Here is a 71,908-nt window from a genome sequence, read left to right as displayed (position 1 = left end):
AAACATTGATATGAGAAACATTGATGTGAGAGAGAAACATCCATCGGTTGTCTTTCGTACACACCCAGACTAGGAATTGTACCCGTAACCTAGGCATGAGCCCTGGCTGGGAATTGAACCCGCAACCCTTTGGTTCTGGCAAGTGCAGGATTGAGCAGGGAAAGGGTGCAGAGGACGATGCTCCAACCAACTGAGCCACACTGGCCCGCAGAGCTGTGCCACTTTTAAAACAGTTTTCAGGAAAATCAAGGAATCATTTAGCAGTCAGAGCAGGAGACCTGAGAAACAGTCTACCACGAAGGGCCTTTCATGGTGATAGTATTACCACTGTGCTGAAGCAGACCTCTAACCCAGGCTCTAAGTCAGTGATGGCGAACCTTTTGAGCTCGGTGTGTCAGCATTTTGAAAAACCCTAACTTAACTCTGGTGCCGTGTCACATATAGAAATTTTTTCATATTTGCAACCATAGTAAAACAAAGATTTATATTTTTGATATTTATTTTATATATTTAAATGCCATTTAACAAAGAAAAATCGACCAAAAAAATGAATTCGCGTGTCACCTCTGACACGTGTGTCATAGGTTCGCCATCACTGCTCTAAGTACCGACCACAAGGTTGCATCAAGTTGGGAAGGCCACAGGCAATCTTCTGAAAATGCATTTATTTGCCTGTGATATGCCCCCTCCGATAACAGAGGTCACATTTTTAACCTGAGTACTATCTGATAACCCACAGAACTTGCAGCTACAGTTCCAGGCTGAGGACTAGCCGTGAAGGAACATGCTGTTCTAATGGGGAAAAATTGCATAAACAGTGGTTAAAAGCAACAAAACACACACACAGGCACACACACACACACCTCAAAGAAAAACCTTCAAGTCCCCCCAAACTACGGAGTATTACATTTATTTAGCACTGTGCAAATTACCATGAGCGTTACATTACATAAGGAGTAATGAATTGTGTTCAGCTGCTGGTACAGAGAACTGACCACAGTTGCTTATATAAACTAGAGGTTTCTTAACTCTACTTAAAAACAAGTCTCACCCTGGCCAGTGAGGCTCCAAGATTAGAGTGTTGGCCAGTGTATCAAAGGGTCTCAGGTTCGATTTCCAGTCAAGGGCATGTACCTAGGTTTCGGGGTTGTTCCCTGCCCCTGGTTGGGGCAGGTGTGGGAGACAGCTAGTTGATGTGTCTCTCTCACATTGATGTTTCTCCCTTTCTTTCTCTCTCTCTCTCTCTCTCTCTCTCTCCCCCCTCCCTTCCTTCCACTCTCTCTGAAAAGCATTGGGAAAAATATCCTCTTGTGAGGATTAACAACAACAAAACAATCTAGAGCAGTGGTTCTCAACCTGTGGGTCTCGACCCCTTTGGGGATTGAACAACCCTTTCACAGGGGTCGCCTAAGACCATTGGGAAACACACATATAATTACATATTGTTTTTGTGATTAATCACTATGCTTTAATTATGTTCAATTTGTAACAATGAAATTGGGGGTCACCACAACATGAGGAACTGTATTAAAGGGTCGCGGCATTAAGAAGGTTGAGAACCACTGGTCTAGAGGTAGCCCTGGGACGACCACAAACTCATCATAGACTTCCTCCTTTCTGTTCCACTGTCCTTAGCATATGGCTTCCTTCCTCAAGGTTACCTCATGGTCAAAAATGGCTGCTACAGCCCTTGCTATTTTGTTTGTGTTCCAGGCAACAGGAAGGAGGAAGTACAAGAGCAACAGCGCAAGCCAAGTCAGTTCCCTTTAAATAGCTTTCCTGGAAGCCCCACCCAATGACTTCCCCTTATTTCATCATCCTCCCTCAGTTGCAAAGGGGACTGGGAAATGTAGTCCTTATGCTGGGTACATTGTCCACTTGAATACAATTTAGGCTCTGTTAGTAAATACTTGTGGAATGGATATGGGGAAGGGACCAAGCCAACTTTGTTATGCACATAATCTTCCATTATATGCTCAGGTTTTTTTTCTGTTTCTTTTTTGTTCCTTTTTATTGAATTTATTGGGGTTACATCTATACTAATAAAAGGGTAACAAGCTAATTAGACTGGGAGACCTTCCGGACAAAGACATGGTGGTGGGGTCGAAGCAGAGGCAGTTAGGGGCGAGCAGACTGGCAAGGGGGGGCAGTTGGGGGCGAGCAGGCCAGCAGAGAGTGGGCAGTTGGGGGTGATCAGGCCGGCAGGGGGGGCAGTGGGGGCGATCAGGCTGGCAGGGGGTGCAGTTGGGGGTGATAAGGCGGGGGGGGGGAGGGACAGTTGGGTGCGAGCAGGCTGGCAGGGGGCAGTTGGGGGCCAGCAGATTGGAGAAGGTGCAGGCCGGGCTGATGGACAACCCCCGCCCCCCCCCCCCCCCCATGCACGAATTTCATGCACCCAGGCCACGAGTTAGTAAATAAAATTATGTAGGCTTCAGGTGTACAATTCTATAATACATCATCTGTATATTGTGCTGTTTGTTCACCATCCCAAGTCAAATCTCCTTTCATCACCATTTATCCCCTTTACCCTCGTCTACTTCCCCCCAGCCCTATAGGCTTAGTTTTGAGAAACCCTTAGGAAAATTTCCCTCATGAGGTCTGAAATTTTTTGGCTCTTTGGGCAAAAGTTTTTTGTTTTGTTTTGTTAATCTTATAGATAAAACTTGTAGTCTTTTCATTTCATTTCTTTTCTTTTTAAGACAGGTAGAATTTACTTGCCCAAGTATAACAAGGGAAGAAGAACATATAAGCCTTCCAATTTCTGCTAAAATCTCCTTATTTAATATTTAATCTTATTTACTGTTTTTATTTAGAACAGAGTTTAGAGAGAAAATGTCCTTCAGTTTACCAAATGAAGTAAGAGAATTTTGGCTGAGTTCAGTCATGAGCTTGCCATTTCTGCCCCAGGAAAGGAAGTAAAAAGAGGTCAGAACACATTTCTTTCCCTGCTCAATCCTGCACTTGGCAGAACAGTCATCGACTTAGTTGTTGCTGTGCGAGAGAGCTGTGAAATGTGAGTGGTGGGCTCCCCAGGCGAGCCATGACACCTTTGAAGTCTAGGACTGTAGAGTCAAAGAATTTCAACTTCAGTAGAGATCTGAATGCAGCATGGGTAAGACCTAGATGTGGTGTTTTTTGTTGTTGTTTTGTTTTGTTTTTTTTAAAATATATTTTATTGATTTTTTTACAGAGAGGAAGGGAAAGGGAAAGAGAGTTAGAAACATCCATGAGAGAATCATTGATCGGCTGCCTTCTGCACGCCCCCTACTGGGGATGTGCCTGTGCTGGGGTTCATGTCCCAGAATCAAGAAGGGTTCAGGAGTCTGGAAAAGGGGCTGTGCGTAGATGACATAGAAATCCAGAGACTAATAAAGAGTCCGGAGACAAGTTATAATTTTGAAAGGCATTGGGGGTTAGAGGAGCTTCAGCTAAAGGAACTGAAGACTCCCTCCTTGTCTAGGACCCTTGCTTTTATTAACACAATTTGTCCTAAGGCAAGGTGGAGGTAATACACTTCAAAGGGTAAGGTTTCAAAGGGTACAGAGTCCATTGTCAGAATGGGGAAATTAGCCTACGGCTATCCAGGTGTTTGGCCAGTAGGAGGCAATAACATGTAGATTAAGATGCCCTTTAACTGTCTGGCAACCACAATCAGTTTCCTATTCAGGTTTGGGGAAATGCCTTTAGCCATTCCCAACAGGTGACTACATGTGTGACTCAACCCTGTTGAGTCCCCAAGTCTCATCAACCTTTGGATGAAACTCTTGAAATTATGACATGCTGGAACTGGTCTCCGGCATGCCTGCAACCAAGGTACATGCCTTTGACCGGAATAGAACCTGGGACACTTCAGTCTGCAGGCCGACACTCTATCCACTGAGCCAAACGGGTTAGGGCTAGATGTGGTGGTTTTAAAATATGTCCCTAAATTCTATGACATTCCTCCCTTCAAAAGGTGGGACCTAATTCCCCTCCTCTTGAATGTGGCCCAGACTCAGTGCCTTGCTTCTGAGGAATAGAATGTGGCAGAATGATGCTATATGACTTCTGAGGCCAGGTTCTCCACCCCCCCGAGCCCCCCTCCCAAAAATAGCTTCTGCCTGGTGTCTCTCAGCTCACCCACTCCAAAGGAAGCCAGCCACCATGTCTTAAGGACACTCAAATGGTCTGAGGTCTCTAGCCAACAGCCAGCATCAACTTGCCAGCCCTGTGAGGATGCTATCTTGGAAGGGGATCCTCCAGCCTCAGTCAAGTCTTTAGATGACGGCAGGCCTCATCAACATCTGATTACAACCTCATGAGAGAACCCCATGTCAGAACACTCAACTAAGCTACTCCTGAATTCTGGGTGTTTATTGTTGTTTTATACCACTGCTGGTTTGTTACGCAGCAGTAGATAACTAATACACTGGACATTAAATATTATGAGAGGGAATAAATGGAGAGAGATATTCTTTTTTGTTGTTGTTAATCCTCACCTGAGGATATTTTCCCATTGATATTTTTTAGAGAGAGTGGGAGAGAGACAGAGAGTGAGAGAAACATCAATGTGAGAGAGACACATGGATTCGTTGCCTTGCATAGGTCCCGACCAGGGCCAAAGATGGAACTTGCAACCCAGGTACATGCTCTTAACTGGAATCAAACCCGGGATCCTCAGTCCACAGGCTGATGCCCTTTCCACCGAGCCAAACCGGCTAGGGCTGGACAGAGATATTATTCGTTGGTTTCTGCCTCTAGGTTTCCTGAAGCTTCTCATTTGTGATTAAAATAATCAAGTAGAGCCCTGGCTGGTGTTGCTCAGTGGTTGAACATCATCCTGTGCACCGAAAGGTCGATGGTTTGATTCCTGCCTGAAACATGCCTAGGTTTCAGGTCCATTTAAGGTTGGGGTGCATATGGGAGGCAACTGATCGATCTTTCTCACATTGATGTTTCTCTGTGTCTCTCCCTCTCCCTTTCACTCTCTCTCAAATCAATAATGGTCCAGGCCAGAGGAAATAAAATCACACTTGATTCCAGAACATCTGAAAATAGACTTAGCCACCCCAGGATGTGGTAATTGCATGAGAATGCAATTGACAAACCGGAGGACGTTTGAAAAAACAGATTCCTGAGCCCCACTCCTGGGGACCTGGGGACTAGATTCTGTAGCTTTGATTGGGCTCCAAGGACCTATATTTCTAAAAAGCCCCAGGTAATTCTGAGGAGCAACAATTCACATAATCTAGAACAGTGATGGCGAACCTATGACACGCGTGTCAGAGGTGACCCGTGAACTCATTTTTTTGGTTGATTTTTCTTTGTTAAATGGCATTTAAATATATAAAATAAATATAAAAAATACAAGTCTTTGTTTTACTATGGTTGCAAATATCAAAAAATTTCTATATGTGACACGGCACCAGAGTTAAGTTAGGGTTTTTCAAAATGCTGACACGCCTGGCTCAAAAGGTTCGCCATCACTGGTCTAGAACCATATCTAGGCTATTATGAAGCCCACTCTCCTGCGCTTGGGAGAATTTTCTGGAGGAAAACATCCTGCTCAGCTTCAGGTTGCCTCATTGTTCATTCTACCATCCCAGTTCACTGAAAGATCAGACTGTGGACTAGGAATACGAGATTTCTCAGTGATAATGTTTGGATTTTTTTTCCTCTCCAAGATACCTTCTCCCAAGGTCATCTCCTTCCTGCTGTCCTTGCCCCAGCAAGGGGTGGAGATTCTGGAGACAGACTGCCTGAGGCCCAATCCTGGACCTACATGCCACGTGGTTTTACGTGAGTTAGTTAACCTCTCTCTAAACCTCAGTTTCCTCATCGTAAAAGGGGACAATTGATGGATATGGTTCAGGGTTTCTCAACCTCACCACTACTGACATTCGGGCCAGATAATCCTTTGTCGTGGAGTTGTCATGTGCACTGTAAGATGTTTAAAAGCATCCCTGGGCTCTACCCATTAGATGCCAGTGGTACTTCCCTCCCCCTCAGTTATGACAACCAAATATCTCCAGACATTACCAAGTCCTCAGTTAAGAACCACTGATCTAGGTAACTTAGTTCTGAGCATGGTGCTTAGCAAAAATCATGACTATTTTCTCTTTTCAGAGTGCAACACTATTAGGTTTAAGCAATGTTTTTTCCTGCGTTTTTTGTTTTTTTAAAGATGCTACTTGCATTTTTGTGACAAAATTATTTTTTACAATTTAGGCAAAATGTTGAATCTCATGCTATGTGGATTCCAGTCACTTAAAAAAAGGTATGTGATGCCTTAGCCACAAGGCTCAATGGTTGAGTGTTGACCTATAAAATAGGAGGTCATGGTTCAATTCCTGGTAGAAGCATATGCCCAGATTGTGGGCTCAATGCCCATTAGGGGATGTGCAGGAGGCAGTCAATCAATGATTCTCTTTCATCATTGATGTTTCTATCTCTCCCTCCCTCTCCCTTCCTCTCTGAAATCAATAAAAATATATGTATTTTTTAAAAAAAGATATGTGAGCAGCAGCAGCAAAAGAAAAAATAGATAAATTGTACTATATCAAAGTTTCCACCTTTTGTGCTTCCAAGGATGCCATTAATAAAGTGAAAAGACAAGTCACAGAAAGGGAGAACAATTTGCAAATCATATATCTGATAAGGAACAGGTATATCTAGAATATATAATGAAATCTGACAACTCAATAAGACAAAGACAATCCAATTAAAAAATGGGCAGAGGGCTCGAACTGGTTTGGCTGAGTAGATAGAGCATCGGCCTGCGGACTGAAGGTCCCAGGTTTGATTCCAGTCAAGGGCATCTACCGTGGTTGCGGGCACATCCCCAGTAAGGGGTGTGCAAAAGGCAGCTGATCGATGTTTCTCTCTCATTGATGTTTTGAACTCTCTATCCTTCTCCCTTCCTCTCTGTAAAAAAATCAATAATATATATATATATTTTAATGCATTTTATTGATTTTTTACAGAGAGGAAGGGAGAGGGATAGGGAGTCAGAAACATCGATGAGAGAAACATCGATCAGCCCCCTCCTGCACACCTGCCACAGGGGATGTGCCCGAAACCAAGGCACATGCCCCTGACCGGAATCAAACCTGGGACCCTTCAGTCCGCAGGCCGACGCTCTATCCACTGTGCCAAACCGGCTAGGGCCAATAAAATATATTTAAAAATAAATAAATAAATAAATAATTGACAGAGGAATTGAATGGCTAGAAGAAAAACAAGTGACCAATAAGCACATATAAAGTTGTGGGCTATCAAAGATGAAGTGGTGTGTGACTTCTGACGCTGTGCCTGAAGGCAGCAAAATGGACAAGTTGTGTTCTTTCCTCTGCTAAAACCTAAATGTGCAGAGCTGCCCTTCTCCTATCCCACTGCAACAGAAGTGAAATGCAGGCATCGATTCAAGGGTGCACTTCATATGTCAGCATTGGTCCTAAACTTGGACAGGGAATGTATTCAAATATACAAAAACACTGCTCTTATTTAAACATGCTTGTTGACTTGTATGCTGTTGAATGTTAAATAAAACGTTTTATTTTGTCGTGTTATTTGTACTGCCTTTTCGTGCTTACCATATTGTTTACTTCTCTCATGTTTTTTGACTCATGCCCGTGAGTCTAACTTTGACCTTTTCTGGCAGTAATTAATCTTTGAGACCATTTTACTGCCTACTCTGATGAATGCAAGCTTTATAACAGAGAAGCTATTGGTAGTATGTATTCCCTTGACATTCTGTTTGGTAGTCAAATAGATGAGGGAAGATGGGCTGCCATTTTCATTTTAACTCAATTATGTCAACAAATAATGCTGGAGTGTGGAAAGCCTTTCAAAGACTGATGCAAAACTCAGAAGCTATAAAATAAAACCCTTGTCTATTTTGAAAAAATTTGCAAGGCAAGAAAAGTGAAAAAAAAAAAAAAACAGTAAAAAAAAAAAATGACAACCTGGGAAGCTGGACTAATCAAAGTATGACCATAAGGAGGCCCTTTTTTCATTTATTTGATCAGCAAAGTGCAAAGTATTTTATAATAGTCACTATTGACAAGTCTGGAAAAATAGCACGCTCATATTTATTGGAGGCAATGACCATTACTCTGCCTTTCTGAAGGGCGTTTTCTTTTTTTTTTAAATTTTATTTTTAATCCTCACCCAAGGATATTTTCCCACTAATTTTTAGAGAGAGTGGGAGAGAGAGGGAAAGACAGAGAGAAATACTGATGTGAGAAAAACACACTGATTGGTTGTCTCTTGCACACGCCCTGACCAGGGCCTGGGCCAGGGAGGAGCCTCCTTTGGCCCTGATGCTCTATTCACTGAGCCAAACCGGCTAGGGCTCTGAAGCGCGTTTTAGAAGTCTCATAAAATATTTGAATCATATACCTTTGACCCTAAAATACTATTTCTGAGTATATATATTTGCTCACGTATCCATGTACACACATGCAAGGATGTTCACTATAGCACATATGTACAAGGATATTCATTATAGCATTGTTTATCGTAGTCAAAGACTGGTATGATCTAAATTCCATCAATTGGAACCTGTTTATAATCAATCCATACAATAAAGTATTGCACAACATTTTAAAAGAATTTATGTCCTGATGTGGAAAAATATCCAAATTATTTTAAGGGAAACAAGTATGCATAATAGTACAAATAAAATGATCACCTTTTTCCCTTAAGAGGGGAACATACATACCACATGTGACACACACATGGACACACCTAAAAATTACAAGTTATTTATTGGAAACAGGATTGAAGATCTGGAATGAGGTAGGTAGAATGATTTTTACTTTTCCATTTATGTTGTTCTGTACAACTGGAATTCTTCAGTTGAAATACGGAGTAATAATACCACCACCAATGAATATAGAAAAATACAATGTTTTCACCAAGTGATTCTACTTTGTGGCATTTATACAAAGGAAGTAATTGAATGAGTGTGAAAAGATGAATGTACAAGGGTGATGAGTAAATGTAGTACTAAAACACAGAAAACAGCCCAGCCAGTGTGGCTCAGTGGTTGAGTATCGACCCATGAACCAAGAGGTCCATGGTTTGGTCCTAGGTTCTATCCCCGGTTGGATTCCCAGTCAGGGCACATGCCCAGGTTTTGGGCTCGATCCCCAGTCGGGGGCATGCAAGAGGCAGCTGATCTAGTCTCTTATCGATGTTTCTATCTCTCTGCCCATTTCCCTTCCTTTCTAAAATCAATAAAAACAAATTAAAACACACACACAGAAAACAACCCAAATGCCCTTTAGCACAGAACTGTTAAATACATTATGATGTACCCATACCCTGGAACGCTATGTGACTATTAATAAGAAGGAATGAGGCTATTATATTGAAAAGATATCCTAGATGTATTATAAAATAAAAGGTAGGTTTCATAATAAGCTGTGTAATACAGCTTTTATATTAATGTATTTACATAGACATATTTTTTTTTATTTAACCAATCCTTTATACATAGACATATTGAAAAGTCTGCAAGAGTGGTAAAAATAAAAGGATACATTAATCCACTTTTCTTGAGTCATCATTCTCTAGTGACTTTAAATGGAGGTAAAGTTTCCAGATCTTAGCTGAAAGATGTCATATTGACATTGTTTCAGACAGGCCTTCTAATTCCAAGGTTGGAGGCTAATCAAGGAGCACTTTCCCAGGTGTCTGTATTGAGTGAGTTGGTGTACTGGTACGTGCTCAGTTCTTTCCTCACTTATTCTCATTTAATCCTGAGAGCAAACACTATGAGTTTCTATCATCATCTCCATTTATGATGCTCAGGGAAATGGAAGTAATTTGCCCAAGGTTACTCGGCTAGGAAGTATCTGTACAGTTACTGCAAAAAAAAGAAAATTTGATTCAAACCAGATAAATCTGGGTTCTTTAAGCCTTTTCCACTTCTGAGCCTTTGAGTCTGTGTCCCCTGCTCTGAGGGGCCTCTTCCTTCCAGGAGCCCTTGTCAGTGCTTCAAGGCCCAGTGAAAATGCTTCCTCTCCCAGGAAGCCCTCCCAGATTCCATTGCTGGGAAGGACCCTTTTATCCTCACTAATCTGATTTTATGCCCTCATGGCATTTAGCACAGACTGCTTTTCAGAGTGCCCTCCTGTGAGCCTCATCCCCCCGGCTCTTGCAGGTTGGCCATGAGCATCCACCAAGTGCTGATGTTGCTTAGATCTTTTTATAAAGGGTAGTTTAGAATGAAAAAAAATCATCCAGTAGCCCGGCCTCTAGAGTTATCTTCTGCGTGTGTGCTTTTTGAGAGAGAGAGAGAGGGAGAGAGAGAGAGAACCTTGGCAGGTCTCAGAAAATATATTAATATGCACACAGATTAAACTATTTTTTTTGCTGTATAATTGAAGGTTTTCAGATTTATTTTTGTATTGTAATCATTATTGAAAAAAATGTTCATAGTATAGAATAAGTTGTGTTTGTAATGCCTGTAAAAATAGGTAGACTCTCTAGGCCAGTGATGGCGAACCTTTTGAGCTCAGCGTGTCAGCATTTTGAAAAACCCTAACTTAACTCTGGTGCCGTGTCACATATAGAAATTTTTTGATATTTGCAATCATAGTAAAACAAAGATTTATATTTTTGATATTTATTTTATATATTTAAATGCCATTTAACAAAGAAAAATCAACCAAAAAAATGAGTTCACGGGTCACCTCTGACACGCGTGTCATAGGTTCACCATCACTGCCAGGCTGTGTGCCTCTAATCCGGGATGGACAAAGGGCCCTGCCCTTCGGGAGGCCTGATGAACTTAGGGTTCCCCTAGAACCCTTACTTTTGCCTGGCACGTCCTTTCCGCCATGGCCTCCATCCCCCTTCCTAAATCCCTGTTTTCAGATCCAACCAGGAATCTGCCCAGATTCCTGCTCTACTAACTTACTTTTTGGGGAGAGGAGCATACTAAGGAAACAGACATATCAATAGCAGATTGTTCAAAGTGATAAAAGGTATGAAAAGACAACAACCGGGCAATGGGAGAGAGGGGGGAGGGCACCACTTTGAAACAGGCTGGTCTGAACCGGGCTCTGTGCTCACGGGGCCTCGAGTAGAGCCCCGAGGATGACGGCCAAGAGTGGGGAAGGGGAGGGGAAGGAAAAGATTCCGGAGAGGAAACTCCTGGCAAAGGCCCTGAGGCAGAAAAGAGCTTAGTCCCCGGGAGAACGGAAAGGCGGCCCGTGTGCTGGAACCGCACGAGCGGAGCCGCGGCCGGCGTGAGATGAGCACAGAGGCGGCGGGACCGAACCCTGCGGGGACGCGATGGTCTCCGGGAGGAGGTCTGATTTTATTCCAGGGGCGGTGGCTTTAAAGCCACATTTGTAGGAGCGCGACCCGGCAGCTGGTGGGAGATGGTGCTGCACGCCGACCTCCCCACGCCCCAGGGCTCCCGGCCGCCGGCCGCCGCCAGCGTGACCCGCAACGGGGCCAGTTTGCCTCTGAGCGGTCCACGCCCATTTACGTGGCTGCCCGTTCACAGACCCTGAGCCCCAGAGGCGGCCCCACCGGGACCCGCGGCGCGCAGCCCCGCGCCAGGTGCGCAGCGGCCGCGCAGCCCCGCAGGCTCACAGCCCCGCGGGCGCACAGGTGACAGGACTGTTGCGCGCGGCCTGTTAGCGAGAGTCCGCGCAGAACTTTCCCCCTGGAAGCGGGGCCTCCCACTCAGCGCGGCCACGCGGGTTCCGGTCGGAGGAGGCGGGGGCTGCCGCGTGACGCCAGCGGCCGCACGTGGCCCGGGAGTGTGCTGTAGGGACAGGTGCGGGGGCTGTCCGCCTCACCTGCCAAAGCTCAGACGCGCCAGGGCCTCGGCACCCTCCTGTTCCGGCTGATTCTCGGTTTCGCGGGCCGGCTGGGCGGCAGCTGCCGTCTAGTCCAGAGACGTGTCCCCGGAGACGCGGGTTGCTCGCGGTGGAGGGGGGTAGATGGGCGGCAGAGAGTTCCCCACGCACCCCGTGATAAGCTCTGTGGGTGTGGGCTGCCCTGCAGGACACAGGAAGGGCCCGCCGGCCTGCAACCTTAAAATTTTTCTTTGGGCTCTGAGGTTCGACTTGTCCCATCTAAGAAATGGGACAGTGAAATACACAGATGGGAAGCACTTTGCACACTTGGACAGAAGTTGGGTGTTTTATTCAATTCCTCCATTTCCCTCCTTGTGGAAGCCCAAGGGACCGGACTAACCAGGCTGTCACCCACCACTCCCTTCCAGCCCCGCGGCGCAGTGGCCGGATCAAATTTTGCGTCTCCTAGGGCCTGGAAGCGCCGGAAAAACCCCCGCCCCGGGTGCGGTCGCAGGGCGGGTCACGTGACTCCCGCTGGAGGCCCAGGGGCTGGGGCAGCGGGCAAGTGCGCATGCGCACTTTTTTTTTGGGCTTGGACGCAACCACTGTCAGCTCTCCCCCCTCTTTCTACGACTTCACCCTTCCTGACGTGCTCTCCTTTGCCCCCGCCGATTGGTTATGTTATGGCAGACATGTGGAGGAACCAATCACGGGGATGTGTTCAGACACCGGCACGCGGAACAGGTTGTATCGGACCAATGGGAAACCCTCGGAGCGGACGCGCCCCAATTGGGCAGGGGAGGGCCGAGTGGGCGGTGCTTCCTCGGCATGTGGGCGGGGGAGGGCGAGGATCAGCAGCCGCAGAGGCGTCGACGGCGGTGGCGACGACGTTCCTTAGTTTTCGGTTTGGGCTCATTGGCGCTGGCACGGCTGCTGGGAGGGCTCGGTTGTCAGCAGCGGCGGCCCTACGGCGGGGGGCCGCGGCGCCATGGGGGGACGGTAGACGGGTTCCGACTCTAGAGGCGAGAGGCGGCGGCGGTCCTCCGGCCCTCGGCGACCTTCGGCGGGGCCCAGGGGTGGGGAGGCCCGGGGCGGGGGTCGTCCCGGGCAGCGCGGGGCCGCGGGGCGGGGCTCGCAGGTCGTCGGGGAGCAGGAGGCCCGGGCCGCCGCGAGGAGCCGCCGCCGGCCGCTGGGCCCCGCCACCGGGCCTGTTGACGACGACGCTTCCGCGGGAGCCTAGCCTGAGGAGGACGCGGCGGCGGCGGCGGCGAGGCCGCGGGAGGCCGCGGAGGATGGAGGAGCGGAAGGAAGAGGGCGAGGCAGAGATTCAGGAGCACGGGCCCGAGCATTGGTTCTCCAAGTGGGAGCGGCAGTGCCTGGCCGAGGCCGAGCAGGACGAGCAGCTACCCCCGGAGCTGCAGGACGAGGCGTCGGCCGGGGCGCAGCCCGAGCACAAGCAACAGAAGCTGTGGCACCTCTTCCAGAACTCGGCCACCGCCGTGGCCCAGCTCTACAAAGGTGAGGGTCGCCGCCGCCATCTTGCCGCCGCCGCCTCGGCCCGACCCTCGGCCGAAAGCCCCGGGCGGCCTCCCCGGCCCGGCCGCCGCCCCGCTGCCCCCTCCTCACAAGATGGCGGCGCGGAGGCCGGGCCGCGGGGGCGCCCGGGGGAGGCCGGGGCCGGCGCGGGGGAGGTCTGCTTTGGGGGCCGGCCCCGAGGAGGCCGCCCGCTCCTCGGGCCTGGCTGCCGGGGGGCCCGGGCCGGGGAGGGCAGGGGAGGAGCCCCCAGTCACAAAATGGCGAAGGGAGGCGACAGGGCCGGCCCTATTGTGCCCGAAGCCGGCCTCGGGGCGGGGACAGGGCACCTCCCTGCGCCGTGGCTGGGCCTCGGGCTGCGCCCCGGACCCCGAGGCTCCCCTTCCGCCCCTCCGCCGACCCCCTTTCTGCCTTCCTCCCAGTCACTGTGGGATCCCGAAACCCTGGAACAAAATGGCGAAACCTAATATGGCCGTTCCTGAATGATTGACGCCCCAATAACATTTCTTTCTCCGTTTTTTTTTTTCCTCCTCCCCTTTCCCACTTTTTCAGACCGAGTGTGTCAGCAACAAGGACTTTCTCTCTGGGTCCCCTTCCAAAACGCAGCCACCGCCGTCACCAACCTCTACAAAGGTAAAGATAACCTTGCTGCATTGCCGATTAGGGGAAGGGCGCCTGCGTCAGGGTGAAAGGCCCGCGTTCCAAGTGTGTGGGCCGCCTGTACCCGGACCCAGACTGCCGGAGTGTTTGCTCCTGTATCCAAAGGTGAACCCTGAGTGTCTTGCAACTTGGAAATGGTGGTATTCTAGCGAGATCGAGGATCTTCAGCTAGGGGCGATTTTGACGCTCTCCCCCCCCCCCCCCCCTACATTTGGTTACGTCTAGGGGCATTTTTGAATGTCATCACTGGGGGGGCTGCTGAATATCCTGTTCGCTAGAGGCAGACCCATTACCCTCACCGCCCCCCCCCCCCCCCCCTCCCGCCTCCATGCCCCAAATGTCAAATAGTGCAGAGGTCAAGAAGCCCTCAGCTGACTTTGGGTGAGAGGAGCTTCTCTTTGGAAAAGGCGCCCAAGGGAAGAAAGTTTATGGTTTTGCACCTCGTGGCGGTGGGGGGGAGGGGGCGGCGTGTGGAGAATTGTAGGCACCTTGTGGAAAAGATTCTTGTGATGGACAGCTTCGAGCATGATCGTTTGTAGCATTTATAAGTGCGATGTAAACTATCTAATTGAAATAACCTGTGCCCATCTTAACACGCTGCGCTTCCCTAGCAACTTCAAGTATTTATCTTGAAAACTACCTTGTATCTGCTTGTACAATATTGACAGGAAATGTGTGATCTGAGTGTGAGTTAAGAGTTGTGTTTTATGGTAGTGCCTTTCTGGAGTTAATTTTTCTCTTCTGTGATGACACGAAGATATGTTAAAGTAAACGTTCTTGCCCATTGTGCTCTCTTAGTGACAGTGGGTTGAGATTTTGTGCCTTATTGATTTTGAAGATTTGGAAATTTGGGTTTAATTTTTGGGGGGGGGGGCAAGGTTTCTATGGAAAAAGGATTTGAATTTGACTGTTAATTTTAATAAAGATATGATTAAATGCTTTCAAACTTCTAGAAGCTGCTGGTAACAGTAATGGAACTTAGTGCATTTCAAAGTTATCAAAATAGGCTGTGGAGTGACTTGATTCTTAGATTCTTTTTTGTGTGTGTAAGAATGTACAAATGATGGTAGCATTCTATAAGAAAAATACTCTATTGTGAGATTTTGTGGGTAGAATTTGCATTTTTTTGAGAATGTAAACTGAAACTGGTGAGTAAAGTGTTAATTTTAGGGAATGAGGAACTGATAGTTCAGGCTTATCAAGAAAAGGGAAACAGTTAAAACGTGCCCTAGTGATCAACTTTGATTTTATTGTTAATCCTCATCTGAGGATATTTTTCCATTGATTTTTCTAGAGAGAGTGGAAGGGAGGGAGGGAGATTAACAGAAACAGATATGAGAGAGACTGTCAATTGGTTGCTTCCCCTGCACATTACCTACAACCCAGGTAAGAACTAACCTGCCTGATGCTCAGAACTGCATCAGCCTGGGTGAGTTCCTTAAATTTTGACCCCTGAGTAATTTGCTAACATCCATTAGTGCTTGAGGGTCTGGTATATTCTCTGGGATGGCTCTTGGTTTCATCCAGACAGGGAAATTTGAAGTAAGACATAGAATTCATTTTTTAAAATACTCGGATTTCTTGGAGTATAACTTACATGCTTTAAAATTACCCTTTAAAAGATGTAAGCTTGAGCTTGACAAACACTGTTAAGAAATTCTATCTCCACCACAGTCCCTAAGCAACCACTGATCTGATTGTTGAATATATGGTTTTTCCTGTTTCCATAATTTCATAAATAGAACCTTACAGTATGCAGCCTTTTGTGTATGGCTTCTTTTGCTGAGATTGAGTTCACGTTGCATGCATTAATAAATAGCGCAGTGCCTTTTTTTCTTTTTCGTTTTGTTGAGTAGCTTTCTGTTGTATGATGGTACCATGGGGTATCCGTTTGCTTGTTGCAATTGGCTTTTTACTTAAAGGGGAAGGCAACACATTTTTAGTGCCTTGTATGTGCCAGGTTTGCCTAGGTCAGTGGTCGGCAAACTGCGGCTCGAGAGCCACATGCAGCTCTTTGGCCCCTTGAGTGTGGCTCTTCCACAAAATACCACGTGCGGACGTGCATGTACAGTGCGATTGAAACTTCGTGGCCCATGTGCAGAAGTCGGTATTTTGTGGAGGAGCCACACTCAAGGGGCCAAAGAGCTGCATGTGGCTTGAGAGCTGCAGTTTGCCGACCACTGGCCTAGGTTATACAAAAATAGGAATGTTTTCTAGTTTTATTACTATTTTTTTTTTTTAGTTTTTGGTGCTCTTGTCTACAAGATTCTACTTCTTTAGGGCTAAAGCTGGCAGTTTTCTTTAGTGCAAATTCTTCATATAAGTAGATGGGCTTAGAAGCTGAACTTTGAAATCTCCATTTTGATTACTTGATTTACAAAAAGTCTATTAGTTTTATTTGTTCAGAAACAATGTAATAGTCATTTATTTAGAAATAAACATCACCTGAGGTTCTTGCATTATTGCAAATGCTGAATTGCAAATGCTGAATTGTTAGACTGAATTACTCTTACTTTGTATTTTATTTTTGTTAAATGCATTCCTTTGTACCTGATAGAAAAGGTAAGTTGTGGTTTGTGGAGTTTGGTAGGGTAGCAACATTTTTTATCTGATTTAAGGAGAGTATGGATAGTGCTCTGCAATTACATTGTTATTCCTTTTCAGGGTGTGGTGTAGAGAACACAATTCAACTATGGGAATAATTGAATACCCTAAATAGGTCTAATAAAATTGGCAAGGTAGTGTCACAAGTGTATGCAGCATTAAGTAGTGGTAAATTTCAATCAGAATGTTCACAGTTCTGATTATTTAAATGTAATTTACAGGGGGGCAATTTGAGGGGATCTTTTTAATTGGGTGATGCTCCTTTATTTTGTATGATTAAGCAATTAACCTAGCAAGCTAAAAAATGGCTCATTTTGCAGCCTAGGGGTAGCTTGGTACATTCATCAACTTCTTCATAATCTCTAAAAATGAACACATTGGAAGGTCAGAAATGAGGTACAAGCCTAGAAGAGGGCCCCTGTGGTCTTATGAAAAATTGAACATTATGTTGGTTAGGCAGAAAATGTAGTTGGAAGGATTTGGAGGAGGGTGAGTTGGGATATGCCCCCTCAGTGTGGACAGAATTCAACAAAATGGAGTGCATGCTTCCTTCTCCACAAAGTAGGGCCAGACTTTGCCAGCCTTTTTTGGAAAGGGGAAGGAAAATCCTGATGCTGGTTCTTGTTTTTATGTTGATTTGATAACTCTAAAGAGGGCGATGTTCGTTCAATATTTAGTCAGGTTGTGTCTCCTTTGCCTAGTCTAGTGCATTTTTTGATGTCTGCAACTAAAGGGAGTAAAAAGTTACTGAGATCATTTTAATATATTCCAGGTTGATGCTTACTGGGAAATACTGGCCAAGCCTGTGTGTTGCTTCTTAAATCCACCATCCACCCACCACATTTTCTTAGGTGATTGATTTCCAGTCTCTGTCTTTTGACTCTTTAGGAAAGTACATATTCTCCTTGTCTAATTCCAGATTCCTCCTTCCTGGGGCTACTTGTTCAGGTTGTCTTCTAGGACAAGGCCATCCTAGGAGCCTCACATGGTCAGACTGAGGTGTCAGCTGGTGCTCAGCTCTTCATCAGCCCCTATAAGCTAGTGCTTTTGATCTTAACCTGTAGAGCCACTTCTTTGTTTCTCTTAGTTTGTGAAGGTTTTTCTTCTTTAATTCTTTTTTTTATGCTATGCCTTGTTTGCTTCTTCGCATTTTAAAACTGCTTCTGAAACTTCAGTTGCATGCTGAGTTCTACCACATGTTGAGAGCTTTCTCTTGCTATTGTTTATATTAAAGATGTTTCTGGTCTCCCTGTTAATAGCATTTGCCCCAGGCCAGCAACCTTATGGAGTCTACTGCTGGATTATCTGAGTTCAGAATTTAGACTTAATATAACATAGCTGTAAACTCCTGGAGACAGACAGTGGAGCAAGATGTTTCCCCATTGTGCTCCTTCATTTTCTTAACTGTAAGTGGTGGGGATTAGTATTCACAGCTTAGTACAAAGCTCTTAGTTTAGTGCTGGCATATAGTGAGTATTCAAGTGTTAGGGCTGACTGTTGGTGATCAGGTTTTATTTTTTCAGATGTTTCTGGCTGTGGGCAGTACTGAAGAGGAAGGGAAGATATTCTAATTTATTTTTTGTCTATACTTTTTTTCTTGTGTTGGAATAAACTTCATGGTGTGTACTTTACTTCATTTTCCCCTAAAATGGCTAAGTATAATAAAATTTTCAGGTGAAAAATAGTATGCTTTTTGAGACATCTTGGTGCTAAATTCTGTTTATAATATGTTGTCTCACTACAGTGGGCCATTTTGGATATATATGTATTATACACACACACACACACAAATATATACATATAAACTGAAAGTGAACTGAACATACTGAAAATCTGTGGATTGATGTATAAGCAAATGGGCAGACGAGCATATGCTACCTGAAGACATACTGGGATTTCAGCTTTTTACAATTTTTGGAGCTTGTTTGTGACTATCCTTGCTGCAAAAACTATTGAACTTTAAGACTTTGTACAAAATGCCTTAGTATGGATCACAATTAGAAACTCTGTCTTAAATTGTATTAAACTTATAAGGAGCAGTAGTGGCCTAAGTTATTCCTAATATTGTTATTAGATTCTGTCTGTAATTTTTAAAAAATATATTTTTATTGATTTCAGAGAGGAAAGGAGAGGGAGAGAGAGAGAAACATCAATGATGAGAGAGAATCATTGATCAGCTACCTCCTGCATGCCTCCTACTGGGGATTGAGCCCACAACCTGGGCATGCCTGGAATCAAACCCAGTCCAGAGGCCGATGCTCTATCAACTGCGGCTCGCGAGCCACATGCAGCTCTTTGGCCCCTTGAGTGTGGAGTACACTAAGTTAATAACAATGTACCTACCTATATAGTTTGTTTAAAAAATTTGGCTCTCAAAAGAAATTTCAATCGTTGTACTGTTGATATTTGGCTCTGTTGACATGAGTTTGCCGACCACTGGGCTAGGGCTGTTTGTAAGTTGTTGTTTTTTAAAAAATATATTTTACTGATTTTTTACAGAGAGGAAGGGAGAGGGATAGAGAGTTAGAAGCATGGATGAGAGAGAAACGTCGATCAGCTGTCTCCTGCGACACCTCCTATTGGGGATGTGCCCGCAACCAAGGTATATGCCCTTGGCCGGAATCGGACCTGGGACCTTTCAGTCCGGAGGCTGATGCTCTATCCACTGTGCCAAACCGGTTAGGGCTGTTTGTAAGTTCTTATAGAAGACAATAATTTTACTTAATGTGTAAAAGGATGTTTTGGCAGCAAATAACCAGAAAAATACAAGTTAGGCTGGCTTCAATGGTATGGACATGGATTGGCTCCTCACTTGGAGGGTGAGGTTGACTGAATTCAGTGGCTGTCTCCCTGGCTCTGCAGCTCTGCACTCTTGTGTACTCACACATGTATGCATGTATGAGCTTTGTCTTCAGGCTAATTACAGTAAGTTGGCAACTCACATCTTAGAGCCACTCAGTAAAGCTTAGAAGAGCTGGGAAAGTTTTTTCCCCAGGAGCTACTAGCAAATGACTTCTACAGTTTCTTGGCCAAAATTGGGTCACATGCTTACTCAGAGCTCAGCATCATAGCCACAGTTTGGGATTGTGCAGATTAACACATTTCGTACCGCATAGAAATCTCTAAGACATAGGCCAGGGACCGCACGTTTTTGGGCAAAATGCACGTTATTTAAATCATAACTACAGATCATAATGCACTTTAGGTGTTGTTTTTCAATAATTATAACATTTTTATTTACAAAAACAATTAAACAATTAAAGTTCCTAGTACTTTTTTAACGTATGGTACTGCGTAAAACATTTTCCTCTATGAGGAGGGACCAAACAAAATTTACATAAGTATCTAGATTCGCTCCTTTTTCTATGGGCGGCACAAACTCTGCAGGCTCTTGCAGGAAATTTTTTCTTTCCACTCGCTGGAATACACGTAGGTTCATGCTGCTTCATATCACCTGACAACCTTTTGGGTGGATCTTTACGAGGTGCTCTCCTTGCACCCCCAGGGGAAGGGCCGGACAGATTTGTCTCTGGTTCCGGAGAGCCTTCGTTATTGTCATCCGTTATCCAGTCTCTCGCCACCGATAGCAGAAACTGTTTATACTTCATTTTTGCTTGTGGATTGAGGACGTTATACACTCTAAATGAATTGAAAAGTCCACAGTTTATAAGGTACAGCGCTACTTTTTTTTGTCCATTTCATCGTTTTCCTTAGAATGGAACAGCACGAAAGGAAGTGTATCAGTTTCATTGGTTTCCTTCCTTTTTCTGAGAGAGGGCATTTCTAAAAGCGCCAGGAACTTGAAGACGATGACTATTCAAATGACCAAAATACAATGTAACTGCAATACTTTATGGGTTTGTGCAATTATATAGTTTTTCGTAGATTGACCTGCACGGTTTCCACCAATGAGATCGCTTCATTCGATGTGGACAAGACAGTGTGTTGACATCTAAGGTCCATAATAGATGGCGCGTGAAAAACAAGAAAACTCATGAGCGGTCCTTAACAGATGGCGCGAGAAACAAGAGAAAGCTTGTGAGCGGTACGAAAGGTGTTAAGGACTAAACCACATGTTCCACCCCTTGAGCAAATTTGCTGCAGAAGCTTCCCCAAGAGCTATTCAAACAAAAACTTGGAGGGCCTTTAGAAAAGGAAGAAGGATGGGATGCCAGGCAACTGTGGCTGCAATGATTCTTCCTTGGTTCCTGCCCTTTGTTTTGTGTGTAGGTGAAGATTAAGTAAACATGTAATTAGCTAGAAGTTAGTGCTTATTTTTGGATACTACCTCTTTGGGGGATACATAGTTATTTTCTTAAAACAATTTTATTTTGGCTATGACTCAGATCTTTGTTTCTTTTTTTTTAAAAAAAAAAGTTTTTTATTATTTTAGAGAGGGAAGGAAAGGGAGAGAGAGCTCAAAACATCAATAATGCATGTCCCACACTGGGGAATAAGCCTGAAACCCAGGCATGTGCCCTGATCGGGAATCCAACCAGTAACCTCTTAGTGCATGGGTCGACATTTCAACCACTGAGCTGAGGCACACGAGCAGGGCCAAATCTTTGTTTTTGATTACCCCCCCCCAGACTGTTGGGTTAGTGCAGATTTGATTCTTAAGTATTCCTTTGAAGAGTTGCTTTGATGTAGTGGTGTGCTCTTCTGGTTTGTAGATCCTCTAAGGCAGGGGTGGGGAACCCTTTTTTTGTGCCAAGGGCCATTTGGATATTTATAACATTATTCGAGGGCCATATACAGTTAACTTAAAAATTAGCCTGCTATATTTGATCAAACAATTAACTTGTCCCTAGTGCTTTGGCAAGGCCAGATCAAGTGATTTATCGGGCCTTACGTTCCCCACCCCTGCTCTAAGGAGAATGGAAAATGGCTTCTCTGTTGTTGAGGAAGAAATACCTTGTAGAAGTAACTGTGCCACCTAACTTTGGGTAAGGCCCTTGGAGCCTCAGTTTCAGTTCCTCAGTTTATGAAATTGGAATATTTGCTTTGGTGGACTCACATAAGGTTTGTGAGTATCAGAAAAACAATGTGAATAGTGAAGTATCATGTAAGAAGTGTTGCATTTGGTCTTGACCTCAGAAATCATCATTTGCCAACTGCCCCATTCCAGTGGTGGGAGGATTAGACTTCTAAAAATCTCTCAAATTAAAATTTCAGCTGCTTATATACAAACTTTTTTTAAAAAATATGAAATGTGGGACATTTGACTGCCACGAATCAGTATTTCTTGAATGAGGATATGAATGTGTTATGATTAAAGGTTAGATTGACATTTTGTGATGCCCTTGGGGTTTGCCTAACCTTCAAGCTTAATGGCCCTTTTCCATGGTGACATTGGTGTCAGATGGTGTTGGACCAAAGACTGTCCCCCACTGTTAATTTGAGTTGTACTTTGAGAATTTGAGTAATATTGTCAGGGTTCAGATGTATTCAAAGCAGTCTAGCTGAGAGTTTTCAGGAGGTCATCCTGTGTGTCTAACCTGCGATTTAAATTAAAAGCTAGTCTAGCCATGCCTAAGATTCTCCAAATAAGCATTTAGGTTTTTCCTACTTAGTTCAAGGTATTTCGGGAGGGTTTTTATTTTCAACCAAGTAGCTGAAGTCCTAAACATAGGACTATATTTTAAATGCTTTAGTGTCAACATGAGATTTTCCTATTTAGGGAAAATAACAGATTGGATTAATCTGGGTGGTAAACTAATTGGATTTGTTTTCAGGAGATGTTGTTAATGGTATAAAACTAAGCTATGTCCAGGCAATGCAAAAGTGTGTACCTGAAGACCTTAAATGTTATATCTGCTTTCCTTCTACTCTATCTTCTAGTAGGTAAAAGTCACAAAATGCCTAATTTTTAGTGTGCTCTTGGGTTTGGATATTGAGACTTGTGCAGAATTTTTGAGATGAAATGATTTGTCAGTTGCATACACTATAAAAGAAGTTCACAACTAGTTATTTAACTCATCTAAACCAGTGAATATTGAGTTTTCCAATTTTCTTCAAATCTGATTAAATCATCAGCCTCTTGCAGATCTAAATTTTGAGACTTTCTTGTGCCTTTAATCAGAACAAACCAAAACTTTGTTTGCCAACCTCTTTCTTTCCTGGATTGTCAGTTTCTTTAAACTAAACCACCTTACTGAAGGTTTGTAGCAGGTGTAGCTTCTCTTTTTTGCTGTCTGTTTTGTCAGATGTACATTTACATGTCTGCTTCATCTTTGTGCCATCAAAGCCTGCTTTGGGCTTGTTGTGTCCCTTTCATGCTTCCAACTTTTTCCCCTCTGTATATCTAGTTCTGGGCTTACCTCCATTTAGTTCTTGAAAAATGAAATTTCCTTAGTCATTGTGTTTGGAAAAAGAGAAGCTTCTCCAGTTATGAACTGGATTACAATTCTTTTAGGTGTAGGGCAGGTTTTTAGAAACCTGGTTGCTCTAGGCCAGTGATGGCGAACCTTTTGAGCTCGGCGTGTCAGCATTTTGAAAAACCCTAACTTAACTCTGGTGCCATGTCACATATAGAAATTTTTTGATATTTGCAACCATAGTAAAACAAAGACTTGTATTTTTGATATTTATTTCATATATTTAAATGCCATTTAACAAAGAAAAATCAACCAAGAAAATGAGTTTGCGTGTCACCTCTGACACGTGTGTCATAGGTTCGCCATCACTGCTCTAGGTTCATATATTTTGTGTTTCTTCTTCTCCCTTCTTTGGGATGGGCTTAGTTTTCTTGATGACTTGATTTCTCTTAAAATGCTTCAATTTCTTCAGAAAACTTAAGGTCTAGACACAGCTTAACAAGGTCATCTTAGAATTTTTATCTACTCCTCTAAGGGGTGGCTTCATCTAAGTCTTTAAGACTGAGAGGTGGAAAAGTGCTCTATTGTCCTCTTAAATACAATTTGCCTTTAAGATGGAGTTCATACTTCCTTTTTGTTTATGTGAAATGAGAAATCAGAAGACATTGATTCATGTAAGTTGGCCATTATTCTGGTAGTGAAATACTGGAGAAATGACTTCATTCTTGAGCTGCTTTTTATATCTGTAAAATTAGAGTCTACTTTTTCAAAATTGGGATGGAGTTTTAATATTTTTAAGAGTGCTCCCATGGACAACTTCCCTTTTTCTTTTTAACTTTTTAGCAATAAGGAATGATCATCTGGTAAGGAATAACTTTTTTTTAAAATATATTTTACTGACTTTTTACAGAGAGGAAGGGAGAGAGATAGAGAGTTAGAAACATGGATGAGTGAGAAACATCCATCAGCTGCTTCCTGCACATCTCCCACCGGGGATGTGCCCACAACCAAGGTACATGCCCTTGACCGGAATCAAACCTGGGACCTTTCAGTCCGCAGGCCGATGCTCTATCCACTTGAGCTAAACTGGTTTCGGCAGGAATAACTTGTAATAATATTCTGCTTGTGTTGCCCTCTTTGCCATCTTTTTTTTAATAATAGAAATTCATACAGTTTAAGAGCCTCTGTGATGTCTGAATTCTTGTTTTTCTTTTTGGGACACCGCTCTTCATTGATTATTGCTACTCCTTTCAGAATCTATCTTTGTAGCAGACAAGGGATTTAAAAAGAAAAAAAGGCCATGCTGGGCCGCATGGCTCAGTGGTTGAATGTTGATCTATGAAACAGAAGGTCACAATCCAAATCCTGGTGAGGGCACATGCCTGGATTGTGGGCTTGATCTTGTTGTAGGGTGGGCGGAAGGCAACTGATCAATGATTCTCTCATTGATGCCCCCCCCCCCTCCTTTCCTCTCTGAAATCAATCTGTAATAATAAAAGTGTAATATGCTAATTATAGACTGAACATCTTTCCAGACGACCTTCCGGACGAAGCTCGGGCTGCAAAGGAAGCCTGGGTCCTGGGTGCCTGCCGGCTGCGGGAGGGAAGCTCAGGTCTCGGGTGCCAGCGGGAAGCCGGTGCTGGCAGCTGGGGGAAGGAAGGACTACTCTTGCACGAATTTCATACATTGGGCCTCTAGTAAAAATATTTTTAAAAAATTACAGGTAGTTCTTTATCTCAGGATCTTTTGTAAAAGCAAATTTTTGCTTAACACAAAAAATCATCTACATTTCTTGGCCTTTTATTGACTTCAGAGAGGAAGGGAGAGGACGAGAGAGAGAAACATCAATGATGAGAGAGAATCATTGATCGGCTACCTCTTGCACACCCCACACTGGGGATCGAGCCCGCAACCCAGACATGTGCCCTGACCAGGAATCGAACCGTGACCTCCTTATTCATAGGTTGATGCTCAACCACTGAGTCATACCAGCTGGGCTATTAAAGATATACTGGTGGTTTTCTGCTGCTTGAGTAGCACAACTAAAAATAAATTTCAGGGATTGTTTTCTTGAACATTCTGGTTCTTTATATAAGGGGGAAATATCTACAGGGAGACTGGGAGGCCAGAAATTTTAAGGCAAGGTCTTTTGGAATTGGAATGGTTATGAGTTTATGGAAAACTGTTGGGTACTGGAGTAGAATGAAGCTATACCTAGGGAAATGAGTGAAACCTTTTTGTTTCAACCGTACTGTTCAGTTTTGTTGAGTAGTCAATCCGAATTAATTTCCCCGTTTCTAAAAAGTTTGCTGCTCCTTTCAGTACGTTCCCCCGGTCAGTGCTGAACTGGTCAGTAGGAGTGCATCTCCAAAATAACATGGTAAATGCTGCTGGGTGAGCGAGGCCTGATTGATACGCAATATTTAGTCATCCATTGAATGATCCTATTTAGAATTCATGAGAATTCACTTTTTTTTTTCTGAAGGAGAGCAGTATAGATTAATGGATAAGAACCACAGACTCGAGCAAAGTTCTAGCTCTTGTATATATTATTCTGTGACCTTCATGAAGTTACTCAGCGCTCAATTCCTGTTTTCTCTTGCAATAAGGGGACAGCAGTACCGCTCTCAAGATACGGATTTGTATTAATCTTTTCTCAGGTGAAGCTGAGTATAAATAGTACTAATAAACATTTAATAATTTACCCATTGTTAGCATTATTAAATGAGCTAGTTTCATAGCAAGCTTTTTAAGGTAATAGCAATTTAAAGATGGAAATTTGGCTAATAAGTAGTCCCTCTTTTTACTTAAGTTTTGTAAAGAACATGGCAGAAGCTCCAGGACTATGTGATATGTTATCTGAATTTAGAGCATTATGATTAAATGTCACGTATAACAAACAAAAATACAATTCAGTTTAATAGATTACTGATAGATATAGAGAGCTCCATCCTTCATGATACTCATTTTGGTTAACTTGTAAAATTTTTTTTTTTTTAAATGCAGCATGGTTCTACTGATCATCATGTATCGTTTTCTTTTTTTCTAACAGAAAGTGTGGACACCCATCAGCGAAGTTTTGATATTGGAATTCAGATTGGCTATCAGCGACGCAATAAGGATGTGTTGGCTTGGGTTAAAAAGCGCAGAAGAACTATTCGTAGAGAAGATTTGATCAGCTTCCTGTGTGGGAAAGTTCCTCCACCACGAAACTCTAGAGCTCCCCCAAGACTGACTGTAGTGTCCCCTAACCGAGCTACTTCAACGGAAACTAGCTCATCTGTAGAGACTGATTTGCAACCCTTCCGGGAAGCCATAGCTCTGCATGGTAAAGCCGTTTAAACATATTTCTTTGGAAAATGGTTAAGAGTGTGCCTGTGGATCCATTTTCATATTTAGGTTTAGGTCCAGATATATGATTTTTTTTTCCATTATAGTAACTACTTGCTCTAGAAATGTTTAAATAGAATGGAAGCTAAGGACATATATGGGCAAATTTTTTAATATTAGCTAACCCATTCTAAAAAATGTTTTTAGAAAGTTTGAGCTTACTGATTTTACAATAACAGTCTTTTGCAGCATTGATTAGACTTTATTGCTTTACACTTATGTTATACATGTTTTCTTACTCTCTGAGGCAAAGAGGAAGTTCTTGTGTTTTAAGAATTCTACCAGAGTAATAATTTCCTAGAGGAGCCTAGTCAATGATAGGCTGGTATAGCTCTCAGGGGAACTACTTTTGACACCCCAAGTTCATGTGCCTGTAGAAGGTGAGAGTTGTGATGATGAACCAAGTGGGAGTGGGTAAATGGAAGATTAATCGACTTCCCTTATGTCTATTGTCCCTTAGGTCCTTTGCTTTGTTAGGCAGACTGTCAGAGGACAGGTCCACTTCATTAATTATTGCTACCATCTCCCCAGGCCAGACCTGTCATAAAAAAGGCATTCTTGGCTGAGGGGTTTAATATTACTGGAGAAGTCTGGGTATGTATGTAGTCAATGAGTCTGTTGTTGCTTGTTCTCTAATACAGACTTTCAAATAGAACTAGGAGAAATACTTCTATAGGACAACATTTAATACTGCTATAAACAATAAAATAATACTTGATTGAAGCCAAGGTGAAACATGGATTGTGCCAGTGACTAAGCATATAGAAGTGATTAGTGAGTCCATAGTGTAGGTCATTTAAAACAAAGTAAGCTGGTAATAAAAATAGTGGAATATACACAAAGGGCTTCTATATCCTTGAAACTTTAATGCTTATAGAGATTTTTGTTCTCTGTGGCAAACTTTGATTCCTTATCTTAAAACTAGAACATGGGATTTGAAGTGTTTGCCTCCCCCTCCCCCATTGTGAGTTAGTTTAGGATAAATTAAAAAATACAAAAACATTTATTGCAAGAAACTATGATGTATGGATGTGATATTTACTGCTTGCTCTTTCTAATAGAGTGGAATAGTTACGCCATCAGAACTTTCGAAACTCAGGCAAAATACAAATTTATCTGTTCCTATTGAATTACAGTTTCACATCTTTTACCATTAATTTGGAAAATTTACTAAAAGTATGCAGTTTGTCAGATTAATTTTATTTTAAAAAAATTTTAAATTGATTTTTAGAGAGAGTGAAAAGGAGAGCAAGTGAGGAACATCAGTTTGTTGTTCCACTCATCTATGCATTGATTGGTTGGTCCTTATACGTACGTGCCTGACTGGGGATTGAACCCGCAACCTTGGCATATGGGAACGATGCTCTAACCAACTGAGCTACCCATCCAGGGCTGTCAGATTAATTTTAATGCATTTGATGTAGTTATCTTGAGTCTTTTGCTTCTTCTTTTATCAAGCAAATTTATGACTCATTCGATATTTCTCCTGATAAAGTGTCTTTTTCTGTGTTATGCAATATTATACTTTAGAAGATAGATTTGAAAAACGTAAGAGCCACTCTTGTTTTCAGTTTTAATGCAGTTATATACAGGGTACCCAAAAGTAGGTTTACAGTTGTTCATTTGGAAAATAATACAATAATTAATAAGTAATAATAGAAGAATAAACTCTGTTTTGCATACTCAAAACTGTACACCTACTTTTTGCCCACGTTGTACAAAGGGCGAAGCCAGCCTTCTTCCCAAACAACTATATTCTCCAACTCCCCTTACATTTTTTTAAATTGAATCTGTTCAGTTTGTGATTCAGTATTTTACTGAACTTTGGGAATTTAAATAATAGGTTTAAGAAGGGATTCTTTATAGTTTTAACTTAGTTTAAGTTGTGAGGGTTTAAAAAAGTTTACTTATAAAGCTGTGTAGGAAAATAATCTTTTCCTTCAATAAATTTACCAGTAAATATAACAAGTAGTGCCAATCCAGAATATATCTGAGACTCAGTGGGCTCTTATTACTAAGGTTCCATACACCGAATTAATGTATTTAAAATTATGTGTGTTGTGGTAAAGTAATAGGGCCCCTTGAAAGAGTATACAGAAACATAATTTATACTGAGTTTTGTGCTCTAGTGGTTTTAGAGAGCATCAGCCTATTGGAAATACTAGTCTGATTTGAGTGTTTCAAGTAATTTGAATTATTTTTAATGGTAGGGTATTGTTAACTAAATTGTAAATATAGCTTAATGACTAACTTTGTAACGACTCGTGATCTGTTTTATTGAATAGTCTGTAAATTGAAGTGAAAATTGTTCAGATGACCTTTTAAAATGTATTTGAAACATCTTAATTAGGGCACATGCTTGTCAGAATTCAGTTTTGCATATAATTTGCTTAGCCAAATACATGAAATGTGAGGTCAAATTGAAGTTCTTGGAGTTCTACAATTGAAGGAAGAATTTAAATTCATGAAGTTTGGAATGCAAGATGGGGCATAGGTTAAAAAAAATTGCTATATTGAGGCAGACTTTTTGAGTTTATAATCAAAGCAAACATGAGTGTAGGTCACATTGATTCACATATCATGTCCTATCCATTTTTACCAGAGGATAATTACCTTTCTAGTTTCTTCTTCTTTTTTTATTAAAGGACTAGAGGCCCGGTGCACGAATTCGTGCACCACTGGGGTCCCTTGGCCTGGCCTGCACCCTCTCGCAATCCGGGACTCCTTGAGGGATGTTGGACTGCTGGTTTTGGCCTAATCCTTGCAGGCCAGGCTGAGGGACCCCACAAGTGCACGAATCCGTACACCAGGCTTCTAGTATACATATAAGATCTTTGGTTAATCTCTTACTGCTCTCCCCCTCCCCTCTTCCCTCTGAGATTCATCAGTCTGTTCCACGTTTCCATGTCTGCATTGAGCGTCTGTCCCCTGGTGGTCAGTGCATGTTATAGCTACCAGTTGAACGGTCGAACAGTCACTTAGGCTTTTATATATACAGATAATCTTTTTATTTTATTGATTTTTTTACAGAGAGGGAAGGAGAGGGATAGAGAGTTAGAAACTCGAAGAGAGACATCCATCAGCTGTCTCCTGCACACCCCCTACTGGGGATGTGCCTGCAAACAAGGTACATGCCCTTGACTGGAATTGAACCTGGGACCCTTCAGTCCACAGGCCCATGCTCTATCCACTGAGCCAAACCAGTCAGGGCTAGTTTTTCTATGTACTATGGGATTTAGTCATCTGATATTAAATTCAGAGAAGTCAAAGAAACACAAGCATACGCTAAACTGATTAATCCTTTAGTCCTTGTCTTAACATTATCAAAAATATACTGAACAAATTTACTGAGCACTGACTTAATGCCTGCCACCTTGTTTTTATTTAAACATATTTGAGATAGACCAAAATTATCTGGACCTTTTGTGGTTCTCTATTTTTCTCATTGTCCCTCTTTTAGTCATCCATTCTCTTCTAGAAATTTTCCTTTTCTCTTCTTAGGCTCTCAGACTTTTCCTCAGGCTCTCCCACTGACTTTAAATACTTCGAGGGCCATCTCAGTCTTAATTTTCAAAATTTATACTTCCAGTTGAGACCCTCCTTATTGCCAAATATAATGTGCACCATTATCTTCTGGCGGACATCTCCACAGGTGTCCCACAAGCATCTATCTCACACATTTCAGATTAGACTCATCCTTCCTCCCCCAACCACAGCAAACACATGTCTTTTCCTCATTTAACCATGCAGCAGACGTGTACATGCAGATTTTATGAAGTCTCTGGGCATGTATATATGAATGGAGTGGAGTGCTTTCTTTTCTGTTGAGGTCAACACAGTTGTATTAGATAATAATTTAATGTTTTGAACCCCGTTATGTGTAAGATATTCTGGGGCAATCTGGCTATGGATTCAGAAAAGGCTCTCTGGAGGAGGTGAGACCTGGGCTCTAGGAATAATCTTCCTGCTCTTATTTCCCAGTCCTGAATTGACCCATTTGCCAGTCCATCTTTCCTGGGGCGATTGGGAGTCGATTTTTTGGATCTCTTCTCTTTACTGAAAAAATAACCTTTGTTTTCCTATGGCCTATAGGGTGAAGTCAGAACTCAGCATGGCATTGCAAGGGCCTTATGACTTGGTCTTAACCTTGGGTCAGGTATCTTAGTCATATTGTTTGATCTATTAAATACTGCTATTTTCTTTCTTTTTTTTCTTTTTGTGTCTATCTTCTCCATTCTCTTTTGAAATTTTCCCTATGCCTGTTTATCCTTTCAGATTAAAAGCTTTCCTTCAGTTCTCATTTTCTCAATCTTTCACTGAACAGTATCTTTATCTTTGCTCTTCCAGTTTGAATTGTTTCCATGGCTTTTCCTTCCATTAGACAGGGCTGCCTTAGGGAAGGGGCCTTGTCTCACAGCTTCTGGCTTTAGTAGAACCTGGTGTAGATGTGTTCTGGGCTTAATGCTGGTTCAGATGTCTGTTAGGTAAATGGGTGCAACACAGTGTGGGCAAAGAACCTTTAGAAAGAGTAAGGATACAGTTCCCTAGGTGACTGCAATACGGGTACACTAACTGGTGTTCCTTAGGAGTGCTACAAAGTAAACCTAAATTAGAACAACCAAGACTTGGAGTGGGGCCTGAGGATGACTTATAATAAGAACTATACTTTTAATGTTTACTTGGTGTCAGCACCCCACTAATAAGGAGGGTCTCCTTTAATCCACACTCTTACCTTGAGTCTTTGCCATTTTATCAGTGAAGAAAGGTTTATTTGGATAAAATGGAAGCAGTCAGTAAGTAGTAAAATAGATATTCTAGATCTGTCTGAATATCTAAATGAATGTTCCTAACCACTGTGCCTCTGTGTTTGTACATTTGGGGTTTCTCTACTCCCTCCCCTTGGTAGGGGTAGGGGATGGGATGGGATAGGTCTCCAGGCTTACTTTTCTAAAGACATCAGAAAATAACATGAATTTGTATCTTTTGGTTTTTTCCCCATAAGGAAATGTGGACAAGTAGGCTTGAAGATCAATGGCTGTGACCATTTAAACTTTGTATACAGGCTACTTTCCCAGTATGACCTTGGGCAATATGGTTAGCCTCTCCAAGGCAGTCTCCTTTGTTGTAAAAGGTGTAATACTTCGTTAATAAGGTGATGTAGTAAATGAGAAACTACGCAAAGTACCTACCCTTCCACAACACTGTGTAAGTGTTCTTTGACTTGAGAGGAGCAGGACCTCTGGTTAGTTCTAAGTCCTGTGAGTGCTCTCTTTGCCCCTGAATGCAAGTTTAGACTTAGAGTTCCAGTGGCATTCGGGGCTACTTTTCCCCCTCCCTTTTTAATAAGGGTGGCTTTTTAAAATTTCAGAAATCACTCCAGAGGGACAGGGATTACTTGCAAATTACTGTTAATTACTTACATTACTTGCTAAGACCTTGAGCTTGTTTCATGTTGATATAAACCAGTGAGGTTGGTGATGTTCTCTTTGTATTGTATGGAGAGAGAGATTCTGAGTTGGCATGCCCAAGCTAGTGGTTTTGTCTGGAAAAAAGCCTTAGATTGAAATCTAGTGTCTTTATTCTGAGTTCTGTTTGTCATCATGAGATTTAGGTGTTGTAAGGGTCCAGAGTAAGAATGGGACATGCCTTCATATAGGGAGAAGATGGAGACCTGGATGGAAGAGGAAGCAGGATGCCAAGTCAGACTTTGTTTAAACTTTATTCAAAGCTTTGCTCTCATTCAAATCATCTCATAGGTGGTCTTTGTAGGTTTCTGGCCCTGGTTCAGACTATTCCAGAAAAATCAGAGACACTTTGTTTTAGTTCCAGAAGTCATTTTGATAATCTCTACTGCTGTACTAGGAACTAACCCTACTGGGCCTGGGTTAACCCTTTGTAAAATTCATCAGTTCAAACTCAAAAGGCCTCTAGCACAATAGGGTCTCGTGTCTGGTGGGAACCATTGCTATTAAGTAGCATTTGGCTTTGAAATGTCACCTTGTCCAATTTTAAGTTTGTTTTGTTTAAAACAAGTTTAAAAAAATACAGTGTAAGTGCTGGGAGGGACTTAGGCAAACATAGGTAGTCTAGCCTTTAATACAAAATGAGAATTTGAAAAAGGAAAGAAACAAAAGTAAAGTTTTCTTTTTTTTTTTTTTTTTAAGAAATAACTTTGTGAGATAACAGTACCTATTTAGTGAGTATTGAAGTCTAAAGTCTTTGTTGTTGTGTTTTGTGTGTATGTGGATGCAGTGTTATAAAATTCTGACTTTTGCAATTAAATTCCTTCTGTGGAAGGTTGTAGTCATTTAAAAAATAAAGTATTATTCTGTAGCCTTTCCTATTGCCCAACATTTACTGAACACTGTAAATAGCAAGCGCTATATTAGAGAGGCTAGTGGTAGGAGCAGGGTGATACAAAGGAGAATCAAATAATCTCAAGGAATTTCTAGCCTAATAGAATTACATTAGACAGTTTGAAGTTTATAAACCCAGGCAATCAGATAGAGGGACAGTGCCAACCCCTTAGGAGTTAATAGGCTCCAATTCTGTTTTCTCCCTTTTTGCCTAACACAGTCTTTCTCTGAGGGTTGTGGAGATCCTTATTCTCATAAATTATTAAATTATTTGACAAATCCTTGGATCTGGAGAAACTGGGTATAGGGCCTTATAAGAAAAATGTAATTGTTTGAAATTGTTTTCAGGGATATAAGGTCAGCTAGGAATTTTTACCTAGAAAAAATGTAAGTTCTTAATTTGTCATACTTACATAAAACTGAGTAAGACTCTTCTTCCCCTACAATTTATGGAAAACTGATTCTGGGCAGCCTGAACCACAACAGGATTGTCTTTCTCCTTGAGCACAGGTTTTGCAGCTTTTGTTATTTTGTCATTGTTAGGCCTGTGTGCACTAGAGTGATAATAGAAGTTACTAAATCTTCCTCTTAAAATTTCTTATTCAGTTGAGGTCTGTCTGGTACATTTCGGAAGAAATTTAAGTAATTATGCTTGGTTCTCTGTCTCTCCCCCTTCCCTGTCACTTTTCATCCCTTCCATTTGTAAAGCTAAATATTTAGACACAAAATTTGACAGTTGAGCACAAAAATTTAGATTAACTATTTTTAAACTGATGGTATGTTATAAAAGAAACTCCTTGGAACTGTCTGTTGCAGAGGACTATTTGGAACTGACCTGTGGGGGATTTTTGTACATCCACCTTTTAAAGTCCCTTTTCTCCTCTTGCCCAACTTCTAGCACAGTGTGTGGAGCTGTAGATTCTTAATAAATGCTTGAATGTTGTGATCTGTATCTTCTTGAATAACAGATATCATCAGTTACTTAACAGTAAAATGTTTTAAGAACTTACTTGGAAATTAAGATATAAGAGATTAATGCACCAAAGCCATCTCATTTCTTAATTGCTTAAGATGGATTATTTTAAAGAATATTCTTTAAAATTCCTCTTAAGGCTGGAATTTCTAAACTAATGCCCATTGTTCAGACCAGCCTCTGAGAACAAGAATAATTAAGGCAATTAAGATAGCATTAAAATTTTTGACGAAAAGTTGGCATTTTCTGTATGTTAATGTTAGATATAACTTGCTGAGGGTCTAGGACTTAACTAAAGCTTCCAACATCCATGGTACAAAATTGCTTGAACTTGCAATAAAATTATGATGGCCTTTTTTTCTCCATTAAGGTGAAAAAGGAGTCCATATAGATAAAGGAATACATGTAGCCATGCCTCAAAGCCAGTTTACTCACCTAGTACTTCTTAAAAAATCCATTGGTAGTTAATGAAGGGATTTAACATTTGAATTTATTATTTTTTTGCTAGTTTTCTGATTTATTAATACTAATTTCTTGGAAAATTGAAAAATTTCCAAAAAGTAAATATTCAGTATCTTGTTATCCAACTATACAAAGATAACAGCTGTTAAATGTTTGGTGCATTTTCTTCCAGTCTTTTTTCAATGTATAAATATTAAAATTATTTCATAGTTGAGATCATACTGCAATATGTGGTACTGTATCTTGCTTTTTTCATTTTAACATGAGCATTTCCCCATGGCATTAAAACTGTCTTTGAAAAATTGAAAGCATTTTGGGCTGTCAGCGTAACTGAAAATGTTTTCTTGGTGTGACATGTATCTTTGTAATTGATTTGATTTAGTGTGCTTTGCTTCAATAAAAGTTCAGTATTGCAATTTACAGATTGGGGTGGGGAGTGGTCTACTTCAAATTACCAAAATCTTCCTAGTAGAATTTCTTTTTCAATGATTCAACTCCCCCTGGTGCATTTAAAACACCACACTTACACACAAGTGCTTTTTGCTTAAAGCCTCTGAACACAACTTTGTGAAAAGGGAGGGCTATCCATTTGACTAGTGCAATTCATTTCATATGCAAGAATACCAGTTTCTTAGGGTTCAGTTAGGATGTTAACCACTTTGTTCTAGCTGTGGGGATTTCAAATTCCCCTCTTTCTGGTGGAGCACATCTGCAGAGGGTCCTGAACCTGTCTTGCTGAGTGGATCAACAGTAATAACAGTCTGCCTTCTCTTTCAGGGCTATCCCTCACAGGGCTGGGGGTGGGGTGGGGTGGGGTGGGGTGGGGCAGGGTGGGGTAGGGTAGGGTGGGGCAGTGGTGGTGGTAAACAAATAGAGTATAGACCTGGCTTCCAGGCCAGAGGCTGCTGGTGGAGGAAGGAGGTGGATTGGTTCTGCATTTACTCTTTCACTGCCTATGTGTGACCTAACTATGTGTTGGTAAGCTGGAATCATGTAATTCTCAAAATAGGATTTTCTTATTATGCTAAGCATGAACTTGATATGAAAATAATAGTTATGTGCTGCTTTTAACAATTTACCATGTAACCTAGATTCCTATAACCTGGACTTGTAACTTTGTTTTAGCTCCAGTGGGAGCTTTCTTTTCAAAGTATGATTAAATTCTAATTTTTTTCCCTCATTCCTTCACTAATCATTTAAAATGGATGCAGAAACTTTAAAACTGATAAAGTTTATCTTGTATTAAGCAATTGAGACTTTTCTGTCTAATCATACTACTTGTTCTATTGCTTTTTGTCAATTGATATTCCTATAGCTCTTTTGAAAAAGTGTGTTTTTGTTGGGTGTATGCCCTTGGGCTATACAACTTCACTTTTAGTTCTGAAGCATGTTTAGATTCTCTGTACTTGTATAGGCCTGATTGTTCATGTGGCTTAGCTAAGGTTTTCTAAAGCATCTTTTAGTAGCTGTCATTGGTTTATTAAATAAAATTTGGGCTGTTTAAAATACACTTTTTTTTTTGGTTGTTAATCTTAATTTTTTTTTTTTTTTTGGACACTTAGAAAGTCTTTTTGGGGAAGATTAGTTAAACTTTGAAAAGAAATCTCACTGCTAAGAGTAGGTAATGTTGCACATTGTAAGTTTACTTTAGCTGTCAAACTGAACCCAAGTCAAACACCCAACAGAAAAAGATAAATTTTGTGGAAGTTACTGGGGAATTTTCAAATTGATATTTATGCTCATCTTTTTCTTGGAGAATGGCAAGGGCGTGCCTGTTCACTTCTGATGGAGTGACTTATGAGCCTTAGGTGTTTGTCCTTACGCGTTAAATCATACTGCCCTGAAACCGCTACCTTAAGAGGAGCATTGGGGTGGGGTGGACTTCTTGAAGTTTGTGTGTGTGGTTTCAAATAATATCCTGAGTTGAATTACTGCAGTAGTTTAGTCTATTGCTGAAGGTCCAAATTTTGCAGTATAATTACCTTAGAACCTCCTGCATTATGAAACAAGTATGATGGTTATTGTTTAAAGTATTTGGACATCTTTCAGTAGTATGTTGTGAGGACTGAGGTTACAGACACAGCTTTCTCGAGTTTACAGACTTGGTGAAAAATTTTTAAAAAATGCCAGTAATTTGGGAATAATTGAATTTTTAAGTTGATGGCAAAACTTTAAGTGAAGAGGGCTACTTGAGTTTATTTTCTGGTGTTGGAGAAGTGAATAAACATTAACAGCTTTGGATTTCGGTGGGTTTCAAAATATTGGATAGGACTCTGAAGCATCATTGTTTTTCAGAATTCAGTGAATGTTACGTGCCAGGCACCGTATTAAATTTATTAGCTAGAATTGAAAAGATAGTTGAATGATGGTATGATGCTACTGTGCTATTCTAGAAAATGAGCCCGAGATGCTGCTTTCCCTCCTTTTATTTTTTTGATTAGCATGTGTGGGCTGGGAAAGGAGGAGTACAGTTCCTTTTGCAAATGTTAAGTTTGAGATGAAACTTAACAGGAGAAGCAGCTTTCCTTTTTAAAATTTATTTTAAGTAAATCCGTGTGGGCTAGGGAAGGAGCCCAGTTCTTTTTGAAAATGTGAAGTTTGAGATGTCCAACAGGCAGTTAGAAAAATGGATAGGTCCTTGAGGAGAAATGTCTGCTCCTGTGGCGCACTGATTTGGAAACTGGGTAAGCGAATGGGTCAAGGCCATACCAATCTGCCGGTCAGAAAGAGGCCCACACAGGCCACTGAGAAAGGAGCAGAGACTTTGAAGCAGGAAGGAAGAGGAGCCCGCAAGAGACTATAAAAAGGAGAGGTGGGAAAACCAGAGGAGAAGCCCTCAGAAGGGAGGTTTAAGACCAGATAGGAGAGGAGCTCGGCTCGGCTCATCTCCCACTGGTCCAAATGACATGCCTATAATGTCTGGCTTCCCTTTGCTCCTTTCCTATTATTACTAACTAGTTAATTACAACGGTATCAGAGGCACTGGAAAAACCAGTGGGAAGCAGATGTTGGAAGGTAGGCACAGGCCCAGCCATTGTAGGAACTGCAAATTCTCAGGTACAGGCAGTCACGATTCAGTCTTATGGGGCCAGAGGAAAGCAGGAAAGGAGAGTAACTTCAAAGAGATGGGGCCTAAAGCAGGCTAGGCCCTCTAGACCCTAAGGTCACTTCACACTGAAATACTTTAGACTTTTAAGAGGGGGCAGTATAACAGTGAATAGGAATATGGAATCTACTTGAGTTTAAGTCCCAGTTTTTGTTTTATTAGCTGTGTGATCTTGGGTGGCTCACTTAATCTTGGTGTTTCATCTACAAAATGGAGATAATACAGGTGTCATAGGGTTATTTTGAGGATGAAATTGAAAAGTACTTAGTGCAGTGCTGGACACAGTAAGTACTCCAATATTCGTGCTTGTACTCTATTTTTTTTAAAAATAGTTGCCAGCCTTGGAAAGGTGTTTAGAGCTTAAAAGGGACACGATTAGATTTCCTCTGGCCATCAGTGGGAAGGGTTGGATGTGTTGTCTACAGGGAGAGCAGTGAGGGGACAGGTTGGTTAGAGCAGCTTAGAAGAGAGGTGAGGGCTGCAGAAACATGCTTAACATGTGGGAGGTGGTTGAGGCTGTGGGCTTGAAAGTTTTTACAGTATTTGTAGAGTGAGAACAATGTCAAAGGGAATTTAATAGATTTGATGTGGTAGGAGGCAGAAAATTCTTTTTCAACTTAATGTTCACATTTAATTCATATTTACAAACCTAAGATTAGAAAGAATGGGCCCCTATGAAACCACCCTCTTCTTATTCTTTGGAAACATTGATAATACTAGATCATATTACATAAATTTAATCAAGCGACAACAAAATCCCATGGTGATACTAGAATAGCGTAAGGGGAAATTCGTGAGAAGAAATACCTACTGCCAATGGTGTTAGGCTTTTAAATTCAGTGCTGTGGTTTATGTTTTCTTGTCTCACGCCTTTTACAGGTTTATCCTGAACGTTTAGGAGTGGAACATGTCTGCCTCCTTAACTGTTCAAGAGTAAGGAATTGAGTGTTCAGCAATGAGTGTTAGGTCTATTCTGGATTTAATAACTTAACTGTGCAAGCAAAGCAGTAGGATTTTTTATGGTTCTCTTGCCCTTCCCCACTGGATTATAGATGATAATGAGTTAGGTTGTCCTAAGGGGGTATCTAACAAATAGAGTCCAGAACTTGAGTAATCAGGCAGCCCAAGTTGTCCAGGGCAGACTTGTTTTTTTAAAATATGTTTTTATTGATTTCAGAGAGGAAGGGAGAGATAGAAACATCAATGATGAGAATCAACTATCTGGCTGCCTCCTGCACACCCCCTACTGGGGATTGGGCTCACAACCTGGGCACGTGCTCTGACTGGGAATTGAACCGTGACCTGGTTCATAGGTCAACGCTCAACCACTGAGCCATGTTGGCAGGCCAGGGCAGACTCATTTAGTACTTGATGTCCCAGCAAAATTTATAGCAGTGAGCCTTTTTTTGGGGTTTGATAGTGTACTGTTTTGGATGACAAATTATAAAGTCACCTTATCTAGAAGGGGATGTTGAAAGCTTACTCAGGCCTGGAATGATTGCTTGTTCCCCTTTGTGCATGTAAACACACACCACCCTTCTAGACCCACAGACACATCAGAGAGAGGGATCTGTTGGAATGGTGACTTTCAATAACTGAAATTATTTAAAACAAGCACCTTCTGTCTTCAGCTATAAATTGCATATACAGTACCTAGCTAAGAGAGAGGGAGGATTTCATGACCTGTTTGTATACCTAGCATGGTGCTTGCTACATAAGCTTCCAATAGTTGGTACCTACCAATACTGTAAATATTGGTAGTATTACCAATAAAACATCTCATATGAAAGCCAGACAATTCCTCTTTCCAGAATAAAGCTTTGCTCTCTGGGGACCCCTTACAAAAGATGTCAGGCATCCTTTGACACTATGACAACATTGAAAGTAAAGTGGGTTGCTTTCAAGAGGGTTGAATAATTGAGCAACTCTAAAACCTTTTTTCTTCTTCCTAGGTCTTAGTGGTGCAATGGCTAGTATAAGCGTGCGTTCGAGTACCCCAGGCTCTCCTACACATGTAAGCAGTGGATCGAATGCTAGTCGAAGGAGAAATGGACTCCATGATGTCGATTTGAACACTTTCATATCAGAAGAAATGGCACTCCACTTGGACAATGGTGGAACTAGAAAGCGTACCTCAGCCCAGTGTGGCGATGTCATTACAGACTCACCAACCCATAAACGCAACAGAATGATCTAAACTGAAAACATTTTCACACCCACCATGCTGCTTGAAAGCCACTTGATCCTCAACATATACTATTATTGCAAAGGAAACATGAGGCCATCTTCCCTTGTTCACTGTTTCTAAGACAAGTGAATTCTATAGTGGTTGCCATAAAAGGAAGTTCTAGGTATTTACAGTAGATGCCTCTTGTAACCATGGCTTTCTTAAAACTATAATCCTAGCAGAGGACATCAGATATTGTGTAGTTAGCAAGATCATCATAGGCAAACATATATCCGTTCCAAGGCTAAAAGTGACCTTAACTGTATTTATTCTCAAAGGGAAAGGAAATATCAGATGTTTATTTGGTTATAGAATGCTTTTTTCCCCCTCCATTTCCTGCTGTGTTGAGTATTTTGCTTCAACAGTATTGCCAGGTTCCTAAAATTGTCTAAAACACGATTTGGCTTCCTCGTCAAATCTGCAGGCTTCCATTTTTGCACAGCAGCACTGTACCATGCACCTGATTTCTATATAGTAACAGTGTGCAACTTCTAATTCTTGGACTGTGCCCTGTTTTCAGTTTTCAAAGCAGTTGCTAATTCTGGTGATTGTGTGATGTAAAGAGGTGCTATGATGGTCATGCAATTAATACTTAATATTGAATCAATACACAGAACTTTATTGGATTCACTTTGTGTGTGTTAGTGCTCTAAAAGTAGCAATATTTTAATCGCCCCCAGATGAATGAACCCTTTAGGCTTAAACTCCAGTTTTAAGACAAGTACTGCTTCCCATGCAGGGTACTTATTCTTATGGTAAATGTAAACATGTAGACTGCACTCAAGGTGACCTCAAGTAGAGAGGTCATAAAATTTGAGAGTGGGCTTCCTTTTTGGTATAGTATTCATGAGAAGGGAGATGGATGGTGGGAGTGTAGGTATTCCAGCCTTTCTGTCCTGTTTTACATTTTTTATGAGTGCCCTACATTGTGCAGTTTCCATTGGAATGGGTGGCAGGTTAAAATAGGTCTTGATCTGCTTACAATGTGATTACAACTTAAATAGCAAAACCCAACTCGAATCCCTCTCCTAAAAAGGGCAGTTTGGAATCTCATTCTGGAAAAGATGGAATCGCATGGAGGTTCTCTAGATGTTAGGTAGACCTAAATAAAAGTTCTCACTAGATTCCTCTTTTGAGTAAAATATAAGACCTCTTGTAGCTACAATGTTTTAGAGCATGTTTCATCTTCATTTTTAATATCTCGAACTGAATGATAGTCTTTTTTTAGATGAAGAACTGATGTCAGCCTGCCAGGTACTGTAATTTATTCTACCATATTATTATATAATATATATCAAGTAGGACAGTGAAAAAATGTTTCCTTGCAAATTTGTAGTCCAGTATCAGTTACTTCTTTTTATCCTTAAAAGACCATTGCAAATCCAATGTAAGGGTTTTTCCAGTAATTTACTCACAGCACTTTGTTAAAGTTTGCAATTTTCAGCCATTTAATATCTTTATGTGAAAAAACTTTGCTAAGTTAACCATAATATTCATCGACTGGGTGGGATGTAAACAGAATGTTAGAAATGTGTGAACTGGAGTTCTGTAATCATTATATATAAAACCTTTTATTTAAAAAAGTCAATTCCATGCTAAAACTAGGAATGAAAGATATTTCTAAATTTTGGCAAAAGTGGATTATTTTTGTTTTAATATTATAGCAGGAAGAAATATAGCAATCTCTCATTTTACCTGAAATGGACAAACCTCTGTAATATGAATACTTTCAAGCTGCCCTTGGGATTATACAAAGAAATGCAGTTGGAGATATCTGTGTTTTTCTGTCGTTGTAAATTTAGATTCTGGAGTTGGGGTTTGGTGGTGTGATAAGTTGCTCACATGTGGCCAGAACTCCTACTCCTAAAGGATTTTTTTGAGATTGAGGAACGCATATTTAATCTCCCCTTTATGCCTTGGTTCTGTCTAGTTCCTCTTTCCAAGTTGAGTGACAATTTGGGGGGGGGGGGGTTGTTTTAGTTGGTGCTCTGACGCTTAATCTCAGTACCCTTTACTCTTGATTGTCAAATTTTGATAAAATATGTGCCATTTTCTTTGGTAAGAGAAAGCAGGTCTTGTCTGCCAGAACACAATTTATATGCCTTATTGGCTCCATTAAACTTTTTGAAAACTTTAGCATTCGTTACTTTTTTCCATTGCATTTAATCACTGGTAACTCCCTCCCTTTGTATCCCCTTGCTTTCTCCTGTGCCACCTGAGCACAGACTAACCCCGAGACCTAGGTTAGAAAGGAAAATTATTTCTCTTAGGAAAAGTTAGTTCTGACTGCTAGATTTTTAAAGCCTTTCTTTGTACCAGTTTAGATATAAAACGAATCATGGAAGATTGCATATATGTGTGGTACTTTTAAAATAATGATTTTTTTTCTCCCCCCAGTCTCTTGAGAACATTGTAGGCTGAATTTTAAAACTTAACACTTTGCTTTTGGGGAACAGAATCTCTCTTCATCTTGAGATAGATTATCAGATTCTTTTAGACATCGTAGCTCATTAGTTCTGTTCCTTTCATCCTAACTTGGCATGAGTGGGTTGAAGTCATCCTTACACTGCAGTGTTCTGAGCATGGCTGAAGCATTAAAACCTTAATTATAATGTCTGGTATTTTATAGAGTGAAATTAATGGAAACATTTGGCTGAATCTGAAGACCTGCAGTCAAATTCTTCAATGTGGTTTACCCAACTGGAGTAGTGGTACACATCTTAAATCACTCAATGAATAAATATTTAAAAAAACCAAAAAACCATGGGGCTTGTCTGCAGTTTTGTTGTGTTCATCACATCTGAATAACTCTTTGTAATCAAATGAAGTCCAGGCTTTTAAAAAGGAACTAGCCTACATTTTTTCCCCTAAGGGCTGTTGGAACGAACTCGCTCAACTTGAGTAATTGCTGCTTTGGGTCTCCATGTTTCCTTCCAGCAGTGAAAGGTGGGCAAGCTCTCTCTATAGCAAGGGCATGGCCAAGGTCTGACCATGAGAGTGAGCCAACCTGAGTGCAGTGAAGGTGCAAGATACCAAGAGGTGATTTGGAAATGGGGCCTATAGTTGGGGATATGGACAGCACAGTTAATTTTAGAAAATTTATGAACAAATCCTTAAATTTTTGGCATGATTACTGCCTAAATTGTTTGAGGCATGTAGTTACTGTTAGTAAATCTCATTGCATTTTATTTCATACAACTGTCACTTTGTCTATTAGGTTGATTCCTTAGGGTGTCTAGTGATGAAGTTGGGAATCTTCAGAAATACATTCTGTCCTCTAGGAATGGAGTGACTTGGGAGGTCCCTCCAAACAAGGTAAAAAAAAACCCCATGTTTGTTTACTTATTATTTTAATGTTTGTTGATCTTCACCTGAGGATATTTTTCCATTGATTTTTAGGGAGAGTGGAAGAGAGAGGGAAAGACAGAAATCGATGTGAGAGAAACACATCGGTTGCCTCCTTCATGAGTTCCGACCAGGGTCCCGGGCTGGGGAGGAGTATCCATCCAATCAAAGTACCTGCCCTTGACCGGAATCGAACCCGGGACCCTTTGGTCCTCAGGCTGGTGCTCTATCCACTGACCCAAACCGACTAGGGCAAAACCCATATTTATTAAAGTTAAACTTAAGATTTATTATTATTTTTTAAAATATATTTTATTGATTTTTACAGAGAGGCAGGGAGAGGGATAGAGACTTAGAAACAGCAATGAGAGAAAAACATTGATCAGCTGCCTCCTGCACACCCCCCACTGGGGATGTGCCCACAACCAAGGCACATGCCCTTGACCAGAATGGAACTGGGGACCCTTCAGTCTGCAGGGCCGACGCTCCATCCACTGAGCCAAACAGGTCAGGGCTAAACTTAAGATTTATTAATTAAAGATAATTCTGATCAGATGTTTATAGTGCCTGCTCTCCCCCACCCCTTTTGAAAGCTGTTAAAACTTCAATGAGTTCAGATGACCTTTCAGACTCTGAGGTGTGTTTAGAGGTGTGTGATGTTTCTGAGGTGTGTGATGTTTTAGTGGGGACAGTATTTTGGTTGATATTCCTTGTCTTGGACTGATGCATTTGACATGGTGAGATCCAGGGTTTTACTTCCTGTGATGGGACATGCATGCTCTCTTAAAGTTCAGCAGATAGCAGCCTGTAACATTGGTTTTCAGGATTCAACACAAACTTTGTAGCCCTCAGCAAAACTTGGAAGTTTCATTGATGCTATTCCAAGTTTCTGATGTCCCTTCATTTTATTTATATTGAATTAATGATTTAAAGAACACCTAAAACTGCAAAAATTAAGCCACACAACTGGTTATAGTGTATACATGTCTTTCTGCATGAAATATATGTGCGGATGTTTTATGACCTAATAGTACTTCATTGTATGGGTGGGCCTTAAGGGAATCACAGTTTAATTATTAGTATACTGCACAGCAGTGAATATTCTAGTTTTTTAAAAAAAAAATACTTTTATTGATTTCAGAGAGGAAGGGAGGAGAGAGAGAGAGAAACATCAATGATGAGAGAATCATTGGTCGGCTGCCTCCTGCACACCCCACACTGGGATCGAGCCTGCAACCCGGGCATGTGGCCTGACCGGGAATGGAACTGTGACCTGGATCATAGGTCCATGCTCAACCACTGAGCCACACTGGTCAGGCAATATTCTAGTTTCCTTAGGTTTCTATAGGATATATTTCTGTAGGTAGAATTGCTGGTTTAAAGGAATTCAAATTTAAGACATTGATGAATCCTACCAAAGTACTTTCTGCAAGGAACAGTTAAACTATGAACAAGGTGACAACAAGTGTGCCTTTGTCCCTATGACTTAGCCGAGATTGGCTATCTATACTATTTGCAGGCAGAAGGGAGCTTATATTTTCATTTGCTTTTTGCCCCCTCAAATGGAGAAAGAACCTTTGCTTGAAATTATGTGGATTTGAATGCTGACTTAATTACGTGTGGGTACCTGGGCCTCCCTGGGCTCAATTGCATCATCTGTGAAATAGGTATAATATTTAAAAAAAAATGACATGAAGCTTGGTGATCTGGATTCCATGAATAATTTACATTTACATTTGTAATCTGTCTTCCTTCAGTGGTGGCCCTTTAGGACTCTGGAATAGCGGAACAAATTAACATGAATTTCTGTAAAAAAAATGTCCTCCTTCACCCTCCTCACAGGTAAAAACTGACCAGTTTTGGAGAGTAATCTTCCAAATCACTTTCTATGTTTATAAGTATGATGTCGGTCATTCTGGTTAATGGGAATTTGAAAGCTACAGTCTTGAAAGTAGACTGATTTCACCTTGTTTTGGTGCAGTTTGAAACCAGATGGGGGGAGGGTAGGTACCAAATACACAGTGACATTTGTGTGCTGTGAAAGCTTGTCCATATGTCAGTAAGATCCTATTTTTCAGACAGGTTGAATGCCTGCCAAGGAGATGCCACAGACCAGCAACTACAGGCAGCCTAACCTTAGTGCTCAATGCTCACGTAGGTCAGGGCGCCGTGTCTTGTGAACCAAAGTTGAGGTGTTTGGTGTGTGCTGCAAGGGCTTTGATGCAGCTCCCTGTTAGCACAACTGTACACGTCAGTAGTGAGGGCTGTGACATCACTTCTTTTAAGTCTGGTGGCCATGTTGCTGAGCTGCCGGAAGTGTGGAGCTGCTTTGAGAGTTTCAAAAGTTCTAGTTTTTGTTATTTTAAAATACATTTTTATTGATTTCAGAGGGAGAGAGAGAGAGAGAAACATCAATGATGAGAGAGAATCATTGATTGGCTGCCTTCTGCACGCCCCCTACTGGGGATTGTACCCACAACCCGGGACTCTTCAGTCCACAGGCCAATGCTCTATTAACACTCCGGTGTGGGGTGAATTTCCCGCCAAAATATAAGATGGCCCGGGCAATTATTTAGGTTTCCCGCGCAAAATCAGGGATTTTAATGATACCTATTACCCCAATGGGTATGAAACGGTTCGCATACGCAGGTAGGTATCTTTGTGAACGGCAAACAAACAAATATTTGGTAATACGCAGTTACAATCGGCCCGAGTTTACACGTTTCCCGCACTCCACCGCAAATCTATATGAACCGAGTTAAGACGGCTCCCGCAGAGTACGCGCAATTCACGCGAGCCGACTTAACTCGTTTCCCCCACTCCAAGTGTTAACTGAGGCAAACCAGCTAGGACTCTCCCCATCTTTTTTTCCAAGGTGGTGTCGTAACCACAGTGGCAGTGTTGATTTCATGGCGCATCTAGCAATTGATGACTCCTGAGCAGTTTTGGTTTGTTGTTTGAGGGTTCCTAGGTTAACACACACAGAACTGTTTGCTAGCACGATTACGTTCTGTATATTATGGCTTATCTCTTGCCCATCTCAGTGTTGCTTAAATGTTTTGTACTGTGATCCACAGAAATACCTCCCATCAAGACCTCATGTGCAGACACACACATCCACCATAAGTAATACGAGTTGTAGAGAGCCGTTCTCTTACCTGTATCTGGTGCACTGGATCCTAAGTCCTGCCATCCGCTTACCTCTTTTTACATTTAAAACATTACAGTATGCTATGCTGTATGTGAACTACTGCACTGCTTCCACAACCAGTTTGGAAACCTGGCTCTCTGGAAGGCAGCTCCCTGCACTTTGTAGGTACTTGGACATTTCTTGAATGAGTGAGTAGATAAAAGGTGACTTGAAGAAATTTTCTAGGTTTTCATGAAGAGTCGCTATTTTTCCTCTTGGGCCCTAACAGTCTCAAGAGCGGGACTTTGGGGTCGGTGTGATGTAGGTGAGCCACTGCCTTGGATCTGTGTCGAGATGATGAAGCCCTGTTGATGGCTGGCACATGGTAAGCATTTACATGTTAGCCATTAAATGTGGTCACCTCACTGGCTGGCTGGATAAAATTTCCTTAGACTGAGGGGAGCTCTCCTGGGATCCACGCTAGTCAGTTCCCATTTCCTTTCCCCTCCAGTTCTGTGGTTCTCAACCTGCCTGCACAGGATCAGCCGTGCCCAGAATGTGCTCAGACAACTAACTGGGACTCTGTCAGATGGGACCAGGAACCAGTCTTTTTCCAGCTCCTCCAGTAGAGAACCAGCATCCAAGGATCTCCAGGGCATTCTGCAGAGAATTCCAAGGGGAATGTTACTTTGGCTTTTTACAGATTGTTCCTGGACAGATGGCCCATGGGTCTGGACTTCCTGGCGCCCTGAGGCTGAGGGCAGCTGGAGCTGCTGAGGCCTACACCTTTCCCGATATGCTGCCTGCTCATCCACCTTTAGTTCCTCAGGCTTTGAGGAAGTCTGGACATGACCAGGGCTTGGGGCAGTGGGCAGGTGGAAGCTCACACCCACAAAGGCCCCAGGGAGAGGTGAATCCTGGCTCACCAGGAGGGGCCTCTCCACGGGGGGGCTGTGGTGTAACAATACAGATCTTGGGCTCCCCATTTACATTAAATCCAAAGGTCTGGTGTGGGGACGATATCTTTAAAAAAAGGTTAATTCAAGAAAATGGATCCTAAGTCCTACCATCCGCTTACCTCTGTGTACATTTAAAACATTACACTTTGGGGAAAATTGTACAGAAAGGTTCAAGGTGGAGTCTTCCTGAGCAGTCTGCTTGTGGATGTCATCGTGTGTGCAGGTGAGCCTGAGTTGTGTGGCCTGCCGCCATGATGGAAGCAGGCCAATGCCAAGGTTGGTGACCACAGCAGGAAATAGGAAGAACCTTGTTCCTCGAGCATGCTGGCTCCACTTGGAATCCTGTTAAAAGAGCAATTCCCAAAATCAGGGTGGGGCGAACTCATCCACATCCCTACAGACTCCACATCTCCCTACCTTGTCAAGAATTACTTAGTGAACTTAACTACTTACATGGACCTATGTTTTCCTGAAACCTACAAAAAAGGTCATGTACATTCTTAAACTGCACTTTTGTTTTCAGTTAAAGTTGGGTGGAGCTCTTCCCTTTACCAGCCTATACCGAACTGCATCTTTTACTATGTATGAATATCCATGAGCAAGGAATAAAGTTCCTGGGAGCTCATTCTGTTGGGTAGGTACTGTCGTTTCCATTTACCAGTTGACCAGGTGCTTCAGTGCCTGGCTTTGTGGCCACCGATCTGTGTGGGGCTGGGCATGCCACGGATTCTTGTGGGTCCCTCACTGCCGCTGTGCCTGGAAGTCCTAGAACCTTGTGATTATGGTGTCACCAACCCATCCTAGCAAGTTCTTTAGACACTGCCTCAGTTTCCTCATCTGTAAAGAGGACTGTTTGTGACGATGCCTAAGGGCACCTGGCTCAAGGTGAGCACTGAATTCTTAATCCTGGCTATAAGGAGGTGGCTACAAGATAGTATTCTCTTCATTTTTTCACAGGGGTGGGGGGGATTGAAGTGGTTGGCAAATTGTCTTGAGGCTGATAAGGGGTGACTCAGGTTGGAGGCTGTTCCCAAGTGAGAAGCAGGGGGAGGGAGAGGGAAAGAATGTGCTGATGTGCAGGGAATGTCACCAGGAATGGCCTTGGTGACATCCACCCCAAGGAAGGAACAGTCTGTTCCCAGCAGCTCACAGCCACGTGCAACATGAGGACAGCAGGTGGGCTCCTGTGAAGCTGCCTGGGACCTGACATCCCAGTGAAATCCCGTTTTAAATGGACTCCTGACTGCTGAGGCCACCATGCAGTGGACTTCCGGCTGTGCAAGCCAGAGCAATGGCATTCCTGGGCACGACTAGTGGGCTCGTGTAGAATCACTGGCTAGTTTACCTCCTGGCACAGGCTCACAGCGCAGCTGTGGGGGAGGTTCCTTGAAGGCAGAGGGTGGAGCTAAAGGGGAGGGGATGGGTTTTTTTCCAGCACCTAGGTGTAGAGCTGGTGCTGTCAGGTTGGGGAGGACCAGGGCCTGGCCTGTGTCTGCTGTCACCCCAGCTGGCATTCTCTGGGTGCCAGCAATGAGGATTTCCCTCCCTCGGGCATGGCAGGGTCTGGGGTCACCCCACTGAAACCTCGAAGCTTCTGGTTAACATTTACTCCAGCTGCAAGTTATAGAAATAATGTGGGATTCTTTTGATTTACATCTGCTCCTGGGATGTCCTACCCACTTTTTAAAAAGGCTGTCACTTTTTTATTCGTTTTGGATGTCCCCCTCCTGCATTTTTATCTGCCTTTTGTTTTTTATTATGTCTTGTGATTTTATTTATTGGTGTACTTTTGTTTTAGTCAGCCTTTCCTGGAGTCAGTGTTCACTCTTTAACCTGTCTTTGTGCCTGTCACCAAGTAGGCATCCAGTAAATAGTTTTTGAAGGGATGAGGGGACCCCATTTTACAGGTTAGAAATAAAAGGTTAAGGGGGGTGGCCAAACCAGGATCTGAACCCAGATCTGTGGCTTCAAACTCAAGAGAATAGGAGAGTGGGGCCGGTAGGAACTAGGGCAAGTTACTTTAACCTGGGCCTCAGTTAGCTCATCTGCAAAGTAGGGACGACAAAAATAACTGCCTCATAGTGTTGTGAGCACATAAACCATTTAGCTGGCTTGAGTGTGTGTTCGGTAACCTCTTGTTTGGGGGTCTGGCCTGGCCAGTCACCAAAAGATGCCCATGTGACCTGCTTGACTAGTCAACTCAGATGAACTTGGATTGCATTTGAGACTTTCTCTAGTTGCTCGCTATTCAGTAATGCAAGCAGATGCTGAAATTTTGTTCCTCGGCTTACAAATCAGTCATACAGTCCGTAAAGGCCTGACCCCCACAGAGGGCCAGCCCTTGGTTGGCCTTGCTAGTCTGCCTAAGGCTGGGAGCCACACATTCTCCTGTGGTGACTCACTTCCTGTTTGGGCCTGGAATTTGGAAGACAGAAATGTCAGAGTCAGCTCCCTGAAAATGGCTGGACCTGCCCACCAGAATCTTAAAGGGACAGTTCTCCCCAGCAGGGCTTGTCTGGAGGGGTCCCTGGTAAGGATTGGAGTGCTGTTGAATGGTCCCAGAAATTCAGAGTCAGGGTGTGAACCCAGGAAGTCTGCTGCCAGATCCCACAGTCCTCTTCCCCTAGGAACACCTTTCCCCCCATGCCCAATCCATTCCTAGGCCATTTTGGAAGGACCGACACTCTAATCTTGAACTTCTGCCTATTCTGGGCCTTCCGTTGATTTTATCAAACTGGATAACAATACCCCAGGCTGATAGTGAAAACTCTTCGAGGGATGGGGGTGATGTGGTGGTGGTGGGACACTGAGATGCTGATACATGACTAAAGCTGGCAGCCCTGAGACGACAGCGATTTGCAGAGTACACATCGATTTAAGGACACGTAGAATGTGTTTAAAGACCCCGTTGGCCCAGCCAGCACATTCTGTGGATGAGGTTGGCTTTGGCATCTCCTGGGTCAGAAAGCCTGGAAGAACGGGTGGATGCCTTTCCAGGCTCCTTCAGAACCAGCCTTGCCGCTTTTTGGGCCTCACCTTGCCCACCTCTAAAATGGGCCCCTTGCCAATCCTGGGTTGCGATACTCAGCAATCAGTGAACTGTAACTTGCAGGTAATTACTCTCAGGGTTTCCAGTGTTTCTCAACCTTCTGGCCCTTTAAATACAGTTCCTCATATTGTGACCCAACCATAAAATTATTTTCATTGCTACTTCATAACTGTAATGTTGCTACTGTTATGAATCGTCATGTAAATATCTGATATGCAGGATGGTCTTAGGTGACCCCTGTGAAAGGGTCATTCGACCGCCAAAGGGGTCGCGAACCACAGTTTGAGAAACGCTGGTTAGACGCTGCTTCCCATCCTCAACATCCTCCATTCCCAGACTGTCATGGGGTTCTGATGGTGCCTTGGGCCTGCCCATCAGGGCTTTGCCTCAGAAGTCCCTTCTTAGGTTGCCCTTGTGGCTATAATCCTTCTCTTAGCCTTTGGCAGGAGATGAAACTGTGGCTGTGGGCAGAGCTAGCTCTGGTTTCCCTGCCAGACAAACAGGAAGTCCTCCAACTGTGCAGGAATTTATGTAATGTCCATTTCTCAACTCTCTCTTGAGTGCTTTGCATGCAAATCCCATTGCATGGTGATGGCAACCCCTAAGGCATGTATGTGCCTGTTTTGCCAATGGATAAGCCATTGCTCAGAGAGGTTGAGTGACTTGTCTGGAAATGCCCAACTGGAATTCAAAGGGATTTTGTGTCTTTAAAATCTGGACTTTCTTCTGTGTAACTTTCCTTCCCCGGAACTTGTGATCCAGTAGGAAGTATGGCATTCAGTATCAGATATGTTCAACTTGGCTCTTTATTCACTCCAGTTAAAGCACAGTGTTTCATGGTCTCAGCATAAAGAGAGAAAATAGCTGCTTTGTCCACTCATGCTTTTTCTTTAGTATAAAAATGGAATTCTTGATTAAAGTGGCTGGTTTAGAACATTAGAGCACTATTTTAAAAAAGACCAACACAGCAGGACTAAAAAAGTAGTGCTGACGTGTAATCTCTGGGCTTAGGCTGCTGGGTTTGAATCCTGGCTCCACTGCTTGAACTCAGCAAGTGTGTGTGACCCCAGCAAACCTACTTAACCTTTCTGTGTCTCAGTTTCCTCATCTGTAAGATGTGGATAATGATAGTTTCTATTTAAAGTTGTTATGAGGCCGAAATGAATTACTTTATAAAGGTAGAATAGCATTTGCCATATGGAAAGCACTATAAAAGTGTTTATTTAATGACAAGATAGATAAATACCATGTGGAAGCATCCTTACCCGTAACAGACAGAGCTAATAGCCTCCTTTCTTCCCCAAGCCCCAGTCCTGGTTCTTTCACAGAGGCAACCGCTGATATAATTTTGGGAATTTTTTTTCTTTTTTTTAAAATAGAGCTTTTATTTTTTTAATTTTTAAATGTATTGATTTTTAGAGAGAGATGAGGGGGGGATGAAAGAGACAGAGAATGAGAGAGAGAAAGAAAAACAGAAACATTGACTTGTTCCACTTATTTGTGCAGTCATTGGTGGATTCTTCTATGTGCTTTGGGGATTGAACCCTCAACCTTGGTGTCTCGGGACAAAGCCCTAACCAAATGAGCCACACCTCAGGGCTAATTTGGTAATTTTCTTTCTGACCAAGAGTCAGCAAACTAAGCCTGAGGGCCAAATTCAGCCCACTGCCAGGTTTTGTAAATAAAGTTTTATTTACACTCACTTGTTTACATATTGATAGTAACAGAGACCTTATGGTTCATAAAGCTCAAAATATTTGCTAACTGGTCCTTAACAGAAAGCATTTGCCGAAGTTGACTACCTTGGTTTACTTGGAGCAGGGGCATTGTTTTTTAAGAAAAAACATGTCATGTAGGTTGTCTAAAAATAAAATGCACTTAAACAAACAAAAAAAGGAATCACACTGTAGGCATTTGTTTAGCAGTTTGCTTTTCTTCATTGAACATTAAGTCGAGAATTTCCTTCCTTCTCTGTGCATGTGCGCCAGCCTGCTGCTAGGATTGTAGATTTGCTTTACCCATAATTCATTAGCCAATCTCTATGATGTTATTTATGTGTCATCTATTGCAAAAAGTCGGGCAGTGAACTGTTTTTTTTTTTGTTTTGTATATGTGTGAGGTTTCTAGGTACCAAGAAGTGGAAATTCTGCATCAGTGCATCAATACATTTAAAAGTTTGATAGAGACTGTCCAGTTATCTTCCTAAAAGCCCGATTTCTATATCCTCCAACAATGTCTGCAAGTGCCCATTTTTTTTTCCCTACACTTGAGCATTGGTTCTTTCCAAATTAACTTTTAGTTGAATTTATAGTTTTAGTAAAAGTCCAAAGGGATTTTTGGAAACGAGTCAGAAGTATTTAGGTTCAGCTGAAAGAATTCACAACTGAAAACAGCTAAGGAGATTTTGAAATAAAAGATAGAAATTAAAACATGAAACAGCAATAATTAAAAGTTAGGCATTAGCACCAATGCTAAAACAGGATAGACACTCTAGAAAATACCCTGGTTTATGTAAGAACTTGGTATTCCATCAGAAAATAGAACAAAAACAGATCCAGAGACAGAGAAGCATTGATCAGATCATCAAACCTCAGAGGGAAGGTAGGGGAGGGAGGGGGTAAGGGAACTTGTACGCATGCATATAAGCCTAACCAATGGACACAGACAACGGGGGTGAGGGCATGAGTGGGGGTGTGGGGAGGCAATGGGGCAATAAGGACACATGTAATGCCTTAATAATAAAAAAAAACATAAAAAAAGAAAATAGAGCAAAACAAGAGGGAAGGGATGGATTATTCAACAAGTAGTAGGAAAATTGACTATTTGGGGGAAAATTGTTAGAGCATCATTTCATGTTCCCAGATTAAAGGCTAAATGTAAAACATGATTAAACACTGGAAGGAAATATATATGAATATTTAACTTTATAAGCATAAAGGTAATGGACAATATTTTTATAAACAAAAGCTTGAGCCCTGGCTGGTGAGAATCAGTGGTTAGAGCGTTGGCCCATGCACCTAAGGGTCTCGGGTTCAATTTTTGGTCAAGGGCAAGTACTTGGGTTTTAGGTTCGATCCCTGGTCCCTGTCTGGCCTCTGAGGGAGGCAACCAGTTTCTCTCACATCGATGTTTCTCTTTCCCTCCCTCCCTTCCTCCCTTCCAATCTCTCTAAAAAAATCAATGGAAGAAATATCCTTGGGTGAGGATTAACAAAAAAATAAGATAAAAATAAAATGTAAATCTTTAAAAAATAAAAGCTTGATTATGAGTATAAATTTATTTAATGTTATTTTTTAAATATATTTTTATTGATTTCAGAGAGGAAGAGAGAGGGAGAGAGAGATAGAAACATCAATGATGAGAGAGCATCATCAATCAGCTGCCTCCTGCATGCCCTTCACTGGGGATCAAACCCACAACCCAGGGGCATGTGACTTTGACTGAAATTGAACCCATGACCCTTCAGTCTGTAGGCTGACACTCTGTCCACTGAACCAAACTGGCCAGGGCTATGAGTATCAAGTTAAACTTAACCAATATAAACAGAATTGAAAGAAAAGGAGTATGACAAATTTAATCATACATACACATATACTAGTACGTACACAGTTGGGGAGATATATATGTGAATAAGAAAGTAATTTGTCACAAAGGAGAAATAAATGATATTACAGGGAGATTTCAGAAATACAAATGACCAATCAATATATGAATAAAAGGTTCACCTTTGTGAAATTCAAATTTTCAGAAGAGAGACTGTTTTGCATGCAATTAGAAAATATAAGTGGATACCATTATGCTGGGAGGTCTGAGGTGGTAACTCCCTACATGCTGCTCTGAGAGGGCAAACTGTTACAGCATTTGAAAAATAAGTTGGTCAAATATATCAAGATCTTTAAACTAGGTCCTAGCTTTTTAAAAAAATATATTTTACTGCTTTTTCACAGAGAGGAAGAGAAAGGGATAGAGAGTTAGAAACATCAATGAGAGAGAAACATCGATCAGCTGCCTCCTGCGCACCCCCTACTGGGGATGTGCCTGCAACCAGGTACATGCCCTCAACCGGAATCGAACCCGGGACCCTTCAGTCCGCAGGCCAACGCTCTATCCACTGAGCCAAACCGGTTAGGGCAAGGTCCTAGCTTTTGATCATATAAAGTCTACTTCTAAACCTTAATACCAGGAGGGGAATAATCAGAGTTTTGGAAGCTGATTTTTATGTAACAATATGAAATGTATTTGGAGTAGAAGAGAGAAATAATCTAAAAACCAAGAGTAATGGACTAGTCGATTGAACACACCAGTTTCATTAGGCGGAAAATTTTGAAGCCCCATATAAAGGATGCTTTTGAAGAAAAGAAATTGGGATCCCAACTGGTGTGGCTCAGTGGTTGAGCTTTGACCCATGAACCAGGAGGTCACAGTTTGATTCCCAATCAGAACATATGCCGGGGTTTTGGACACCATCCCCAGTGGGGGAGCGGGGGCATGCAGGAGGCAGCCAATCAATGATTCTCTCATTATTGATGTTTCTATCTCCCTCTCCCTTCCTCTCTGAATTCAAAATGGGGAAATGCTCAGAATATAATGAGAAATATGTACAGCATGATAATTTGGCTAGAAGAGTGCCAAGCATCAAGTTTGCAATACATGTTAGCTACTATCATTGAGAATTTCAACCCCTCAAATGATCATCACGCAGGCATCACGCAGTTGACACGTATGTATCTGAGTGTTCCACGTGTGAGCCAGTTGGGGCAGGATGTGGGGCTGGTGACTCTGGCTCCTCTCCCTGGGCCTTCAGCGGGCTCCGTTTCTGGCGGGGCACTGCCATCTAGAGGCTTCTGGCCCACAGGGCAGCTGTCCTTTGCAGCCTGAGACAGGGCTCCAGCTCCCGGGGAGGGCTGCTTGTTTTCTGGAAGCCTCTGAGAACATCAACACTAGAAATACCTTCAAGAAGCTTATGTCAAGGAACCTGTGGGGCAGTATTCCTTCGAGCGTGGTCTTGGAACCTGCATCACTGTCAGCTCGTGGGAGACTTAATAATGAAAATCCAGGACCCAACCCAACGCCCCTGAATTTGACCTTCTGGAGGGAGCAGGGTTGCCGAATACCTGGAATTTTACCACGCTCCCCAATGATTCTGATGCCTGTTGACATTTGAGAGCCATCAACTCAGACCACTAATATTTATAATTTAAGGGTGGGGGTGGGGGTGGGGGCTTGGCACAGAGCCTTTGACCTTCTTCCTAGAAACATACACATAGGTACATTTTAGGAGGCTCCTTGACTATGCCAAGACTTTTTTTTTAAAATTATTTTTAGAGCAGTGTTAGGGTCACAGCAAAATTGGGGGGAAGATACAAATGTCCAGCCTCCCCCATTTTCAGCACCCCCCACTATAGTGGTAGATTTGTACAATTGCTGAGCCTACAATGATACCTCATATCACCCAGAGTCCATAGTTTACATCAGGGTTCACTCTTGGTGGTGTACATTCTGTGGGTTTGGACAAATGTCAGTGACATGTTTCCATCACTATGGTGGTGCCAGACAGAGTATTTTTGCTGCCTTAAAAGTCCTCTGTGCTCCACCTACTCATTCCTCCCTCTTCCACAATGCCTGGCAACCACTGATGTTTTTACTATCTCCAAACTTTTACCTTTTTCACAATGCCGAAGAGTTGGAATCAGGCAGCAGGTAGCCTTTTCTGACTGACTTCTTTCACTTAGTAACATGCAGTAAGGGTCCTCCTTGTCTTCTCATGGCTTGATAACTCATTTCTTTTAAGCATTTTTTTTTGTTAATCCCCACCTGAGGATATTTTCCCATTGATTTTTAGAGAGAGCAAGAAACATCAGGTGCTGACTGGTTTGGCTCAGTGGATTGAGCGTTGGCCTGCGGACTCAAGGGTCCCGGGTTCGATTCCGGTCCAGGGCATGTACCTTGGTTGCGGGCATATCCCCAGTAGGGGGTGTGCAGGAGGCAACTGATTGATGTTTCTCTCTCATCGATGTTTCTAACTATCCCTCTCCCTTCATCTCTGTAAAAAAAAAAATCAATAATTATATATATATATACTAGAGGCCCGGTGCACAAAAATTTGTGCACTCGGGGGGGAAGGAGGGGGTCCCTCAGCCCGGCCTGTGCCCTCTCACAGTCTGGGACCCCTCGGGAGATAACGACCTGCTGGCTTAGGCCTGCTCCTGGGTGGCAGAGGGCAGGCCTAATCCCTAGGTGCAGCCCCTGGTCGGGCTCAGAGCAGGGCTGATTGGGAGGTTGCGATGCCACCCTCAGTCACGCTCAGGGTAGGGCTGATTGGGGGGTTGGGGCATCGCCCCCTATCACACTCAAGGCAGGGTCAATGGGGAGGTTGTGGCGTCACCCCCTGTGATGCACAGAGCAGGGCCAATCAGGGGGTTGGGGCACTGCCCCCTGTCACTCACAGAACAGGGCCCATCAGGGGGGTTGGGGCTCCGTACCCTGTCACACACAGAGCAGGGCCCATCAGGGGGTTGGGGAGCTCCCCCCTGTAATGCACAGAGTAGGGCCGATAGGGGGGTTGGGGCGCCGCACCCTGTCACACACACAGCAGGGCCGATCAGGATATTGGGGAGCTCCCCCCTATCAGGCACAGAGCAGGGCCCGTGGGGGGGGTTGGGTTGGGGCGCCCCACCCTGTCAAGCACAGAGCCCCAGGGCAATCAGGGGATTGGGGAGCTCCCCCCTATCAGGCACAGAGCAGGGCTGATCAGGGGGTTGGGGCACCTTCCCCTGTCACGAACAGAGCAGGGCGGATAGGGAAGTTGTGGCCTCGCCCCCTGTCATACACAGAGCCGCAGGGCGATCAGGGGTTTTGGGCGCTGCCCCCTGTCACGCTGATCCCGGTGCCGGGAGCCTTGCTGCTCCACTGATCCCGGTGCCGGGAGGCATATTACCCTTTTACTATGTAGGATAGTGGCCTGGTGCACGGGTGGGGGCCGGCTGGTTTGCCCTGAAGGGTGTCCTGGATCAGGGTGGGGGTCCCCACTGGGGTGCCTGGCCAGTCTGGGTGAGGGGCTGAGCGCTGTTTTCCGGGTGGCGAGTGACTAAAGGTTCCAACCGCTCCTTGTTTTCTTCTTCTTTTTTTTTTTTTATTCTGGGCCAGCTTTAGCTCTGAGGCCTCGCTGCTGAAAACATGGATACAATGTTTCGGTCCGGCTGGGTTTCAGTCCAGCTGGTTTCTGGGGTTTTGTTTACCTTCTTATTTGCAACATAGTACATAGTTGCTTAGACCTGCAGTTGAGAGGCCGGCAAGTGAGGCGGGGAACGTTGGAGTCCGCAGCAAGCAAGCCTCCCTGCTTGCTTCAGTGCCTGGCTGCCGGCCGCCATCTTGGCTGACAGTTAATTTGCATATACTCACTGATTAGCCAATGAAAAGGGTAGCGGTCGTACGCTAATTACCATGTTTCTCTTTTATTAGTGTAGATATATATATATATATATATATATATATATATATATATATAAAAGAAACATCAATATGAGAGAGACACGTTGACTGGTTGCCCCCCAGACATGGGGCCAGGGATTGAGCCTGAAACCGAGGAGGTACATGCCCTTATCCGGAACTGAATCTGGGACTCTTTGGTCCGAGGGCCGACTCTCTATCCACTGAGCCAAACCGACTCACTAGGGCAATAGCACATTTCCTTTTAGTGTTTAGTAATATTCCCTTATCTGAATGTACCACAGCTTATGACTAAAGCTGTTGTAATCATCCAGGTGAAGGTTTTTGTGGGGACATAGTGTTCAGCTCCTTTGGGCAAATACCAAGCAGCCAGATTGCTGGATTATACGATAAGAAAGAAACTGCCAGACTATCTTCCAAAGTGGCTGCAAATGTTGCATTTCCATCAGCAACGAATGAGAGTTCCTGTTGCTCCACATCCTCGTCAGCATTTAGTGTTGTCAGTGTTCCAAATTTTAGCCATTTTAATAGGTCTGTTGTGACATCTCACTGTTGTTTATTTTGCATTTCCTGATGACATGATGTGAGGCATCTGTTCATATGTTTACGTGCCATCTATGTAATATATCCTCTTTGGTGAGGTGTCTATTAAGGTCTTTGGCCCATTTTTTTAAATCAGGTTGTTTGTTCCTTATTGTTGAGTTTTGAGAGTTCTTTGTATATTTTGGATAACAGTCCTTTATTGCATGTATCTTTTGCAAATATTTTCTCTCAGTCTGTGGCTTATCTGGTTTATCTTCTAATATTCTTGATACTGTCTTTCATAGAGCAGAAGATTTTTAAAAATTAAAAAAATTAAAAAACATATTCTTACTGATTTCAGAGAGGAAGGGAGAGGGAGAGAGATATAGAATCATAGATCTCCTGCCTCCTGCACACCCCCTACTGGGAATCAAGCCCATATGTACCCTGACCAGGAATTGATTCTTGACCTCCTGGTTTATAGGTCGACCCCCAACCACTGAGCAACACTGGCCAGGCCAGAGATTTTAAATTTTAATGATGTTCAATTTACCAATGGTTTTAAAAAAATATATATTTTATTGATTTTTACAGAGAAGAAGGGAGAGGGATAGAGAGTTAGAAACATGGATGAGAGAGAAACATTGATCAGCTGCCTCCTGCACACCTCCTACTGAGGATGTGCCCACAACCAAGGTACGTGCCCTTGACCGGAATCGAACCTGGGACCTTTCAGTCCGTAGGCCGACGCTCTATCCACTGAGCCAAACTGGCTAGGGCTACCAGTGGTTTCTTTCATGGATTATGCCTTTGGTGTTGTATCTAAAAAGTCATTGCTATACTCAAGGTCTAGGTTTCTCCTATGTTATCTTCTAGGAGTTTTATAATTTTACACTTTAAGTTTAGGTCTGCAATCTATGTTGGGTTAATTCTGTGAAGGGTATAAGGTGCTGCAGCCATAGTGAGTCCTGGACGGAGGAGGAAGGCTGATCTACACTTACAAACCCCTTAGGGGTGAGCAGGGCTGGCCCATTTGCCCAATTTCCCCAGAGAAGAAGGAAGCACTATTGTTTGTTAGTCTGCACACCATTCTCGGTCACAGAGACAGCTGTCCTTTCAAAATTTCTATTTGTTAAAATAAGCAGTGATGTGAGTGTAAAAGAGTAAAATTCTAAATGCACTGTTTTTGTGTAGTTTCTCTCGAGCAACATATAGGAGTTAATAATGAATACCTTACTGATGTAAGGTGCATGAAAAAAAAAAACCAAGCATAGGGTTTTGTAAATCCTAGCTCATCACCTATTGATGATGTGACCTTGGTTTAGTCATTATCTTCTAAGTTTTCTTGTCTGTAAAAGAGGATTAACAATAGTATCTTACCCATGGCAACAACTGCGGGGGCACATGGTTGTACCAAAGAATGACTTTACTCCCCACCTCCCTTGCAGCTATGTGTAACCATGTGACCAAGTTCTGGCCAATGGGACGTAGTAAAAGTGGTATGGGAAACTTCTGGGGGCTGTTTCCCTTCTCTCCCTCCCCTTCCCTGAGCTGGGTTGTAGGTGTAATGGCTGGAGATGGAGCAGCCATGTGGAACGTGAGGACTGCAGAATGGAGGGCATCATAGTAGACCAATAAGACAGGACAACGTTGTTTTCCCGACATCAGGGAGTTGCCACGCCAGCCTGGACCACTTTACTTAAGATTTTTTTAAAATTTTTTATTTTATTTTTAAAATTTTTATTTGTATTGATTTCTGAGAGGAAAGGAGAGGGGGAGAGAGAGATAGAAATATCAATGATGAGAGAGAATCATTGATCGGCTGTCTCCTGCACACCCCACACTGGGGATCGAGCTCACAACCCAGGCATGTACCCTGACCGGGAATTGAACCGTGACCTCCTGGTTCATAGGTCAATGCTCAACCACTGAGCCATGCTGTCCGGGCTATAACAGATTTTTATGTGACAGAAAAGTAAACTTCTACCTTATTCAGGCCACTGTCATTTTGGGTCTCTGTGAACTTGAACTGAACTCAGTTCTAATAAATGTATAATCTCAGATTTGGGGGGAAGATAAAATGAGATACTGGGTATAGCCTGCTTATCACAATAGCTGGCACATTATAAACACTCGGTAATGTTAGCTTCCTCTTAGTATAGCTCCTCAAGCATCTAATTATAATAACTGTCCCACATCCCCAAGGAGAATTCTAGAGGAGAGTTCTGCAAAGAAGAGTTATCAAAATTGTGTTGTTAATTTTCTTTTTGTTCCCAAACAGTCACAAAGAAAGAAAATAGCATTCTCATAAACAATTCATTTAATAGAAATGATTTCATTGGAGCGCTCCTGTTCTCCTGTTTACTAGTTTCAGCTGACATAGCTCAGCCTTACACATTTGCATGGTATGTTAACTGGAAGATAAGTCATATATCCCTTTAAATAGCTGCGTTTATAAACACAAGCTCAATTGTTCTGCAGTTGAAATCCAGCCTTTGAAAACAATGTAGGTGCATTCTTCTCCGTGGCTTTTTCCGCTTGGGAAAACATGCTGGAATGTGTTCCAGAAGCCCATGGCCCCAGTCCAACCTTGTGCTTTGTAGCGTATGGCTGGTCCATCTAGCAAACAGTCAATATCCAATGAACGTTTGTTGACTCAATAGTTTCTAAGATCTTGGTTAGCTCTCAAGTTCCCTGGTTCTGCAAAACATTGCCTGTATAAAGAACGCAAACCTCGATTCCTAAGGACTCCTAAGGGAAAGAGGGCAAGGACAGTAAAACGGAAGAAAGAAAATTGTTACAAGGTTTATTATCAATGAATGAAAGCTAAGAGACGTTAAACATTACACTTTGTCCTGGCTGGTGTGGCTGGGCTGGTTGGAGCATCGTCCTGTGCACCAGGAGGTGGCAGGTTTGATTCCTGATCAGGGCACATGCCCAGCCTGTCAGGGTGCATGCGGGGGGTTGGGGTAGGTAGGGCAGCAGATCCATGTTTCTCTCTCTCTCTCCCTTCCTTTCTCTCTAAAAGGCCAATAAGCATATCCTTGCCCGAGGATAAAAAACAGTATAAATAAAATAAGCATGCTTCTTATTTTTTAAGAAAATATATTTTTATTGATTTCAGAGGAAGGGAGAGGGAGAGAGAGATAGAGACATCAATGAGGAGAATCACTGATCAGCTGCCTCCTGAACGCCCCCTACTGGGGATCGAGCCCACAACCTAGGCATGTACCTTTTCCTGGAATTGAACCCGGGACGCTTCAGTCCACAGGCTGATGCTCTATCCACGGAGCCAAACCAGCTAGGGCAGCATTATTCTTTAATGTTTAAAAAACACGCAAGCCCTAGCTGGTTTGGCTCCGTGGATGGAGTGTCGGCCTGCAGACGGAAGGATCCTGGGTTTGATTCCAGTCAAGGGCACATACCCGGGTTGTGGACTCGATCCCCAGTGGAGGGCGTGCAGGAGGCAGCTGATTAGTGATTCTCTCTCATCATTGATATTTCTATCCATCCCTTTCTCTTCCTCTTTGAAATAAATAAAAATATATTAAAAACAAAATAAAACACAAAAATTAAATATATGTGATATAAATAACATTTGGGAGAAAGATAATTTCTGATACTCTACATTTATACAATTTTTAAAAAACATGTTTTTATTATGATATAAAGCAGTACTGTTCCTGTTAACTCAATTTTACACTAAAACAGGTCTTACATTAAAAGCCCATTGAGTTTTGTTTGATATGCAAATTGGAAAATATTTTCTCTGCAGAAAAATAGTAAAATGATGATATGTCCCCAGCTAGCCCAATAGGTTCATTTAAGCCAAGTAGTAGCTGAATTATACATTTATAAATGTGGTGTGAGTTCTGGGACCCAGGAGAATTGTTAGCTTCATTTATTGAGATAACCAGGTTTTTCTTAAAGTTAAGAAAAAATTAAGCCCCCCTTATTCTTTTTTATTTTTAATATATTTTTATTGATTTCAGAGAGGAAGGGAGAGGGAGAGAGAGAGATAGAAACATCAATGATGAGAGAGAATCATTGATCAGCTGCCTCCTGCATGCCCCCTACTGGGGGTTGAGCCCACAAACCTGGCATGTGCCCTGACTGGGAGTTGAACTGTGACCTCTGGATTCTTAGGTTGACACTCAACCACTAAACCATGCCAGCCTGGCAAGCCCCCCGTATTCTTGATTTACATCTGATTATTTTTTAAGGCTAATTTATCAAGGTTTCAGCTGCCCTTCCTTGAATGATAGATACTGAATTCTTTTATTCTGCTTGATAAGGTACCCCTCCCTATTCATGAAAAGTTCTTTGGTTGTTATTAAAGCACTAGAGGCCTAGTGCACAAAATTTGTGCACGGGGTAGGGGCCCCCAGCCTGGCCTGTACCCTCTCCAATCCAGGACCCCTCAGGGGATGTCCGACTGCTGGTTTAGGGACTGCTGTCTCCTAACCGCTCACCTACCTGCCTGCCTGATTGCCTCTAACTACCTCTGCCTGCCTGCCTGATCACCCCTAACCGCCTCTGCCTGCCTGCCTGATTACCTCTAACTGCCTCTTTCTGTCTGCCTGATTGCCCCTAACCGCTCTCCCCTGCTGGCCTGACTGCCCCTAATCACCTCTGCCTCGGCCCTGCCACCGTGGCTTTGTCCGGAAGATGTCCAGTCTATCTGGTCTAATTAGCATATTACCCTTTTATTAGTATAAATGTATTTGGGCAAAAATAAAACCTAAGAAGTTATGGTCCAAAAGGCACATGGCTTTGTCCTGTGCTTTGTTGGGAGACATTGAGGATTTGGGAGGCGATGAATGGATCAAGGAATAAAAACCAAGGGAATTTCTGAGGACAGTTTATCCAGTCAGGATTCAAGAATAGAACTGAAGTTCAAATAGAAAAAGTACCTTGCCTAAAGGACCAAGAAGGAACTGGCTGTTGGCGTGGATAGGATTTCAGCGCGTAGGCAATGTTCTTGGCGGCCACCGCTCGCCTTCTCTTTCCCCAGAACCTCAGGCTTGTCTGGTTACTCACTGCACGGGTTTCCTAGGGCTGCTGCAATGAAGCACCACGCGCCAGGTGGCTGAAACAACAGAAGTGTGTTCCCACAGTTCTGGGGGCCAGGAGGTAAAGATCACGGTGCCCACAGGTCTGGTCCCTTCTGAGGGAAGTGAAGAGAACCCGGTCCATGCCTCCTGCGCAGCTTCTGGTAGTCTCGGCGTTCCTTGGCTTGTAGCTAGGTGGCTGTCTCCTCCCTGTATCTTAACATGGTCTTCTTCTTGTGCATGTCTCTATGTTCAAATTTCCTCTTAAAATTTTTTTAAAAAATTTATTTCAGAGAGGAAGGGAGAGGGAGAAACATCAATGATGAGAGAGAATCATTGATTGGCTGCCTCCTGCATGTACCCCCTCCCCTCCCCCACCCCCCTTCCCGGCCCCGGCATGTGCCCCGACCAGGAATCGAACTGTGACCTCTTCTTTCATACATAGGTCGACAAGCAACCACTGAGCTACACCAGCTGGGCAAAATTTCCTCTTTTTATAAGGACACCAATCATATTGGATTAGGGGCCACCCTGATGTCCTCATAGTGTGATTGTCTCTGTAAAGGCCCTGTCTCCAAGGATGGTCATATTCTGAGGTCCTGGGAGTCAGGAGTTAACATCTTTTTTGGAGGGGGCCCAATTCAACCTGAAACATCCACCCTCCTTGAAGGAGGTTCCACAAATGTGTGACCAGCCAGACTTTCCACACACCACCTTGCATCTCTAGGGAAGCTGCCATCTGCACACGCATTTTTCGAAATGTTTAGTGCGGGGATCTTTGAAGGATCTTTGAAGAGTCCAGAGGGCTCCCGTTCCAGGTGAGCAGGCCAAGGACAGGGAACCTGCTTGCGGTCCCTGGACTTGGCAGCAGAATGGAAAGCTGGGGAAAGGCTTTGCCTGGGAGGCTGCACAGCCTTGTGGTTGAGGACATCCTCAGGGCCACCTGCCTGAGCGGGAATCCGGCTCTGGAACTCGCTAGTGCATGACCTTGAACAAGTCACCTGACCTCTCTGTGTCTCAGTTTCCTCCTGTGTAAGACGGTGCTATAAATGGGACCTGCCTCACAGGATTAGAAGAGGGGATGTGCATAGGGTGCTTAGTGCTGGGCCTGCCACTCCGTGACTATCCATTAAGGGTTAGCTGGTTGCTGTCCATTCAGGGCCATTCTCCAAGGGTCTGTGGTGACCCTTGTCCTGCAGTCCCTGCCCAGCCCTAGGGGATGGGGGAGCTCAGGCTTGTAGTCAGGCACCCCTGAGTTAGAATCCTGGCTTTGCTTCTGGGCTGTGCAATGTTGGGCGACTAACTCACTTCAGGACTCTAAGTCGAAGTTTCCCCTAGGTTAAATGGGGTGAATGCTATTACTGATCATAGAGGCTCATTGTGAGGCTTAAAGACCATTCATTCATTCAACAAATATTTATTGTAATGCTTTACTACAGGAGACTAGAGATAAATATCAAGCAAATAAGGGAATTATTTAGCAAGTTAGAAGGATGTGAATGCTATAGGGAAAAACAAAGCAGAGAGAGGAAGCAGCAATTTTATAAGGCACATTTGAACAAGACCTGAAGGGGATGAGGGAATGAGCCATGATGGCAGGGACAGTGCAAAGGCCCTGGGGCAGCAGTGTGCCTGGGAGGTTTGAGGGACAGCATGGAAGCAGGTGTGACTGGAGCAGATGAGTGTGGGGGGCGGGGGAGGTGAAGGCAGAGAGGGATAGAGGCTGCTGGAAGAACCCTGGGCTTACAAAGAGGTCAAGTGCAGCCATTGGATATACCCCACACTTATCTCCTGGGCACTGCCTTTGCTCTGGGAACTAGGCTGGGTGTTGGGAACAGTTCGGGCCTCAAAGAGCTCAGCGCTGCCCCTGGGGACTGTTGGGGGTTTGCTGATGGGCCTTCTGGGGAGTTTGTGGGGCTGGATGTGGGGCAGCTGATTGGGGACCAGAAACGTACTCTGAAAGCCTTTGGAAGCAGAACAACACACCCTTTCAACACCCAGCAGCTTACTTACTGGAAAAGATTAAACATTTTTAAAATATATATATTTTTATTGATTTCAGAGAGGAAGTGAAAGGGAGAGAGAGATAGAAACATCAATGATGAGAGAGAATCATTGATAGGCTGCCTCCTGCATGCCCCCCACTGGGGATCGAGCCTGCAACCCAGGCAGGTGCCCTTGACTGGAATAGAAACCGGGACCCTTCAGTCCGCAGGCTGATGCTCTATCCACTGAGCCACACCAGCCAGGGCCAGATTAAACACTTTGTTCCCAAGGGCGACTGAAGCCCACCCCTTGCCTGGGCTTCTTTTCCTCCTCTCCCCACTGGGGCCAGATGTGGTCATCTGCCTGCTCTGGGGGCTCCAGGTGGACTCTGCAGCCTTTGGAATGGATACAGATAAGATATTCTTTCGAAGCACAGGCATTTTTATTATTATTCAAATCTTTAAAATGTTAGTCCATTAAATTTGGAGCTTGAATCAGATGGGGCCTCCAAATATGGTCTTTTTCTCTCTCCTCCCTCCTATCCTTTCCCTCCATCCCTCCTCCCCACCCTCCTTTCTCCTCCCCCATCTACCTCCCCCTCCTCCCCATCCCTCCTCTCTCCTTCCCCATTCTCCCCATCTCTCGCCCCCCTTTCCCCTTCCCGCTTCCTTCCCTCTCCCCTCCCCCTTCCCTTTCCCCTGCCCCAAGTTCCTTCCTGGTTTTGTTTGCTTCAGATGATGCAGTTCCCGTGTCTGTGTCTTTGTCATTCTGTTGCTACACTGTCTATGTGTTCACTTCAGCAACATTTTTTTTTAATCCTCACCCGAGGGTATTTTTTCACTGATTTTGGAGAGAGTGGGAGGGAGAGACAGAGTGAGAAACATCGATGTGAGAGGGACACATGGATTGGTTGCCTCTTGCAAAGTGCCCTGACCAGTCCCAGGGATCAAGCCTGCAACCAAAGTACGTGCCCTTGACCAGAATCGAACCCGGGACCCTCAGTCCTCAGGCCAATGCTCTATGACCCAAACCGGCCAGGGCTCCTTTAGCAATATGAACAGTGGGGCTACTTCTTTGCTGTGGGGACTGGCCGACGTGCTGGAGGATATTTAACAGCTTCCCTGGCCGCCACCCATTGGATGTTAGTAGCACCCCCTCCCCAGTTGTGGTAACACAAAATATCTCCAGGCGCCCCCAAATGTCCCCTGACACAGTCTTTTTAGACCCACTGGTCTGTCCCCTTCTTCATCTCTGTGTGTCTCTCTCATGAACTCCATCCCTCTCTCTGGCCAACATAAGCCGGTAATCAGGCCTGAACTGTCTTCAGGGCTGGGAAGCCAGGCTGAAGCCCGTCCCCCCACCCCCCTCCATCCATGGGGGTAGGGCCATGAGCTGAAAAAGAGTGGGAGTGAGCAGGGGTGAGAGCTTGAAGCAGGGCTCCTGGTGTGGGCTTCCAGCACCTGAGGGTCATGGCAGGGTGGGGGCGGGCTTGTTCATGCTGGAGGGTCCTGGGCTTTACTCAGCCTCCTGTGATCCATCTGAGAGGCATTGGTCTGGGCTGCGGATACGGCCAGGACTCCCACAGCTGCCTCGGCAGTGGGTTACTATGTGTGCCATGGGTTTCCTGGCTCTCACTGGGCCAGCTTGTGAACAGTAATTCCCGGGTGCCAAGGGTCCTGAATTCCCGGCGGTGTGGACTCTGGCTGTGCCCTCCACAGGGGCTGATGCAGCTCAGCAACGTCTACATTCTAATCTATCAGGCGAGCTCCGCCGCCCAGAAACCTGAGTGGGCCTGTTCTCTGTCCAGGCCGTGCACTCTCACTGCCGACAGCATCTCCTCTCCCTGGATGCCCACGTGTGGCCCAACTCTCTTCCCCAGGTGGACTGTGAAGCGCTGTGCCAGTCCTCTGCTCTCCCTGAACAACGGAGGGAGGGGCCGCAGCAGGTGATAAAGGCTGCAGATGGCAGAGCAGAAGGAGGCCTCACGTGAGAGGAGACCCACAGACCTGACCTGGAAGTGAGGTTCTGCCTCTGAACAGCTGTGTGACCTTGAGCAAGTCACTTCACCTCTCTGAGCCTCTGTTTCCTCTTCTATAAAATAGGGACAACACCACCCAGTGGCATAGGTAGCTTATATGACATCCACAATGGATTCTTTTCTGCAGCTTTATCTATATACTAGAGGCCCGGTGTATGAAAATTCATGCACTGGAGGGGGTCCCTCAGCTTGGCCTGCCCCCTCTCACAGCACGGGAGCCCTCAGGGGCAGGAGGTGACCTGGCGATCAGGGGAAGGCAACGCCCCCATCACACCCCTGTTGCTGCCACTGCTGGCAGCGCAAATCTCGGCCTGTCCTGGTTACCTGAGGCTTGCCTGCACCTCGGGCCGGCCCTGGGCAGCTGGGGGGCTGAGGGAACTGGGGGACTCCAGAGGCAGGCATGCGGCGCAGCCTTGCCGTGCGCCTGCCGCCCTGTTGGGGCTGAGGGGACTGGGTGCCGCCATCTTTGAGGGCGTGGCATTCAATTAGCATATTCCCTCCTTATTGGCTGTGGGGCCATCTTTGCAACAGTGTGAGGGTCAGTTAGCATACTCCCTCTTTATTAAATAGGATATAGAGAGCAGACGGGTGCAGTGGAAGCGTGCTGGGCCCATAAATAGGGTATAAAAGCCTAAGTGACTGGCTGATTAGCCAACTGGCTAGTAGCTATGATGCACACTGACCACCAGGGGGCAGATGCTCAATGCAGGAGCTGCCGAGCTGTGGTCACTTGGCAGGGGCAGTTCTCGGGTGACACACCCTGAGCCAGAGAGGAGGGAGCCTGATTCCAGGGTGTGTCACCCGAGAACCACCCTCTCGAAATCCGGGACCCCTCGGGGGATATCGGAGAGCCGGTTTTGGCCCGATCCCCACAGGCCAGGCCAAGAGACCCCACTAGTGCATGAATCTGTGCACCGGGCCTCTAGTTCATAGATAATTCACATACAATATACTTCACCCTTTGAATGTACAATTCAATGTATTTTTAGCATATTACATTACTCATTTAAAAATTTGTGGTAAAATACATAGCACCTAAAATGCATTATTTTGACCATTTTTAAATGTGCAAATCAGTGGTGTTACTTACATTAGCACCTTCTCTTCTCTCCCACAAAATGATCTTGATACTCACGTGAGCCCCGAGAAAGAAGATACCTACTAAGAAAGGCTCCTGGAGGCTAACGGGGCTCAAACTTTAAAAAACCGAGCCTTGCAGCCATTTCTGCACAGGGGCCTCTCACTCAAACTGCACTTCAGGGAGAAGCTGGCAGTGACCTCCCTGCCTCGGCACTGGACTGCCTGCTGCCCTGTGTTCCTGCCACCGGAGCCAGGCCTAGAAACGAGCTCCTGGCCCTGGCCAGTGTGGCTCAGTTGGTGGGAGCATCACCCTCTGCACTGGAAGATCACCGGTTGGATTCCCCATCAGGGCACATGCCCAGGTTGTGGGTTCGATCCCTGGTTGGGGTGTGTACATGAGGCAACCAATTGATGCTTCCCTCTCACACTGATGTCTCTCTTTCTATTCCTCTCTGTCTAAAATCAATAAAAACATATTAAAAAAAGAGTTCCTGAATCCTATTTCAACCAATAGGTCTGAAGCTTTCCCTATCCTATCAGCTATGAGCCCCCCTCCCCTTGTTCCCCCCCGCCCCCCCCCCCCCCTCCCCCACACACACAATCATCAACATCTCACTAACCAATCCGAGCAGCTCCATTCTGACCAGTCAGGAAAATGCCTGTTGGACTCATCATACTGTGGAGTCCTCATTTACATGAAGATGGACCAATCATACTGTGATTTGGAGTCCTCATTTACATGAAGATGGACCAATAAGGGATTGGGGGGGTGGGCCGGGGGGCGCAGGGACTTCTCTGTATATAAGCCAGCTCCCCTCTGGCTCTGGGAGCGCACATTCCCTTCCCATTGATGTCTTGTGCTTCCCCAGCCAAGCTGAAATACCAACGGTGTCGCAGAGCAGAGCAGAGCTGTCTAGCATGAGAGGGCCTGGCTCTAGGGTTACCTCACAGCCATGCTGCATCACAGTTGAGCTGTTCTGTACTGGATAAGTGAGAGAGAGAGAGAGAGAGAGAGAGAGAGAGACTTCAAAGTGAGGGAGAAACATTGATCTGTTGCCTCCTGTACATGTTCCGACCCAGGGAACAAACCCAAAAGGCATATGCCTGGACCAGGAATCCAACTGACCACCTTTTTGGTGTACGGGATGGTGCTCCAACCAACTGAGCCACCGGGCCTGGGCTGCCCAACATCTAGGAATTTACTCTCAAAACAAACACTGGTGGTGGCTGAGTCTGGCTGTGTTGCCGGGCACTCTCAGAATGAACTTCCACGTAGGATATAATGCAAATTAAAGGATAAGGAGTCCAAACGTGCTGATTTGAAGTTTCCGGATATATGATTAAAACAACAGTCATGGCAGCAAGTGTTTAGAACTTAAACCAACAAGAGATATTTTGGGGAAGAGGATTGCCTGGTTCCCACGGTGATCACAAAAGACAGTCCACTTGTGATCGAATTAATCCTTGTTTTAGGTTCTGCCTACAAGACGTAACCCGACTGACTGCCCGCCCGAGGTGGGCTGTGCCCTCAACACCACTGGGCTGTGGATTGGGATTCGCCGTCATGCGCAGTGAGCACCGGCAAGCTCCCCGTGTGTCGAGGGCATTTGATACATAACTGATGCCTCTGTCCTGGTCAGTATGGCCCGATGCTACGCTCCACTGCCCGGCTGCCCACCGCCCGGCTGCCCACCGCTCGGCTGCCCACCGCCGGCTTATGAACTTTTCTAATCTTAGGTGTGGCCTCCTTCAGGCACAAACCACGTGTCCCCTCTGAAAGCCCCTCCAGGAGCACAGGAATTTTCAACAATTGCACTTGATGCTGTTTTTCCATGGAATTTGCTGGGGGAAGAAAGAGTAACTCATGCTGCCCTGAGCCTCTGTTTTGGGAATATGAGTTAGAGCTCACAGAAGATGCCCTTTTTATTAAAATCCTTAAAGTAAATTCCACTGACAAAGCGTGGAACAGCGAGGCATTTAGAGACGGGCTGGGAGCAGAGCTGTGGGAGCAGGATGCTCTAGGCTTAGCTGTGTCCTAGAGTAACTGGGGAGGGAGGGGGCGGGATCCTGACACATGCGTCGTCCCCACAGTGTGTGTGGGCAGTGTGGCCTCCCGTGCACACTGGCCCGCCTTCACCCGCCACACCTCATTTCAGGATGAAGACACTGAGGCTACGTGAGCTGGCGTCTGGTGCTCCCATGCACCTCTCCCAGCTCCCACGTCTTTCTGGGCACCCCATCTTTGCACATCTGGACTCCCGTGAAGTATGTGTGTGTCTGTGTCCTGGTTTTTCTTACTTGGCATCTGTCAGGCCAGTTTCTCCAGCTCTTTCCTACCCCTTGGTTGTGAGAAATCTGAGGTTGGCCTTGTTTGAGGTCTGTTTGGGGTATCCTTGTTGCGCCCCAGTTTGGGGCCCTGTGTCAGTTTCCCAGAGACATTGTAACAAAAGACCCCAATGTAGCGGCTTAAATCAACAGGATTTCATTCTCTCACCGTTTTGGAGCTTAGAAGCCCGAGATCCAGGTGTCCACAGGGTTGATTCCCTCTGGGGGCTCCGAGGGAGACCCTGCTCCCTGCCTCTCTCCTGATCTGGCTGGGGCAGGCAGTCCTAGGCCTTCCTTGTGCTACTGGGACCCCAATGTTTGAGTCTGTCTGCCTGAGCACACTGGTGCGAGGTGATGCATGAGCTGGAGTCTGCAGCATAGAAAGAAAAATAGTTCAATATTGAATTGGCCAGTTCAGAGGCGGGGAGCTAGTGTTTAAGATCTGAATCCCCAACGGTGTGTAGGTTACGGATTATACAGGGCAAAATCACAAGACACTGTGGTTAGGGGGTTCAGGGCTATGCTGGGAGGGGATGATCAGAGGTGAGGTAAGGGTAATACGTGAGTTCTTCAAGTCTTGGGAACAGTTCTCAGGTCTGCTCTGCGTCCCTCTGTCCAGTCTTATGGGAGAGTAGCTAGGGGATTGTTCACCTTAGGGGTCAGGAGCTGAAACATAACTAGGTCAAGAGGTTGGCCCACACCCTGTGAATGAGGAGGTCACGGTTCGATTCCCATTCAGGGCATACTGGGTTGGTGGTAGTTTGTTACAGAAGCCATAGGAACCAGATACAACATCTCACAGTTCAAAACGTCAGGCAGAAGCTGCACATCAAAATCTGTACTTCATGCCCAGCCAGTGTTGCTCAGTGGTTGAGCATCGACGTATAAACCAGGAGGTCATGGTTCACTTCCTGGTCAGGGCACATGCTCAGGTTTCAGGCTCCATCCCCAGAGTGGGGCATGCAGGAGGCAGCCAATCAGTGATTCTCTCTCACCATTGATGTTTCTCTCTCTCTCTCTCTCTCTCTCTCTCTCTCTCTCTCTCCTAGTCCTTTCCTCTCTAAGAAACAAAACAAAACAACAGAGCTCCTCTAGAAATCCAGCTCATCTAAAAAAAAAAAAAAAGATGTTATCCTTAGTTTGCTGGAGGGTTGGACCTTGTGAATATTAGTCAGGTCTGGCTTACTGTCTTCTGCTGCCTGGGGGTTGCTGATTGTCCAGGGGAAAGGCTGGTCTCTGAGGGGCATATAAAGAGAAATGTGTGAATTCTAGAGCTAGGATTTAAAATTAATTTTATCAAAGTCAGAAGAACCCTGGGTGTCACGTGGCTTGTAGCTGCCTCATTCCATCTCCCTATGTGTGTGTCCAAGCTTCCTTCTCATGAAGACACCAGTCATTGCACTTAGACCCCTTCCCAAGCCAGGATGACCTCCGTTAACTATTGAGCCTGTAGAGGTGCTATGACCAAATAAGGGCACATTCTGAGGTGCTAGATGGATATGAATTTTGGGGGGACACTTTGCCCATGACAGCGCCCATCTCTTCCT

General features: G+C 43.8%; 1 protein-coding gene across 2 annotated transcripts; it reads left to right on the top strand.

Annotated features, from left to right (window-relative positions):
- The first annotated feature begins 12,629 nt into the window (after nucleotides 1-12,629).
- On the top strand, nucleotides 12,630-42,191 carry LOC139009065 (HUWE1-associated protein modifying stress responses 1). Of its 2 annotated transcripts, XR_011471262.1 has the most exons (5): nucleotides 12,630-13,316; nucleotides 13,884-13,964; nucleotides 25,966-26,241; nucleotides 39,153-40,681; nucleotides 42,057-42,191. XR_011471262.1 is itself a non-coding variant. In XM_070413000.1 (4 exons), the coding sequence occupies exons 1-4, from the start codon at nucleotides 13,091-13,093 to the stop codon at nucleotides 39,395-39,397; spliced, it is 828 nt and encodes a 275-aa protein (XP_070269101.1). In that variant the 5' UTR covers nucleotides 12,630-13,090; the 3' UTR covers nucleotides 39,398-42,191. The 2 variants fall into 2 exon arrangements, 1 of the variants encoding a protein (XP_070269101.1); XM_070413000.1 differs by having other exon boundaries at nucleotides 39,153-42,191.
- Nucleotides 42,192-71,908: the final 29,717 nt, after the last annotated feature.

Source organism: Myotis yumanensis, unplaced genomic scaffold (genome assembly GCF_028538775.1).
Source record: "Myotis yumanensis isolate MYYU_CA2020_CCGP unplaced genomic scaffold, mMyoYum1.0.hap1 SCAF_4, whole genome shotgun sequence".
NCBI lineage: Eukaryota > Metazoa > Chordata > Mammalia > Chiroptera > Vespertilionidae > Myotis > Myotis yumanensis.
Note: the sequence above shows the minus strand (reverse complement) of the source record. Positions and strands in the feature narration are given on the sequence as shown.

Excerpts from the sequence above, each read along its gene's own strand:
- LOC139009065 (XM_070413000.1), top strand. The coding sequence starts at position 13,091 with ATGGAGGAGCGGAAGGAAGAGGGCGAGGCAGAGATTCAGGAGCACGGG. Across the intron at positions 13,317-13,883 it reads CGTGGCCCAGCTCTACAAAG|ACCGAGTGTGTCAGCAACAA; the intron begins GTGAGGGTCGCC and ends CCACTTTTTCAG. Across the intron at positions 13,965-25,965 it reads CGTCACCAACCTCTACAAAG|AAAGTGTGGACACCCATCAG; the intron begins GTAAAGATAACC and ends TTTTTCTAACAG.